Source organism: Canis lupus, chromosome 31, assembly GCF_011100685.1.
Source record: "Canis lupus familiaris isolate Mischka breed German Shepherd chromosome 31, alternate assembly UU_Cfam_GSD_1.0, whole genome shotgun sequence".
NCBI classification, from domain to species: Eukaryota; Metazoa; Chordata; class Mammalia; order Carnivora; family Canidae; genus Canis; species Canis lupus.
In genome coordinates, this window is record NC_049252.1 from 21,632,134 (window position 1) to 21,686,039 (window position 53,906).

The 53,906-nt window shown below is 39.0% G+C and overlaps 1 protein-coding gene and 1 non-coding gene across 2 annotated transcripts; one reads left to right on the plus strand and one right to left on the minus strand.

Moving 5' to 3' along the window:
• Window positions 1-6,453: 6,453 nt before the first annotated feature.
• MRPL39 (mitochondrial ribosomal protein L39) lies at window positions 6,454-28,452 on the minus strand. Its single transcript, XM_038581726.1, has 12 exons — window positions 28,301-28,452; window positions 27,973-28,081; window positions 27,351-27,690; window positions 26,355-26,561; window positions 23,620-23,759; window positions 21,091-21,190; window positions 20,042-20,109; window positions 17,557-17,669; window positions 14,800-14,865; window positions 13,754-13,907; window positions 9,847-9,894; window positions 6,454-6,559 (listed from the first exon to the last, which is right to left on the minus strand). The coding sequence occupies exons 1-12, from the start codon at window positions 28,450-28,452 to the stop codon at window positions 6,512-6,514; spliced, it is 1,545 nt and encodes a 514-aa protein (XP_038437654.1). The 3' UTR covers window positions 6,454-6,511.
• A 9,459-nt stretch (window positions 28,453-37,911) lies between these two features.
• Window positions 37,912-38,018, plus strand: LOC119867117. Its single transcript, XR_005382487.1, has one exon. It is a non-coding gene; the product is annotated as a U6 spliceosomal RNA (small nuclear RNA).
• The last annotated feature ends 15,888 nt before the right edge of the window (window positions 38,019-53,906 follow it).

Consider the following 53,906-nt stretch of genomic DNA (forward strand, 5'->3'; position numbering starts at 1 on the left):
AGCTTGTACCCCACGTTTCCTATCTGTGTATGTCTTGTCCTCTTTTCTAGATCATAAGCTCATATGGGAAAGAAATACCATTTTATACTTGTCTGTATCCCACTCAGCTCAGGGCCTTGCACAGTTACTTACGTGGAATGGGGAAATGTATTCAAGTCTCCACTGACTGAAAATACAGCTTGTTCTGATGTCGGAGACTACCTGTACCTGGCATATGTATGTCTTGACTAAAGGGACTGTTTTTCTAGTTGACCTGTATGGACTCATTACAGACAGCTCAAGCATCAATTTGGCTTTTTTCCCTAAATTCCTCAGATCAAGAAGGCCATCTCCATACTCATTTTAAGAAATTCCATTATTGAAAAAATATATATGAAAGTTTGTCCTTTTAATCTCTACAGGCAGGCTTAAAAATAACACCCAATTTGGAGATCCCTTAGAAATAATATCGTAGCAATAACCCCTCCTAAAACTCTTCTCTATTTTCCCTTTTGTTCAACATATTGTAACCATGTATGAAACCTTAAATCTGCTCATTGGATAAATTTATCCTTAAGAGGATGTTATCTATATTATCAAAACTTAAAATGCACATACTTTTTTGACCATCAGGATCACCTATTTATATTATACGAGCAATTAGGTGGCTCAGTTGGTTAAGTGTCAGACTCTTGGTTTTGGCTCAGGTCATGATCCCAGAGTTGTGAGATCAAGTGCAGAGTCTGCTTGAGATCCTCTATCTCCCTCTGCCCCCTCCTCCCTGCTTGTGCATGTGTGCTCTCTCTGAAATTAAATAAATCTTTAAATAAATTAAATTTTTAAAATTCGTATTATAGAACTACAAGCACATGTGTATAATCATACATACAAGTTACTAATTGAAGCATTACTTTAATACCAAAAATTAAAAATCAACCATTAGGGACTGATAAAATAATGGTACACATGTAGATGGAATATTATATACTGAAAGAATAGAAATAAAATGTGTAACTCCTAAAACAGAAAAGGAGGGGGCACCTGGGTGACTCAGTGGGTTAAGCATCTGACTCTTGATTTTGGCTCAGGTCATGATCTCAGGGTGGTGAGATGGAACCCACAAGCTCAGTGCTAAGTGGGGAGCCAGCTTAGGATTCTCTCTTTCTCTCTCCACCTCTATCCCCAGCCAGCCCATTCACAACTTCTTTCTAAAAAAGAGAGAGAGAGAGAGAAAGAGAGACAGAGAGAGATACACTCTTAGGAAAAAGAAAGAGAAAATAAGGAAAATCAGATCAATTTAATACATGGCAAGAAACAAGAATAAAAAAAGAAATTATAATCACAGTAAAATATACATGCATTAAAACTTATCTATTAAAAGACAGTAATTCCAAGACTTGGTTTTAAAAGAAAATAACAGTTTCATGCTGTTTGCAAAAGAGACTTGAAATATAATGACCAAAAAGAAAAAAGTTGAGAGTAAGGGGGAGTAAGTAAGTAAGCGAATACCAGGAAAATACTAACAAAACCCCAAGGTAATAACAGAACCAGATTAAAGAAAAAATAAATTAAGGAAACCAGATTAAAGGGGATGAAATCATTATGAGGGATACAGAGGATCCTTATTTAATGATAAAAAGAAACACTTTGCCAGCAAGTTATAAAAACCCCAAACCAGAATACATGGTGCTAACAAAACAGTCTCAAAATATAAGCAAATACTGATTTAATTACAGCAGAAATGGTAAAATCCACAATCATTACAGAGGCATGTATTTAAGGGAGAAAAAAAAAGTTTCCTCTATGCTTTTTTTAAAGAGAAAACCTAATCCTTAATGATACAAAAAGCTGAAAGGAATGAAAAAATATTTACCAAATCCTAAAGAAACCTCATGGAGAAATTTCAGTATCAGAAAAACAGATTTAAGACAAGTGCCTCAGAAACTGACAAGCTGATCCTACAATAAACACTAAGATGTTGAAAAAGAACACTAGGTAAGGACTCATCCTACCAGAACTCTGAACATGTTAGCTATAATAAGGAAAACTGTGTGACAGTGGCACAAAGGCAGAAAAATGGGCCAGTGAAGTCCATCTGGGCAGGTAAAGGAATCTGATACATGACTGTGCTGCATAATCACACAGTCAGCAGAAAAGAAATGGCACAGAATAACTATCCACGTGGCAGAGGGGGGATTCAAAGTTAGATTCCTTCCCTCACTCTATATGCAAAATTAAACATCAAGCATACAACTAAATGTGAAAAACGAGACTTTAAAATATTTCTTAAAAATACAGAACAATGCCTTATTTTTTTCTTCAAGTTTCTATTTAAATTTCTGTTGGTTGGGACGCCTGGATGGCTCAGCGGTTGAGCATCTGCCTTCAGGTCCTGATCCCGGGATTTGGGATCGAGTCCTGCTCGAGCCTGCTTCTCCCTCTGCCTATGTCTCTGCCTCCCTCTCTTTCCGTGTCTCTCATGAATAAATAAAATCGTTAAATAAACATGTAATAAATTAAATAAATTCCTACTAGCTAACACCCAGTGTATTTTATTTTCAGGTAGAGAATTTAGCGTTTCATCACTTACATACAACAACCCATGCTCCTTTCAAGTTAGAAAAGGCTTTCTTGAATTTCTTAAACACATATAAATCTTAAAAGAAAAAAAATGGGAGAATTTCGACCACATTAAAAATAAAGATAGCACAAAGTTAAAAGGTAAGCCAGACTAGGGAGGATATTTACAGTAATAAAGGTGTAGCTTTCTGAATACATAAAGAACTCCTATCAAAAGGACCCAAGATCCAGTTTAAAAAAAAAAAAGGCAAAGGCTACATACTGGTAACTCACAGAAGAGAACACCTTCTTGGATAAAAAAATAAAGTGAAAAGATGCTCATTGTCGCTGGATGTTCAGTATTAAACAAACTGAATTAAGTGACAGGATCAGGCATAGGCCACCAACCTGAACGAATGATAAGTGTTTGTGAGGGAGACGGTAAACAGAACCACCACTGCTGATAGGGAGTAAACTGTACAACTATGGTGGTGACTACTAACATTTGGCAAAGTTGCAAGAGCATGTTCCACTTCTGGGTACATACCCTACAGCTGCTGTCAAACGTGCACACAAAGAAATATACACAAGAATGTTTTCTTTTCATGATACTAAAAAGTAAAGGGGCACCTGGCTGGCTTACCTGGTGGAGCAGGCAACTCTTGATCTCGGGGTTGTGGGTTTAAGCCCTGTGTTGGGTGCAGAGATTACTTACAAATATAATCTTAAAAAAATTCTAAAAAGTCAAGACCATCTGCAATGGCCATCAATTAGAGCAATTAATTAATTGTGGGATTCATCATACAATGGGATACGTGTACGAACACGTAGACTGTACGTAGACTAGCTGTACACATATCAACATGTTAAATGTGAGAACATGATGCTATGTAATAAGTTTTAAAGGGATATGTATTGTGAGACCAATTATGCTTAGTTTAAAACAGGACACTATACACGGTAAATCATGAAGGGTAAGGATATGCACAAAAAGGATAGTAGCTCTTGGAAGGACATGACAACAGGGAGATTTTCAATGGATAGGCAGCTTTTTGTTTATTTAAAAAGAAGGATCTGAAGTAAATAAGGAAAAGGTTAACAGTGGTTAAATCTGGGTAGTGACTATATGTCAACATTCTTGGCTGCAAACACCAGGATCTGCTCTAGCCAGTTTAAGCAAAGAACAAATGGCTGGCAAATGGGCTCAGGCTTGGGAATCCAGTTACACAACTTTGAAAAATGTCATTACACCAGAGTTGCTGCAGGGGGAGAAGTACAGAGCATGGCCCACTGCGTCGCCAACTGCCTTGAAAGCCACAAGTCGCTTCTCCCCTAACAAAACGTGCCACTCTATCTTCACAGAGCCACATCCAAAGTTCATACGTCTAACTGGTGACCTCGGATGCCTGTCTGAGCCCCCAGCAACAAGGAAATTCTGGAAATTACGTTTCAGTCTTCTACTTGGTTAGATAAGATCCATAAAGTGGGAGGGTCACCAGAGTAGATATTGAAGCAGTGCTAGGTACCCAAAAAGCAGGACAAATTCCACTCACACGGGGATTAAATCATTTTTCGTATTTTCCTGTATGCTCCAAATAGTTCATACTAAAAAAAAAAAATAAAAAAATCAAAATACAAATCCACCAAGGGTATGGAAGAGGAAAGCAGCAGCAAATTTCCAGGAATTTCCAAAAGACGTGACTAATATAACAGTAGAGGATGTCACCACTTAGAATATTAAGTGGAGGGAGCCCATCACAAGAGAGAACCAACCTGCCCAGATGGGCTTGGAGAAACTCAAGAGGTGTAGAAAACAGAAGAGGAGCTTAAAAGAAAGAGATTAAAAGTCTATACAAACCAGTTGACCTTGACCCCACATCTTCTATCTCCAAAAACGGAAGGATATGGATTCTGGTCTTTCCTCCCAGGTAAACTATTGGAGGGATCTCATGAAATAAGTGGAATAAGCTCTCTGCTCTGAGAAGAATGAGAGCAGTCAGTATAGAAATCTGTCACCAAAACACAAGATCTTTTCTTTCTAGCATTTAGAAAATCCCCATCGTAATAGCCAATGTCGGTGACACAAGTTCAATTAAAAAGATTAGGATATAAAAGCCAAAAAAAGGGGGGGGGCGGGGGATACAGAAGACCAATATGGAAGATCCAAAATCCAACTAAACACTATTAAACAGAGAAAGGGAATAAAATATTTAGAAAGAAAAATCTTCCTAAACTCAAGAGATGTTAAAATTAAAAGTACCACCTGGGCAGCCTGGGTGGTTCAGGGGTTTAGCGCTGCTAGGGCCCAGGGTGTGATCCTGGGGAACCGGGATAGAGTCCCACGTCGCACTCCCTGCGTGGAGCCTGCTTATCACTCTGCCTGTGTCTCTGCCTCTGTGTCTCTCATGAATAAATAAAATCTTTGAAAAAAAATTTGAAAGGACCGAGAATAATTAAAAACCTAGATACAGATAAAAATTTTACCACTTTATAACACCAAGAACATTAATATCCTAAAAGTATCCAGCATGTATGCATGTGGGTGTATGGCAGGGGAGGTGGTATGAAAGAAGGCAGAGTTGAAGAGAATAGTTTATATGAAAAAGGAACAAAATCAGATGGGTATCAGTCTTTCAGTCTTTTTCATTAGCAACATCAGATGCCAAGATCCTTGAGTTGCTTTCAGTTTTTTTTTTTTTTTTTTTTTTTGCTTTCAAAGTCTTGACAGAAAACTATTTTTCAATCTACAATTCTCTACCTAGCCAGTTGATCCAATGTAAGTTGCCAAACAAAGCTACTTTAGACATGCAAAGGCTCACCTCTTAAGACAGTTTTTCTCAAGATGTAATTTACTATGGACTCCAGCACACTGAAGAAGTTAATAAAGGAACAGGAAGATATGGTCTCTAAAAGTAGATTCCACCCAGGGAAGAAATAAAATCTTCAGAAGAAACCTGTGCATTAAGGCCAGGAATAAATTTCTGAACAAAACAGTTTTTAAAAGACTGATAATCAAGACTTGTCCCAGGCACGGGGAAGCAGGCACTCTTGACTGCTGTAGGGACAGCCACGTGGCAAAATCTTTTGGAAGCTAAGATCGGATAGTACCTGCCATAAATTCTGTCAGAAATCTATTCCTACAAAGTATTTATACATGAGATGGTGCAGAGCAGTACATGAGAGCATGTGAGTGTAGTTACCTGGATCCAAATTCCAGATTTGCTACTGGCCAGTTCTATGGTCTGTCAGTTTCCTCACTTACAAAATGGAAATGCCTTCTCAACACATTGTGAGGATTAAATAAGAGATTCCATGTGAAAGGCTTAGCATCATGGCCAGTATATAGGAAATACTAAATTAACTTTGTAAATCCTCAGCTAATCTATCCACAAAACACTTGCCATTGTACACAAGGATGTTTATTGTGCCATTGTTTAAAATAGCAAAAGTGCAAACTAGTATGATTATTTATGCTTTTAAAAGATTCCATTTGTATTTGTACATATATGTTTATAGATAAAAAAGGATTGAAAGAGAAAACATGTCAAAGTGTTACATCTGCGGAGTCAGATGGCACAGGGTTGTTTCTGCATAAAATTTTTTATCGTGAACAGCCTATGTAGTTTTAACCTTTAAAGAAAGTAAAATGTAAAAAAATAATAAACATCCATATAAATCAAATGGAGAAAAATGACAGTTAATCTTTTTTTAAAAAAAAGATTTATTTGAGTGAGAACCCAAGTGGGGGGAGGAGTAGAGGGAGAAAAAGAATCCCAAGCAGACTCCATGCCAAGCACAGAGCCTGACACAGGGCTCCATGTGAGATCATGACCTGAGCTGAAACCAAGAGTAGGACGCCCAACCCACTGAGACCCTCTGGTGTACCAACAGTTAATAGTTATAAGCAAACACAAATATTTCATAGAAAACTTTTATTTTAATTTACTATACATATTTAAATTTTAGGAAGTCACTAGGTCGATGCACTTTCCTCTGTAGGTTTAGTTTGATCTTCAGTTACCTGTAAATACACAAATACTTTATTTTTCTAATAATAACCACTTTTAGTTTTACCTTTCACCCACCATTTTAAATCATTCACAGTCCCTCTCCTATAATGATATAATGACCGTTGGTCTTTCTCCTTCATTAGTAATTATTATAGAAATTTAAGCAGAAAAAGAAGAAAACTTACAAGGCCAGGTTCCCAATATATCAAGTAAAGTACAATTTCATTAACAATATAATCTGAGGCATGTTTAGGCTTCTCCAGCTTGTAATTTTATTTTTCAATTACAAAATGAAATCATTCATGTGAGAAAAATACCAGCAATGCTATAACACAGTATTTTAAACCAAGAGATTTTCTTGGAAGGTATAATTCTATTTTAAATACAGTGTATCACAGGTTTAGTAGAAATACGTATGTCCATATTTCTATTCTGTGTCACTCAAACACATCAAACAGCTAAACTTAGTCCTCACCATCCCAATATCCACCCTACCTCCAGCATTATCTTTCTCAGTGAAGGGCTCTACCCAGCTGTCCACACCTGCCATTAGAGAATCTGTGGTTCTCTTACATGCATACTCAATCAACAGTCCTAATTCTACCCAAGTGGCTCCCACTGTGGCACCTGAACTTCAGGAACTCATCACCTTCTATCCCTCTAACAGGACTGCTGGCTTAAGTCACAGCTTTCTTCCACACTGCCTCAGAGTAAGCTTTTAAACATGAATAGCTGACCAATAGGTCACTTCCTTTTTCAAATTCTCCAGTTACCTCTAATCACTTCCAGGAGGGGAATGCAAATTCCATATTATGGAAGACAAGCTCCTCATATGCTATCTCCAACAGACTTTCTTTTTTTAATAAATTTTTTATTGGCGTTCAATTTGCCTCTCCAACAGACTTATTTTGTTGGACCCATCACCCACCCTACATATGAATGTATATTCAGGTTCATCTTAAATTCACCACGCTCTCCATTCCTCCATGCCTCTGGCAAGCAGCTTCCTCTGAGATAATGCCCAACCCACCCCCAGCAAATTATCTGCCAGGCCCACTTTTAGTCATCCTTTAAAGCTAGCATAAGCAACACCAATCCCTGGGAACCTCCTTTAACCAACCCATCAGCTTGGTATGGGTCCTTTTCTGTATGCTAGAACTCCACATGTACACCCAACTGTGGGCTTGTAAGTCCAGTTATCCAGTAAAGTAACTTCTCTGAGGCTAGTAAGTAGGTTTTGTTCATTTCTGTATCTACAGCTCCTGCCACATAACAGACACTTGGTATGTCTATGTTAGTTGAATTAATGAACCATATCTTTAACCTATTCCCTTTAAACAAGCAAATGGAAAGAAGGAAGCTGAACCAGAATAAATGTTGCAAAAACAGCTACTCACTGATTCTTATTAGATACTCTGGGTTACTTCCTCTACTATTTTTCTACATTATATACTCATTTCTTCTCTAGTTTCTTAATCTAAAATGATCATTATGATGAAGGGGATTAAGAGCACACTTATTGTGATGAGCACTGAGAAATGAATAGCTTTAATGAATCATTATATTGTACACCTGAAACTAACAGCACTGTGTTAATACCTGAATAATGTATAAATTAAAAATAAATAATAAAATGATCATGTGACCAAAGAGACAAAATTATTCTACCCATTCAAAAATATTTTCTCTTCATGAGAAAATTAGATGTAATCTCTACACAAGAATATTATGACTATGTGCCTCAACAATAAATTCTGTCTGTAAAATTATTAATAAAGACTAGGTTTGTACATCATCATAAAAAAATAATTGCGTAGCCCATATACCAAAGGTTGGGCTCAAAATTTGGCATGACATATATATATATAACAAGCCCTGAATGGGTTAACAGACTGACTGTAAATGTACCAGCAAAAACAATTAGAAAACCACATGAGGAGGTAGATAACAAGTGGAAATTTTAAGAATGGATGTTTGTTCAGAGATTACTCTGCTAAACATGAAATGTTCAATGAAGATCGTAAGACTTGGATGAGGTACTGAAGAATAAGTAGGATGTATTCTATTATAGACAGGAAGAGAAATGGAAACAGATCCAGACAGAAAAACTGTCATGAATAAACAAACTTGAAAAGAAGTCTGAGTTAACAATACTAATATCATATATTTGAAAGTTACTAAGAGTAGATTTTAAAAGTTCTCACCACATACACACAGAATATGTAACTCTGTGAGGTGATGGGAATGCTAACTCACCTTATTGTGGTAACTAGTTTGCAATGTATACATACCTTGAATGATTACAGCATACATCTTAAACTTAGACAACGCTATATGGAAGTTATATCTCAGTAAAGCTGGGGAAAAAATAAAGTGAGAAGAAGAAGAAAGAAGAAAGAAGAAAGAAAGAAGGAGAAGGAGAAGAAGAAGAAGAAGAAGAAGAAGAAGAAGAAAGAAGAAAGAAGAAAAGGAAGGAAAGAAGGAAGGAAGGAAGGAAGGAAGGAAGGAAGGAAGGAAGGAAGGAAGGAAGGAAGGAAGGAAGGAAGGAAAGAGGGAGGGAGGGAGGGAGGGAGGGAGAGAGGAGGGAGGGAGGGAGAGAGGGAGGGAGGGAGGGAGGAAAAGTTTGATGTGTGTTTGTAAGCTTGACTGGAGTGGAAAATCAGGGTAACTACGAAGGGTTCATGAGGCCAGATTACACAGAATAGCTATCAAATAATGTAAGTAAAGGATGAGCACTTAGTCCATGAAAGAGTAAATAGGGACAGAATAGCCAAAAAATATAATCATTCGTACTTGTGAAATCTAAATGCTAATGACACAGAATGAACTAAAAACACAAGTACTCAAATACTGTTTTTCAGGACATTTGCACATTGAATATGACAACCAATAGTCAACGCAGCTTTAAAATACATCTGAAAAATCTTAATCTTTAAATAAATGCTCATTAAGCTTACAAAAAAATTATCAAAGACCTAATTAACCCACTGGACCCACTAAGAACTATCACCTCTATAGAGCAGTATTCTTATTCTTCTTCAAGTTCTACAATATCATTTCCACGATAGTAACAAACAAAAACAGGAGAATTGCCAAGTTACAACCATTCTCTTGCCAAGATTCTACTGGAGTCAACAACTATAACACTGCTATAACACTGCTTTAGCTATTAAGACAACTAATTACTTTTTTCTTTCATTTTCTTTTCTTCTCTTTTTTATTTGTTGTTGTGTTGTTGCTTAATTCCAATAAAAATTTCTTCATGAACAGTACTTGTTAGCTGTCAAAAAACACTTACCATTTTCCGAGATCTTTCCAATAGTTTATGCCATATAGTAAAATGTGCCTTGAAAAGAAAAGATTCACTATGAATTAAATAGAGCAATAAACTAAAATAAAAGGAACTGAGTCTTACATAGGTTTTAAACAAAAACATAAGAAGTCATCAGGAGGTACTAATGAGGCTAAATGGTTACAGAAGTAGAGAGTAGGGGGAAAAGGTACTTTACAGGATAGCTGCTTCATTTAGCATGTAAGGAAAAAAAAAAAGTAAGTACTAAAAACGCCATTCCTCCTCTTTTATCCCTCCTCATCATTACCATAACAGACAGCACTCCTTCTAATGGGAAGCAAAACTCTGCCCCACTTTCCCATGGGCTGCAAGTCTTTCCGTAAATAGCCATTTTCAACAAACTAGAGGTCATTTTTCAATCACTAGCAATCACAAGGAGAGGTTCATCAAGAACCAACAGTGACCGACAGTGACATCTTCATGCTGAAACGGCAGTTCTACAGGATTTAGCAAATTAACCCAAAGAACAAGAAAAACTAGTGAAGACAATAATAAGATTATAGAACCAATTTATTTAATCCTTAACAATTTTATATAGAAGGGGAGTCTCAGAAGGCATAGATGAAAACTATGCAAAATGCATAAGGATCACACCAATTTTACTAAGTCATTTAAAGGTGATACTGAGGGGGACACCTACGTGGCTCAATAGTTGAGTATCTGCCTTCAGCTCAGGGCATGATCCCTGGACCAGGGATTGAATCCTGCGCAGGGAGCCTGCTTCTCCCTCTGCCTGTGTCTCTGCCTCTCTCTCTGTGTCTCTTATGAATAAATAAATAAAACCTTAAACATAAATAAATAATAAATAAATAAATAAATAAATAAATAAATAAATAAATAAATAAATAAATAAAAATAAAGGTGATACTGAAGGATATGTGTGGGCCAGTGACATCACACTGAATAACCTGGTAAAATCCAGGATAAAAGGTAAAATTACTATATGCATGTATAAATCCTTCTGGAGAAAAGATCAGCATCGCATGTTTAAAAAGAAAATGATGGACAGCTGGTGCAGACCCTACAATGTGGCTGATGGAGAAAGTGGTATGAGAGGTCAGAGAGGCAGGCAAGGGCCAGATAACGTAGGGTTTTGTGAGACAAGGTACAGGGTTGGTATTTTTATAAGAAGCCCCTGGAATGTTCTGGGCAAAGGGATTACATGATCTGATTTGTGATGAAAAAGGTTATTTGGCTACTAAGTAGAAAATGTGCTTCGGTGGGGGCAGAAGTGAAGGGATGAAGAATAAGAGCAGTTTGGAAAGGGTAGTGGTAGTAGATGAGACACTACACAACTGAGGGACTTGGCATGTTTTAGAATTAAAAAGATTTGCTGATGGATGTCATGGGGCATGGATGGGAGGGAAACAGAATCAAGGATTACCTCACATCTAAGTAGATGATGGTGTCATCTACTGAGATGCAGAAAGCTAGGAAAAGAAACAGATATGTGGAAAAAATCAAACATGTAAAGGACAAAAGCTAAAAAGTACAAAACGCTGATGAAGGATTTAAATAAAAGATACACTATATTCATAGACAAGAAGATACAATTTAGTAAAGATGTCAATTCTCTGGGATGCCTGGGTGGCTCAGCGGTTGGGCATCTGCCTTCAGCTCAGGGCATGATCCCCAGTCCAGGGATTGAGTCCCACACTGGACTCCCTGCAAGGAGCCTGCTTTTCCTGTCTATGTCTCTGCCTCTTTCTCTGTATCTCTCATGAATAAATAAGTAAAATTAAAAAATAAATAAATAAAAAGATGTCAATTCTCTCCAAATTGATATAAAGGCTTAATACAATTCCTATCAAAATCCCAATAAGACTTGTCAATACAAAATGATTATCCTAAAATTACATAAAAGGGCAAAAAATCTAAAATAGTTTAAACAATTTTCATAAATAATAACAACATAGGATGAATTATTCTACTTGATTTCAAGAACTGTTTATAGCTACAGTAATCAAGACTGTGATAGTGGCAGAAGGACAGACACACAGATCAATGGAACAGAATAGAGAACCCAGAAGTAGAACCATACAAATATACCCAACTGATTTTTAACAAGGGTGCAAAAGTAATTTAATGGAGGAAGGACAGCCTTTTTAACAAATGATGTTGGAGCAATTTGACATGTATAGACAAGAAAAATGAACTACAACCTAAATCTCACACCTTATACAAAATTTAGCACAAAATGAACCACAGACTTAAATATAAAACTATAAAACTTTTAGAGGGAAAGTAAGAGAAGAGAATCTTTGGTATCTAGGTCCAAGCAAAGAAATCTTTGAAGTAACACCAAAAACATAATCCATAATCAGAAAAAATGATAAACTAGTCTTCATCAAAATTAAAAACTTCTGTTCCACTAAAAACTTCTGATCTTTTGTTAAGAGGATAAAAAGACAAACTACTGATAGAAAATATACGCAATAGATATTTAACAAAAGACTAGTATCCAGAATATACTGGGAAAAAATTCAAAATTCAACAGTAAAAAAGCAAACAATCCAATTAGAACATAAGCAAAAAACATCAACAGACTTTTCACCAAAAAAGATACACAGATGGCAAATAAACACATGAAAAGATGTTCAACACAATTAGCCAACAGGAAAATGCAAATTAAAATGACAGTGAGAAATCACTATAAACCTATCATAGTGGCTAAAATAAAAAATAGTGACAATGTCAAAAGCTGGCAATGATCAAAAAACTGATTACTAACACATTACTGGTGGGAACAGTAAAATGGTACAGTCACTCTGGAACACAGTTTGATGAGTTTCCTAAAAAAACTAAGTATGTGCCTACCGTTTGACCCAGCAATTGTACTCCTGGGCATTTATCCCAGAGAAATTAAAACATATATTCAAAAAAACCTGTACACAAATGCTCACAGCAGCTTTATCCATAATAGCTAAAAACTAGAAACAACCTAAATATCTTTTAAACAGTTGAATGGTTAAACAAACCACAGTAGATCCATATCACGGAAGACTGCTCAGCAATAAAAAAGAAACAACTATTGATACACAGAACTTCAATGAATCCTCAGAGAATTACACTGAGTGAAAAAAAGTCAATCCCAAAGATTATATAATGTATGATCCCATTCATGATATTCCTGAAATGAAAATTTGTAGAAGAGACTAACAGTTGGCAGGGGTTAAGGAGGTGGGGGTAGGGCAGAGGAGAGTGAGTGTGGCTACAAAAGGCAATCAGGAGAAAGCCCTGTGAAGAGATTGTACTGCATCCTCACTGTGTCAATGTCCATACTCTGGTTGTGAAACTGTACTACACTTTTGCAAGATGTTATCACTAAGGAAACTAGGTAAAGGTACTTGGGATCTCTATATTATTTCTTATAACTGCATGTGAACCCACACAGATTTTTAATTATCTCAAAATCCAAAGTTGAATTAAAAAAAAAAAAAAGCATTAACAAGGGGTGGGAACAATATGGAAAATAACAGACTCTGGGTCATGAATAGATCAGAAAAATTAGGGAGGAAGAGCCTGCCACACCTAAGTCCACAAGGCATTCCAGAAGATCCTACCAATATGCACTCCAATAATCCTCAGTGCACCCTCCTCCCTTATACTAATTTGAAAAATTAAAATTACTATCTCAGTTTGATTCAAGTTTTTCAACTAATATTTCTTTTGTTGAATGATCTATTTATATTCCAGGGAAAATTGTTTTTATCATAAACCTGAATTTACAAAGTATTAATGTCACACAACTTAATGAAAATCATAATGTATGTCCTTCAAATTGGTAGAAAATCAAGATCAGAATCACACCCACCCTCAAACTGGACAACCTGAAACTTTAAGCTTTACTTACTCTTAAGTGTACAGGTAAAGACAGACCCTGGAATCTTCGTACAAGATTCAACTGGTTGGCTTGAAGATTATGAACTGCTGATACTTCATACTGGAAACAAATACTAGTTCTTGGAATGAGAGGACCCTCACTCACATCAATGAAGTCACCAAATCTAATTTGATATTAAAAACAAACAAACGAAACTTCAAAATCAAACCATTTATAGTAGTTTGGAAAAAATCTATTCATTCTCTTTGGGAAAATGTCCCTAAATCAAGAGCATTCCATGAGGAATGTTCAATTCAGTCTCTATTGCTCCTGATACAACAATCTCACACGAGGAGCTAAAACTATGAAAATTAATGTCAAGTGACCTTGTTCTTTATTAGCACTGATATAACTTTAGAGATTTTTAAGAATACTGAACATATCATGCTATCAAGTGAATCCAATGTCTAAAACTTATCTACAACCTCATATATAAACTCATTGCATAGAGTTTAGAACTCACTGTATACAACAGATTGTCCAAAGAGCAGCTTTGTAGAAGAAAAATATTAACTGAGTCAAGAAAACATGAGGCTGAGAAAACAGAGGCCATGAAGTCACTTCTGCATATGCATTGTCCTACCTCCCTCATCCCTGTATCAGAAAGCACATTCCTAGTTTACTTACTTACATGTAACATGAGTAGTAATTAACTAGTCAGTATTCATATTTGTACATAGACATGAATCACGTTCAATTCGTAACAATGAATATTTTGCCCAGTTTCAAAATTAACTTTTAAAAATCACATTTTTAAAGGATGTTTTCAACTCTCAAAATGCGGAAATAAAAATAACAATAAAATGAGGAACAGAAACTACAACTGCTCCTGAAGATAATTTAAATCTCCCAGGTACCACCATACCAAAACAATGAACAAAGCAGCAGAAATTAACGTATTAAGAATAACAAACTAAGGTACAAATTTATCTTTTTCAGTCATACACTACATTCAGGTAACAATAAAACTAAACCTTCCTATAAATTAGCATGACAGCCAATGTATTTTTACTTACCTGTGTAGCTTAACTATTCTCTCAGGGTTCTGAGATGCCTTCTCTTCTATGAAATCCATTTTGTACCTAAAAAGCAGCAAAGGAAAAAAAAAAAACTTTTACTTCTAAATATATATATATATATACGCACACACACACACACACACACACACACACACACAAAGGTCTTTAACTAACCCTCCTCCCTTTCTCTTCCTCTTTAGCCATAGTTTTTGAAAGGGTTTACACTTGGAGCCTCCCTTCCTTGAGTCTGGCCACAGCCTCACGACTGCACCAAACTGTTGCCCCCAAAGCCACAGGAACTTCCCTGGTTTGAATAGAATGGACACCTTTCTGTTCTCATTTCCACTGCTCACCTCCACCTCTCCAAATGCTCTTTTCCACCAGCTTCCATGACACTCCCTGTTTGTTATTTTAACTCTCTGGCCACTTTTCCCCTTCTCCACCCTCCAGGGGACCTGTCCTACAGCCTCTTTTCACAAAGCATCCTCCCTGGGCTGGCTCCTGAATGTGTGCAGCTTTAATTACCACTTCTGCATTCCTCTCTTCCACAGTTCAGCTTCTAATCCACATCCCTCTCTGAGCTCTGAACTAGAGATCTAAGACCCTCCTGGACATCCACTATGATGTTCCAGAAGCATCTTATATTCTGCAATTCTCTCTTTTTTTTTTTAATTTTATTTATTCATGTATGAGAGACATGGAGAGAGAGGCAGAGACATATGCAGAGGGAGAGCAGGATCCCTGCGGGAAGCCTGATGCGGGACTCGATCTCAGGACCTTGAGATCACAACCTGAGCTAAAGGCAGACGTTCAAACACTGAGGCACCCAGGCATCCCTTATACTCTGCAATTCTCAAACAGAATAAAAACTTATTCCTTTTCCCACCAAATTCCCACGTATTCTTATTCCTGAATTCCCTAACTTAGTAAATGACACTGTCAACCTCAGAGATTTCCTGCTTCTCCTGTCACATCCCCTCCATCTAATTCATTGCCAAGTCATGTCAATTCTACTGCCTAAACATCTGTCAAATCTACCCAATCCTGTCACTACAGCTAATAGCAGAGGCGGAACTGCAAAGCCCAGGTTAAATCAAAACTTTACCACTAACTACTAAGAGCTTTGTCTCTCTCTACCCCAGAACTAAATGAATACTACGTGTGTGTATGGAAGGTTGGGAAGCATTAGTTCACACAAAAACATCCACTTACTGCCATACCCCTTTGCCAAAGCCCCCCATACATTATTAAGGGAGCCAATTCCCTTGAATACTTGTCCCTTTTGCCCTACCTCTAAGAGACGTAACTGTCCCCTGAGAGCCAAAGCCACTGAAGGCTCCCCCTATAGCAGAAAAGCTCAATCACTGATCTATCTTCAACCATCCAAAATTCTCTGTCCCCTCAAACTTGCCCCCAGACCATCCCTACCTCGTTCCATACATTCAACTAACTTTTCAAAGTCCTCCAAGCCCCTCCTAAACTTTGGAAGCGAAGTGGAGGGAATGGGAAATCTCCTTGAATGAACATCTATAGTACACTACGGTAGCTATGGACCACTTAAATATAATTAGTCCTAAATGAAATATGCCTCAAGAGTAAAACACATCAGATTCTGAAGATTTGTATGAAAAAGAGAATATAAAATATCATCAATTTTGTAATACCACATGTTGAAATAACATTTTAGATATAGTTTAAACAAAACATATTATTAAAATGTTATAACTTCACCTTTTCTTTTGACTTTTTTAATGTAGCTACTAGAAAATTCAGTTATATAGATGGCTCACATTATATCTCTATTAGACAGCATGACCCTAGAATGGTAGCACAGAAGTGTCTTGACATGTTCTGATAATCAAAGGAATATTCTTATAGAATCAATGGTAGTTTGGTTCTACAGAACTGTCTGCAGTCTAGTTCAGTTTAAATAGTAAGTACATCCCTACTGCTTTTAAGTCTGGTTCCAGGATATGTGAAATATTATAAACTAATCCTATGAGAACTTACATCTCAATTTATAAATACTTAAAGAAATTCCAATCCATAACATTGAACAATTTGCAGGGGCATATTCTGTCTTGAGAATCTAGTATCTATGTTATGTTTTTCACAATGCAGATTTCCCTAATTAGTTGTAATTTCAATTAGATTAATGTTAAAATATAGTTTATGTTGTTACAATTAGTAGAAGGTAAATTGGAAGTTTTCTGAGTGGAAAAGGGAATTGAAGACCCAGGGAGGATTTAAAATGTTGGCAAAGAAAATCCACCAGGTGGGTAATTCTGGTACAGAAGACTAAGACCGGCTCTATGAATGTTTTACTTGGGCAGTTAGCTCCCTCCAGACAACTGGCATTCTCTGTCTCACCCTTGTCATTTAAAGAGCAGGAGGATGAGAAGGAAAGGCTGCCAAATGAAAAAAAAAGAATACAGTTCCATGCATTCTATCACTTCATGATGGGAGGAAAAAGGGGAAACACACTGTGATGTTGCTACAAAGTGAAGGACTGGCCAAAGAGACAGAGAAATAAGATAAAGTGAGAAAATTACTGAAGGTGGGGGGGAGGGGTTTTTTCCGTGAAATAAATAATGAGATGAATCACAGTAAATAGGCTGGTACAGAAAAAGAGATCTTAGAGCTGAAAATAAAGTGTCTTATATATATTAAACATAAAGATTCTTAAGAACTATTTTCTTCATCACATATAATTTTGGGAGGTTTAATCTCACTTCCAAAGAAGCCAACACTTACTTGTTGTGCTGAAATATTTCTAATGCCACTTTTGCTTCCACTTCCAGAGTTTCAAATGGAAGATCTTTATAAATTAAAGCACGAGCATCTTTTGTGAGGGAACGTAGGTTCTCCTTCAAAATGAAAGTATTAACTTTTTGTAACAACGTGAAAGCATTTCTCCATAGCAGATAAGATAAAACTGTAAGCTAAATATTATAAACCTAACTAAAAGAAAAAGCAAAAGCAAATTTGTTAGGAAAGAAAGTTATTAATTTATAATAATTAAATGTTTGGACCATAAAATGTAGGGTTAGCAATTTATCCCAATCTATAAACTATGAAACTTGTAATTTACTTGTAATTAAGGTCCCAGTCTATATTAATAGTTATTAAAGATAATCCTACAAAGAAATCTTAAACATTTTAAATTATACCTCATAAATGTTTATTAAAACAATGACGCAACTGGAAATACTAATAAAAGTACAAACATTTGTTTACATTGTAAACTACGCTTTTTTAAATGCACAGGAAAAAAATTATTGTCATTCAGAAAGTTTCAGCAGGAAATGTAATGTCATCATTGGCCCTGCCCAAAATACAGCATATATCTAATATTAAAAATTCTCATTTAATGAAAAGTCACTTTTATGCAATTAAAATGATTGTTAATACACATTAACAATATTTATGAGACTTTTAATAAAAACTGTAATTAAGTTTTCATATTATAAATCATTACTAATACAGAAAAGACCAAGCACTGTTACGCAAGTAATTTTTGTAAGAAAATTCCTTCCATAAACTTCCTATTAGACTTTTTTGCATGAAATGACTCTTCTCCATTCTTAATGGCACAATTTATAATAAATTCACATTCATAATTTTATACAACTGTTACTTGAATGTAACTCTCTACCACTTTTTCTAAATGGTCCACCTAACCCCATGGTGCCTGCAATTAGCTAGTATGTTTTTTTTTTTTTTAAGTTTTATATTTAAAAAAAGGATAAGGAAAAAAAAAGGATAAGGAAGCAGCAAGTTTCATAGATAATGAGAACCAAATCTTCATCTTATTAGTTTTTACTTAACTCCCCCAATAAAGTGAGAATCCTTTCTTAAATTTGAGGGCATATCTAAAAAAGAAATTAAACTGACACAAGTTCAGAGATCAGGAAGAAAGAGTTTGGTCTCTTCCCCGCCCTGTGGCCCCCCACCTTTCTTTCTACTCTCTTCCCTTTCTCCTTTTCTCTCTTTGTTCCTTCCTGTTTCTCTCCTTCCTCCTTCATGGTATTAAGCAATTTAAACAGGATTATACTAGAAATAACTTCCAAAGCCAGAATTTAAACCTGGATCTGCATGGACTCCAAAATTTTGCTTTTAGAAACTACAATATTTCACTAAATCTAAAATGTACCACTAAGGAAAAAACACTACCAATTACAAGATGCTAGCTACTGTAAGACACATTTTTTTCAGAGATATTAAAATGTGAAAAAAATATACACTGTACCATTGATAAAATGGTATGGTACACCACCTTTCCTTTTCTGATCTCCAGACTTCTAATTTGTAAGACACATAGTTTTGCTTAAGAATCAGGCATTTGCCTCTTCTCCCCAGTCATAAAGTGAATTTCTAGGCTTAACATCTCAAGGTCATCAACACACCCTCCCTACAGAGCATCTGATTTAGATCGTCCTTGTTAGCCAGGTCCCTGGTGCTACCCAATTCCTAGACCTAGAACACTCATTACACAACCAGACCATTTACCAAGAGTCTAGTTTGTTGCAATTTGAGTTAGTTTTGTCAAAGTCTGATTCTTAATTCACTCTACTTGTCTACTTGTGTCTTCTCCCTCGTACATAGGGAGATCTCACAGTATGCAACAGGCTAAAATGGTTTAGGGCAGCGGTTTCCAAATTATGCTCTGAGGATCTAAGAAAGTAAGGAGGCTCCAGACCTCCCACCACCACATCAACCAAGGTGGTTCAGCTGCTTCTGTATTTTATATTCCGGGCATCTTGAAAACTACTATCTTAAGAAACAGAATGAACAGTACCAGGAAGAAAGTACTTTAAGCAGGCTATAAAGCTTGCATAGAACTGACCACATTATGAATACCCCCATTCATTTGCCTCTATCTTGAATACACTGAAAAAGCACAACTGGAATAGATAGCTATGTAAGTAGTATCTTTTAAATATCCTCAACATGGGGGACCCCTGCGTGGCTCAGTGGTTTAGCGCCTGCCTTCAGCCCAGGGTACGATCCTGGAGTCCCGGGATCAAGTCCCATGTCGGGCTCCCTGCATGGAGGCTGCTTCTCCCTCTGCCTGTGTCTCTGCCTCTCTCTCTCTCTCTCTCTCTCTCTCATGAATAAATAAAATCTAAATAAATAAATATCCTCAACATGCAGTATCATTCAACAATACTGACATAGGAATCATTCTAACAAAGAAAGGCACAGATTCTAAAATTAATATTCCAAACACTATACTTACTTTTGTTGGCATCCACTCATCAAGTCTCTTATCCAGAACTACATCATAGCAGAAGGCTCCACAGATTACTGTAAATTCAACCAAAATGAAAGGCAAAATCAAATCTGTCACAGAATTACTAATTGGCAACAATTAAATATTTAGATCATAAAATGAAGGGCTAGCAACCAATCTCTCTCAACTCTACAAATTATAAAACTGTAACCATTTTTCCCAGTTCTTGCCAGAGCTCTACCAACTTTCCCCTTCCCAAAAAACTAATTCACCTTTTGTGAACACAAAATCACTCGTATTTTTTTAAACACTTTTATTTTCTTCCAGAATATTATCACTATAGGTATTTCAAATAATTACTAGGCATAAAAATTCTAAAAGAGTAAGATATTTAAATATGTAGATGAATGAATAAATGGACATGAAACGAATTTCTTTTTTAATGTCTTCTAAACATCTTCATTTTTGTTTTGTTCTTAGAATCATTCACTGAGCTTTTTAAATATTTTTGGTGCAAATATTTCTATCTTTTTAAAAAAATTACAAATGTGATCCTACCACACATACTGACCCAAAATCCCAGTTATATCAAAATTACAGAGTGTAAACTCTCCCAACTCCCCCAAATGGTGTCCCTCTCCAGAGTCATGGCCATTTTCTGGTGAAATGGTGCCACCTAAACACAGCTTTCTCCAGAATTCTATTTATACTCTCATTTCCTCCTCCTCCAACTCAATTTAGAAATACACGCTTAAAGTGATAGGAAACAAACCCCAAGACAACGTAATTACATGAAATTCATATTTAAAAAAAAAAAAAAAAACACATTCTCCTTGAATTCTATTATGTTAATTACTGACCTCCAAAAATTAAATAAGATGACTACGTTACCCACTATAAATGGAATATATGCGACAGTAATTTATATTACATAAAATTAGAAATAAGCTCAGAAAAAAAAAGCTCTATAAAGTATCAAAAATAGGTACCAAGCTATTCAAAAATTACCAAAATGTGTGTGTGTGTGTGTGTGTGTGTGTGTGTGTGTACATTACCAGGAACTTCTGGAGCTCTGATCAAACTGACCACATATTCATCTTTGAATGCCCTCTCTATCACACAGCCCATCATCATGGCACAAGAACGCCAATAAGCCTAGAAAAATAAAATACACACAAACAAAATACATATTAAGATTCACTAAGGTTTCTTCAATATTAAAATTTAGGTTAACTTTTGACTTAGGAACTATTTCTCTGTTCATCCTCAGCATGTAGTAATATTGAACATCAGACCACAACATTACCTCTATGATGCAAAAAGCACAAAAGAACGAAGCACCAACTTGTGCTGTTGGCAGTTTCTGCACAAGTTATCAGATATTATAATGTTTATCAAGTAACAGATAGTTTTACTATCTGGTAGCAACTTTAACTTTAATCCAGGATAAAGGTATCTCGTTAACAAACTTGTGCTAGAGTAAAAAAAATATATATAGATAGATAGATAGATAGATAAATATAGATAGATAGATAGATAGATAGATAGATAGATATAAACCTGTTTAAACCATATGTAATTGAGAAGGAAAACTCAACTTTCAAGAATTTATGACTCCTACCCTATACCTAACATCACATAGCACATCACTCAAGTTATTCATATTTACAGCAAAGCAACCCATTAACTGGGCTTTTCTTTACTAGCATTTTGATGCATGGACATGCCTAATATGGGTATCCACACAATGACCTTATTGAGTCATAAAGAGAAACATATACCTGCACCATACCTGCCCATCTTATGTCCCATATGGGCACCTGACTTTCATAAGCTCTTTACCACAGCTGAGGACTAAGAGTGGGATCACTTGGCTGTGTGTAGCAGACACTGTTCCAGAATGTTTCTTACAGAACCACATAACATACACGAAAAATAAGTACAAACCCAGGCCTTGAAGACAAGCAGCAAAATGCACTTCCTCATCTATCCTACTTAAATGTTTTTAATGTCTGTTGAACTCAAGTCAGAATGCCTAGATTAAAATCTAGGCTCCAGGGACGCCTGAGTGGCTCAGCAGTTGAGCACCTGCCTTTGGCCCAAGGCATGATCCTGGAGTTCCAGGATCAAGTCCTACATCAGGCTCCCTGCATGGAGCCTGCTTCTCTCTCTGCCTGTGTCTCTGCCTCTCTCTCTGAGTCTCCCACGAATAAATAAATTAAAAAAAAAAAAAATCCAGGCTCCACGGTTCCCTAAACTGAAGCTACTGAAACTCTTTTTGTTTCAGCTTATCTATCTGCAAAGTGGGAATAACGATACCTATTTTTATAGGATTTTTATGAAGACTAAATGAGTCAATACCTATAAATCACCTAAGACAGTGCTTGACACATAATCAATACTTGATGTTAGCTATTATTATCCTGTCATTTTCTTAAGGGTTTTGTTACAACCTCTTTGTAATGAATACCTATTGTACGTATGTCAAGGACTAGGTCCAACAAGGGACATGATCCCTGTCTTCACGGAGCCAAGAATCCAATGCATTCAACGGTTCATATTGCAAGGCAATATTAAAATACCGTATCCAGAGATATTAGCCAAGTGTTGTAAGGCCCTAAAGAAAAAAGGGATTCATTCTGGCAAGAAGAAACTGAGAAGATTCCACAGATATTTTAACTGAACTATAAAAGAAAAACAGGATTTTAAGGGAGGAAGAGGGCAGCCCAGCTGGCTCAGCGGTTTAGCGCCGCCTTCAGTCTAAGGCGTGACCCTGGAGTCCCGGAATCGAGTCCCACATCCAGCTCCCTGCATGGAGCCTGCTTCTCCCTCTGCCTGTGTCTCTACCTCTGTGTGTGCGTGTGTGTGTGTGTGTCTCATGAATAAATTAAATCTTATAAATAAACAAAGAAACAAATAAATAACAAGTAGGAAGAAAATACCCAGAATTGAAGAAGAGCATTAATAAAAGCCAAGGGGCTAACACAGCCTAAACCATTAGTGATCAAGTCCTCTAATATGGCCAGAACAAAGAGGAAGTGGAAAGAAGCCATGGAAGTGAAGCTCATAAACCAAGCTGGGTCAGATCACACAGGGCCTGGAAAGGCATGGGAAAACCTTTCAGGTCATTCCTGAAAGTTACCGGGCAGGGAAAAAGTGACACAAATAAGGATTGCGTCATTTAATAAAACTCTTACAGTACTACTCAGGAAGTCTCTAGTATTAAAATACGGGGCGGGGGCAGATGGTTAAAAAGTTACTGAAATAATCCGACAATGGTCAAAGGTTGAATTCAAGCAGTAGAGGTAATGAAATATAGAGTAACCAATAAATGTTAGTGGAATAAAGACATGGATGTAAAAGACAAAGTATATCGTCTTCTCAAAGCCAAATACAAAGAAAGGAGGATATTTTGAATTGTGAAAATGCCTAACCGACAAGCAAAACACTGATTATCTAGTACATTACAACATTTGACCTTGGCCGTATCTGCATATTTCAAGCTCCGCAGCAAATAGATTTTAATAAGAAGAAGAAGAAGAAAAAAAAAATTGAGGAAAAAAAGAACATAGGGGCAGAAATACCTTATTCACTTCTCCTGGATCACGATCTTTGAAAGTAAGAAATTCAATTTCACAGGATTTGGTCAAAGGCTTATACATGTCCCAAGGCTGTCCGTCCACAAGAGCCAGGATGGACTTCCTGCAGTACCACTCACTTAAATCTAGGAATTTAGAAGAATAGGTTGAAGGTCTAAATCTAACAAAACCCAAAGTGAAAGATCACATGTTTAAGTGCTACATTAAGAGATAAAACAACAGAAAAGCAAGATTCTGCAATGACCTCCTTCAGGAGAAAAAAGTCTTATATATTATATCTGTAACCAATAATAAATAATACCCAACACAACCAATGTATTAACAAAATTCCCAAAAACACTTACAAAAACCATTAAGGCTAAGTCTAATTTCAAATTAATCTGTCAATTATTAAGGAGTAAAATAATGCTCTAAGAGTTACACTTAAATATTATGAGAACAGCATCATGAATATACTTGGATATATGCACACACAACTTAGGTGAAAAAAAAAAAAACATATAAACATACATCCATAGTAAATCTGGTCTAAATGGGTTTGGGGTCTTGCTCCCAAACCTCCTGTTACTTCCCTAACAGGCCTGTTCAAGTTAAATACCATTAATGGCTTTTAATTTTCAGTATGAATTCACATACAAGCCAATCAGCTCTGGTCTGTTCTTTGACCAGAATGCACTCCAACTCCAACCCTGATTAGATATTTTTCAAGTACATAGCTACTCACAGAAGTGGTCAAACTACAGGTACAGGATCTAAGATCCTTACGGAGGGGATCATGTCTCTTTTTGTTCACTCATTAGTACATTCAGAACCTAGCACCACACCTGTAATACAGTAAGCACTCAAAAGTGTAGTGAATGATCAGAGGTATGAATGACAAGCGAATGTCTGCGTAGGAGTCATGCTGAGGGTGGTTCAAAGGCTTCATCTCCACATGTGAAATAGAAGTATAAGAAGTATTAAATAAGGAGTAGGAAATAAGGAGTATAAAACTCCTTAGGGCTTGCACTTTGTTTATCCTCCTCTGTCCAATAAATGTTTACAAACAAGTAAACAACAATCGTAAGTACCAGAGTAAGGGAAGATCAAGAGTGCAGACTGGCTTAAACTTTTAACTAAAACTGCTAATTACTTAAAAGGAATCATTACTGAGTTTTCCAAGTTTAAACAACGCAGCTACTCATGCATAAGTGAGCATGCTGGTGTATACATCTATTCTGGAAGCTTCCTAAATTTAAATATTACCAGTTCTATCAAAGCATTTGATCAAAAATAATACATAGGGGCACCAGGGTGGCTCAGTGGTTGAGCGACCACCCTCGGCTCAGTTGGTGATCCCGGCGTCCTGGGATCGAGTCCTGCATCAGGCTCCCTACAGGGAGTCTGCTTCTCCCTCTGCCTGTATCTCTGCCTCTCTCTGTGTCTCTCATGAATAAATAAAATCTTTAAAAATAAAAATAATACATAAAGAGAGCCCTCCCTTCCCTTCATTGACACACCAAATCACACAGAGCTTATCTCCTTGAAGAGATGAACACAACACATACTGTTGCCCTAATCACATTCGCCCCGTGCATGCATCCATTTACACATTTACTACACTCACACATAAGTAGGAACAAAAACATAACACACAGTGAGGTGACTGGTAAGCAGGTAAGATTTAAGTTAGGCCATAAAAAGCGAGAAAGAAAAAGGAGGCCAAAAAAGCTGGTCATCCAAGGCCAGGGCAGTTCCTTGGCCCCAAATTCCTTTGATGAGACCCACATGGTGACTGCTCCCATTACCCCAGAGCGCTGTCTGAAAAGGGTCAAGGGGGGATCCCTGGGTGGCGCAGCGGTTTGGCGCCTGCCTTTGGCCCAGGGCGCGATCCTGGAGTCCCGGGATCGAGTCCCACGTCGGGCTCCGGTGCATGGGGCCTGCTTCTCCCTCTGCCTGTGTCTCTGCCTCTCTCTCTCTCTCTCTCTGTGTGACTATCATAAATAAATTAAAAAAAAAAAATTGAAAAAGGTCAAGGGGCAGCCCTAGGTGGCTCAGCAGTTTGGCGCCGCCTTCAGCCCAGGGCGTGATCCTGGAGACCTGGGATCGAGTCCCACATCGGGCTCTCTGCATGGAGCCTGCTTCTCCCTCTGCCTGTGTCTCTGCCTCTCTCTCTCTCTGTGTGTGACTATCATAAATAAATTAAAAAAAAAAAAATTGAAAAAGGTCAAGGGGCAGCCCTGGTGGTTCAGCAGTTTGGCGCTGCCTTCAGCCCAGGGCGTGATCCTGGAGACCTGGGATCGAGTCCCACATCGGGCTCCCCGCATGGAGCCTGCTTCTCCCTCTGCCTGTGTCTCTGCCTCTCTCTCTCTGTCTCTCATGATGATAGATAGATAGGTAGGTAGGTAGGTAGGTAGGTAGGTAGATAGATAGATAAAACAGAGTAATAACACCTCAGCCTTCCTCCCCTTGAAACAAACATAGCCCCTCAAACCTGGCCAGATTCAAGCAAGTCCCAGGACAACCTGTGCATTACGGTACCACGCTGTCAAGGCCCACAGGACCCTCAAGAGCTAAAGCGACAAGTGAACCGAGAGCACGATGCTCGATACAGGAGAACTTCCGTGAGTTCAGGGAGCAAGAACCTGGCCCCGCCTCCCGCGAGCCCGCTCCTCCCTCCTCCGCACAGCTCACGGGGACGGTCAGGTCTGTATCAGTCTGCATCCCGATGCGCTACTCACGCATAGCACAACTGTAAGGCGTGGAAACGTTTTTGTTCATCACAAAGACGGTGCCAGGGTCCGTTTTCCCAACGTGCTTGACTTCGATCTTCTCAGTCCGAGGAGTTAACGATAACTGCCTGGTTTTCTCTTTATTAAAGAGGTCATTCCGCATTTCTATCAGTTCTGCCGGTGACAGGCGAGACGCTGGGGATGCCGCTATCGATCCTGCGTAAAAGGTGCAAGAAATACACACAAGTGAAAGAACGAATAACACCCCGGGGTTACCCCAGCCCGCACTATCCTCCTCCAAGGACAGGCAGGATGGGAGGCCACAGAAATTTAGGATGCGGTTTCCCCACCCCCCCAAAAAAAAACGCGCTCGCAGATGAACCTGAAACCGCTTTCTAATATCGATAATTAAAATATGCCACAAAGGACAGAAACCCGCGGCGGGCCCGGATCCACACCTTTCCTTCAACTTTTGCTCTTTTCGCCCCCGGGCGTGCCCTGCCCGCCAGTTTCCTCTGTCGCGCTCCCGTCGATACTTGACAGGGAGGGGAGGGGGAAGGCAGCAGGAAGCAGAGTCGGGGCGAGTCGCTGCGAAGGTGAGCAAGGCTGTGGCTGTGCAAGGGCCCGGGGGCGCGAGAGCTCCCGACCCGGGGTGCCTCGCCGAAACGTCAGGGTCTGCGGCGAGAAACGCTGAGCTCTACGGTCCAAACCCTCAATCGGGGAGCATCTGGCACAGCCCGCACGAGTGCTCCAAAGGGAAAACCAGGGCACGGCTGCCCCCCCGCCCCCCAGGGGCCCTGAGCTCCTCCCGCCGCCCCGGGAGCCCCCGGGAGCCCCCGCGCCCCCAGGTCTGTAACCTCAGGCCGCGGAGCCGCCCACAGCCGGGACCTAAAGACCCTCCTCCGCCCCCGGCCGTGGGGCCTCCCGGGACCCGCCTCAGGCCCCAGCCGAGCAGACAACCCTTCAAGCCTCGCTTTCCGCGCCCCCCGCACCGCGGAAACTCACTCCAGCCAAGCCCGCCACCGGGGGCGGCCCGCCCGAGGCGCAGCCCCCAGGCCCGCGCGGCCATTGCCGCCTCCGCTGCCGAAGGGACCGCCTCGCGCAGCTCCTCTCCTGCCCTCCTCCCCGGAAACTCGGAGCACGCGCCTCGCGTTCCGTAGGACGGTTTTCGTTCCGGTCCCGACGCTCGCGGCCGCGCGCCGCCTGCAGGGGGCGCGTTTGCGCCTCGCTGAGGATCAGTGGCGGGATGGATGGATGGATGGATGGATGGATGGATGGATGGATGGATGGATGGATGGATGGATGGATGGATGGATGGATGGATGGATGGATGGACGAATGCATGCTTGAAAGAGAAAGAAAGAAGAAAGAAAGAAAGAAAGAAAGAAAGAAAGAAAGAAAGAAAGAAAGAAAGAAAGAAGAAAAGAAAGAAAGAAAGAAAGAAAGAAAAGAAAAGAAAAGAAAAGAAAAGAAAAGAAAAGAAAAGAAAAAGAAAAAGATCAGTGGCGGGAGGTCGCGCCCCCGGAGTTGGGGTACGTTCCGATGAGCGCGGAAGGTGACCCAGAGATGCTGCGCCCCAGGACCACCCGGCCGCCCCCCCCTCCCGGGGGCTCCGCAGGGAAACTACGTGTCCTCTTTGGAGGCGCGGAGTCCGACCCGCGCCTTCACGCTCCTCCCTTCCACGGGTTCGAGCCCAAAGAGCTGGGCGAACCCCTTGCTCCCGGCAAAGAATATTTCTGGGGAGAAAAAGTGGGAGAAAAAAAAAAAGAAAAACTGGGGAAAGACGACTTGCACTGACTCTTGCTTTCGTGGTTAGCCTGGCCGGTCACGCTGATGACCTCTTCAGTCTGGGGTTTGCAAGTTCTTAGGGTTTTTAGGGGGGCGAGTGGCCTGCGCCACGGTTCTCCATTCATTGGGCCGTTGAAGGGAATTCTGCAAGCCCTGGAGCTCTTTACAAATTAGATCCGCTTGTGCGGTATGCAGGGAAGATAGAGAGCGCGTTCAAGGCATCCTGGGGATGCTGGCAGGCCGGCCTGGAGACCCAGACGGGTACAGCGGGACCAGCCTCGCGAGGGTGCCTGGCTGCGTGCAGGATAGACGTCGACATCGAGGCAACAGGTGGGGAACGCGGGGTTTGTTGAGGGTATAGAGAGCGTGCAGGCGCAGACCGAGTGTCTGGGAGACTCCGAAAGGAAAAGAGAGAGCCTCGTCCTAGCTTGGGACCTGGGAGTTTTTACTGAGGACGGTGGTGTCCTCTTAGGCATCCAGGAACCGGTTAGAACAAAGATGAGGACTCAGGTCTTACTCCTTCCAGCATCTGGAACATGCTGGGGGCGGGGGTCTTGATGTCCAGATATCTAGCTCCGGTGGTCTGGAATTCCACGATAGCTTCCTCGCCATTCTCACCTGAATGGAATAGGATAGAACAGAACAGAACAGAACAGAACGGAACAGAACAGGGGCACCTGGGTGGCTCAGTGGTTGAGCATCTGCCTTCGGCTCAGGGCGTGATCCTCGGGTCCTGGGATGCATCCCACATTGAGCTCCCCGCAGGGAGTCGGCTTCTCCCTCCGCCTATGGCTCTGCCTCTCTCTGTGTGTCTCAAATGAATGAATGAATTAATGAATCTTTAAAAAAAAACAACAATAGAATAGGAATTGCCTAAAGAAATCATTAGCTCCTTGTCCCTTACAAAGACTTAGACTATTTGTGCTATAAGGTATGCATAAAGTGGGGGTGCAGCGCCTAACAATAAAAGCAGGAAAAGGGGGCAGCCCCGGTGGCTCAGCGGTTTAGCGCCGCCTTCAGCCCTAAGGGACCCCGGATCGAGTCCCACACTGGGCTCCCTGCATGGAACCTCTGCCTCCCTCTGTGTCTCTCATTAATAAATAAATAAAATCTTTAAAATAAAAAAGCAGGAAAAGGAGCAAAAAGCAGATTTTCATGGAGTCCCTCAGTTTCCCTATCTCACCGGGGTGGAATTTTTGTCTCTTATCCCGAGCGCCCAGGGCAGTGCGAGGCACACTCCGAGTAGGTTCTCGGTAGATAAGTGTTGAATGACTGACTGCCTTTGCGGGAAGTTCCAGCGCAGTGTCTAATTCCTATGCCATACCAGCACGTTGCTGCTAATGAAGCAAGCATAACCTAGATGACGTCTGATAATGCTGTTTATTCAAAGTTGGCGATTGCTGTGGTTCTACTTGAGCCTAAGTTTACAAATTTAGCAACCATGCCTTCTTCCGTTCCTCTCCGAATTGCAATGTGAACACACCACCACCAAGGGGCGGCAGCAGCTAAGGGACAAATACCAGGCATTGACACCCCGCCGCCCTCCCCACCACCCCGTACCTTCCCTGGGGGAATTGAGTTAATGTGCTCATGAAGTACAGACTTCCTTTTTTTGTATGATAACATTAATTTCTTTTTATTTCTTTTTTAATTTTTTTTATTGGAGTTCAATTTGCCAACATATAGCATAACACCCAGTGTTCATCCCATCAAGTATAATAAATCAGTCCTGGGGAGGTAATGTACAACATGATGACTGGAACAATACTGTATGGTGTATTTGAAAGTGGCTGAAAGCATAAATCCTAAAGTTTTCATCACAAACTCTGCAGTGACAGATGTTGATTTACCGTCGTAATCCTTGTGCAGTATGCATGTATTTCAGGTCTTAATGCCGTACACTTTAAACAGTGCTGTGTGTCAATTAAAAAACTGGAAGAAAAATAAAACACTACCTGCCTCCATACATGTGTCTCCTTGTTCTGAATTTTATATTCACTATTGCTCAGGGAGTGTAACTAGCTTCACTTTTAAAATGAGAAATATAAGTAAGTGGCAGATCTTGGATTTAAAGCCACTCGGGTTTCACTAAGGCCACCTCTCATTTAAGATCCTATTTCAAACCATGAAATATACATATACATCTCTGTGTGATATATGTTTTTTGCTTCCTCCTTAAATTTGCATACACTTACTCCCTTGAAAGATCTTTGTTCAGCAGTCCTTTAGATGTTAACTCCATCTAGTTGCCTTCAGAACATTTTAGAGCAACATTTAATTAAAGCCTCATAAATTTAAGCAAGTTTAATCATAAATCAATCACAGCGGGAGCAGTAATTGGAAATCACAAGTATCATAGAAATTAACTTCGTTGGAAGGATGGTAGTGATGGTAATGTCCAACAAATGTTAAACATATGCCAATCAATCAGGGAAGTTATTAATTTTTAATTTTTGCAAACCTACTCATTCAACTGGCATAATATTCTTTATTTTCCAGAAGAGGAAACTCAGGTTTGGGGGACCTGAGAGACCTACCCAAGGTAGATCTTTGGCCAAGGATTCCCTCAAACTATTTCCTCATGCTAAATCACCCTTTGGGCTTCCTTTATCAGCTTACCCCCCAAATCTTAGTCTCACTTACTCAGTCTCTCTCCCAAATAAAAAGAATCATCAGGTCTGTGACAGTGAATATCAAAGATCAGCCTAGAACATCTTATTGTGCCAGGAAACAAGAAAATACTCAAAAGACAGGCAGAAAAATGTTAGAAGGACATGGGATCCAGCTTGGCATGAGCTCCCATTGTACAAATTCAGGACAGTTTAAATAACAAAAAGGATAATGATGAGGAATTATAACATATATATTTAAAAAGATCCATGAGTCCATAGTGATACTCAAAAATAAATGGGAGCAGAGAGGAAGTTTTCTTTACAAAATCCAGATAATAGAATAACAGAATGGGGGAGAATCACCACTCTGCAACTACTCATGTAATACTTGATTCAGAAAGGGATCACCTATGGATGCTAAAAGCAGTGAGGAAAAATTGTTGGGGATCAAGATATTCACCTAGCGTCTAAATATCACCCCACAGATTATCCCCACAAAGGGATAAAGGAAACATCATTGGAGAAATCTAGTGGACACCACCTTAACAAAGTGGTCAAAATTTATCATCACCCAAAATGGGACAATCTGACATTATTTATGCCTCGTGGCTATGATATAAACAACAAGATGCATATGGTATTCCTACCGTAACTATTTAACCTGAATCTATGTGGAAGAGAAATCAGATATATCCAGGAAATGATACATTCCACAAAACAACTAGCCTAAGCTCTTCAAAAATATCAGATTTATGAAAGATGAGCCAAAAAAGTTCAGGAACTGTTGTAAATTAACGGATTCTACAGAGATATACAATGAATAGCCATGTATGATCCTCACTTGGGTTTTGGATCAGAAAGAAAAAAAAATCCAAAGAAATTATTAGGACAAATGTTTGAATATGAACTGTATGTGATAAATAATATTACTGTTACACTGTTGTATTTCTTGGACTTGGTAACAGTATTATGGCCATCAGGAGAAAGTCCATGTTCTTAGGATACAATGTGGAAATATTTAGGGGTACAGCATCATCATGCCTATAGCTCTAAGGGCTCAGTAAAAATCAAGGGCTTGATATCTGGAGTGGGAGCAAGAGAAATTCAGCAAATGTGGTGAAGCTAAATGAGGTGTCAATTGTACTACTCTTTCAACAGTTTTCTGAAATGTTTCAAAATAAGAAGTTGAGAGAATAACCACAGCGGTTTTCAACCACAGAAATTTGTTTTGCTCACATTGTACATCAGGGGTGGCAGCTACAGACCAGCTGTGGCTCAGCAACTTTATTCCAGAGTCCAAGCTGTGGAAGCAGCCCCTCACTTCCCTCTACACACACCCCCTCCCCACCAGCACCAGCTTGGGACTTGTGGTTCCCTGGAGGAAGGAAGGGAGAGCACAATCTGCTCTGTTTACTAGTCCTTGAAAGCTTCTTCTCAGACTCACTAGCTCTTGGTCTCACAGTTCCCTGGCCCTAGCAAGTCCAATCACCAAGCCCAGTGGCATTAGGCCAGCAGTGTATGCCTTTCTTGGGATCCAGTGAATGAGGTTATAGAATTCAAGGAGAAAAGCAACTCACTGATATCTAGAATCCAATAGCCCAGTTACCCTCCCAAGATCCGTTATTCTCCCAAGATCACCAGCTAAGTGGGAACTCAAAGATCCCACTTTGAACTATGAACTAAGATCCATCTCCAAAGCTTATGCTTTGTTTTTCTCTTAAACTCATGTTTTTTTAATCCAAATATGTGATTTTACATTTTCTTTTTTTTATTATTTATGATAGTCACACAGAGAGAGAGAGAGAGAGAGGCAGAGACACAGGCAGAGGGAGAAGCAGGCTCCATGCACCGGGAGCCTGACGTGGGATTCGATCCCGGGTCTGCAGGATCACACCCTGGGCCAAAGGCAGGCGCTAAACCACTGCGCCACCCAGGGATCCCTGGTTTTTTGTTTTTTTTTTTTTTTTATGATAGTCACACAGAGAGAGAGAGAGAGAGGCAGAGACACAGGCAGAGGGAGAAGCAGATTTTACATTTTCAAATTATGGTACATTTGCTCGCTTGGAAAATCAAGAAAATATATATTATAAGGCATACTTTGAAAAGTGTCTCTCCCAGCCCTTGTCTCCATTCATTCTTCCCAAAATTTCACACAGGATACCATTGTTAATAATTTCTTGTGTGCCCTTGAGAGTCCTGGGTGCCTCTATTAGCTAACCCTGATATACAAACTCACTCTCCTCCCCACTTATGTCCCAAATGCAGCAGATGAAACACATAGTTCTTTGCCTTGCCAGGCTCTGCTTTTAATCAGCTTTAATGTGTTAGTCTGTTTCTCCTGAGAAGCAGACATCAAGACAGGGTTAAAAATGCAAGGATTTTATTTGGCTACATACCAGTGAGAGAAGAGGGGAAGGCTGGTCCATATGTAGTAGAGAAGGAAGAGAGAGTGGAGGCGTTCCTGACTGTCCAAGCAGGCTAAGGAAGCTGGTCAGCACCATGAAAGGACAGGGGTTAGTCCCTGAGTGCAAATCCAGAACCAGAAGGATCCCAATCTTTCAGGGACAGGTTTGCCATACTCATCTCCAGCTGGGAAGAGCCAGGGGGGAGGTGTGCCCTCAGAGCAAACAGGGTGGATTTCAGAGTTTAACAGCAGAGGCTCTGAGTCATGACCCCCCTCATTCCCCGGATTTGGAGATCTATGAAGCATTTGAAATAAGCTGTATTTAAGAAATCAAATAATTAAAGAAGCACTTGCTATGCATTTTGCATTTACTACACAATAAACACACACAAGCATTTCTAGCAATGATCTCCAACAAGACTCAACACCCTCTACTTCCACCTGGCCTGAAAGATGCAAACACACAACTCCTATGATAAGAACAGTAGGAAAAGCCGGTGCAACCCAAGGCTTTCCTTTCTGCTAGTGTGGTACCATGGAGCAAAATGGTACCTACACTTCAACATCATTCCTTACTAACTCCTGAATGGGCTAAGGTAGCAGTGGAGTGTGTGTGTGTGTGTGTGTGTGTGTGTGTGTGTGTGTGTGTGTCAGTGGGCTTCTGGAGAAATAAAATGCAGTTGAATATAAAAATGTACATATGGGGCACCTGGTTGGCTCCATCAGTGGAGCATGCAACTCTTGATCTCAGGGTTGCAAGTTTAAGCCCCACACTGAGTGTAAAGATTACTTAAAAATTAAAAAAAAAAAAAAAGCTTTTCAGAAAATGTACATATCATCCACTTCTGCTAGCATTCCTCCTTTAAACTATTTTTTTCTTCCTTACACCACAATAAAATGCTATCAGTTCTTCCTTATTAGTAAAAAAGAGAGAACCAAGGATATAGATCACCAAAGCATAGAGTTTCTTCTTAGGTAATATTTTCTATTTCATTTTATAAATGTGTGCATGTGTAAGAATTGCGTTAGGAGGAGATCCCTGGGTGGCTCAGGGGTTTAGCGCCTGTCCTCAGCCCAGGGCGTGATCCTGGAGTCCCAGGATCGAGTCCTTACATGGAGCCTGCTTCCCCCTCTGCCTGTGTCTCTGCCTCTCTGTCTCTCTCTCTCTCTCTTTTTCTCTCTCTCTGTCTCTCATGAATAAATAAATATTAAGAAAAGAAAGAATTGTATTAGGAAAGTAAATGTTTTATTTCTAACCTTCATTAATAAATACCAAGTAATGTTTAGTTTGGGTTCCCTGCTCTGCCGGGAGCTTGCTTCTCCCCATCCGCGCAGCTCTGCCTACCTGAACTCTCTCTGTTGAATAAATAAATAAAATCTTAAAAAAAAAAACCCACTTATGATTCAGTAAGGCTTGAAAACTGTAAATTAAATCACAAGGTGAAGAGAGAGTATGGACCACTTATTCCACTCATCTCATTTACTAGATAGAGAAGATGATTTACAGAAAGGCTAGTATTTGGCTCACAGTCATACAGAATGCTAGGGTAGCATCTGGGACCATTGGAAACACCAGGGCATGTGGAAAATGCCAGGACTCCTGAAATTGGCATGTGCTCCTTAAAATCCTCTGAATCATCCCACCCTGCGGCATCCACACCAAACCCTTCATTTCATAGTTCTGTGAACCATGCAAGAATCCTCTTCCCATTTGTTTAGGATTTCAAAGATGTACTAATCCCTCGAACACATGTTGATGTGGATTTTCTTTGATGAAAAAAGGCAGATATATTCTTCAGAAGTAAACTCCTCTTTGGTCCTCCCTCCTATTTGAGGCTGAGAAAACCTATGAGAGTACCCTCAAGTTTACTTAGAGTCTTTGTGGCGAGTGAAAATGGGGAGTGGGGTTCGTGGCGAGTGAAAATGGGGAGTGGGGTGAAAATTGGCCAAGATGATGCTTTTTTGGTGAAACAAAATACTTTCTTCCAGAATCCCTTTCCCACTGTATATAATTATACATAACTTCTTTTTTTTTCCCACTTTTTATTGTTCTTTTAAGCTCTTGAGTTGCCCTGTTTTATTCTTTACTCCTTGGCTATGACACTGGCCTGTCCTCCCTCCACTCCCCTCCATCCAATCTTGACCTGCCCTGGGAGAACACACAAGCTCAATCCTGAATACCCAAAAACCACCCACACCTACTGACTAACTCATGAAATGTAGTATTGTGAAGAAGTAAAAACCTCTGTTAGATCCCAGATCTCCACTTCTGAGCCCTATGACCTGGGGATAGTTGGACCATAGTTTACTTAACTATACTCTCTTTGATGTGCCCTTAGGATATTTGAAACATTTTGCTGTGATGAGCATCGGTCTATCTAAAATCTGTGCACTGGGTATTTCTTAAGAAGAGATTCATAGTCACGGAATTGTTTGATCAAGGGTATATGTATTTGAATTTCGATAGGTGCTGCCAAAGTTTCCATCAAAGCCATTAACGAACAAAATAAAACAGAGATCTGTTTATTCCAAATGAGAATTGCAAATATTGTCACAGTGGTAAAAAGCCACATTGTCATGCATCTTTGACTTGGTGAATGAGGTCCAAGGTCACACTCTCTAATCTTTCACCTTCCCCATTTCATATGCAAGATCTTTTTTAACTTGGCCTGGCATTTATCTATTGGATTCATCAGAGAAAATACAAATAGAGCCAGTAATTTCTTGTCAATCTTTGTTTCAAAGGGCTGGATTATATCTCTCAAACCTATTATAAAAGCTTGATCATCTAATTGCATATCTTCAATTAAAATGAGTTGATCTATCCAGACTTTTATTAGTGTTTTCCTCTAGATTTCCTCTCAAATCGTTTTACATTTTTATGGCTGTTTTACATTACACAAACAACATAGTCTCTGCATAAAAATTCAAACACATAGAGAGTAAAGCATGAGTCATCCTTCCCAATCTCACTGTGCTCTATATCTCTATATTTCTATACCTATATCTCAGATATTCTTAGTTTCTCAATCCATTCTGTAATACTCAACTGCCCCATATACTGACAGTATACAGGTTATTCAAATAGATCCCCCAAGAAGTGGCAAAGGCAATGAAACATAGGAACAACAAGAATAAAGAATCAGAAACTCCCTACAGTTCTCTCTGTGACAACTGTGGGAGTATTTTGATAACTGTTGGCAGCAGGACGCCGCATGTGATGTGGGGAAGGAAACCTTGGCATTGAAACAAGCAAATGGTTTGGCGACAGTTTATTAAATTTCTGCAATGCTTGCAAATGCCAGTAACAATTTCTCAGACTGCAGACTGACTACACGTGACAGGTTTGATAATGGTTCACAATTGTTACCAAGTCAATTAACCTTCAAAATTAAAAATTATAGAAACTCTGAATAATTGTCACTACTAAAACAAAAGCTCCCTGGAGTTTATGTATTTAACTTGTTTGTTTTGGTTGCTTCTCTGCCACAGATTTGGAAGCCAACCAAAGGCATCCAAGTAAAATCATAATTAAATCTCACTGGTAAGCTTTTATCAAACTATTAGATATTCTTCATACCAAAAAAAAAAAAAAAAAGTCCACATTCTTTCCTAAATGTACATCTGTAAATGCCTACATTAAAAAGGGTTTTCAAAGCAATAGCTCACATTATACCTTAAGGAACTAGGATAAGATCAAACTAAACCCCAAACTAGCAAAAGGTGGGAAATAATGTAGATTAGAGCAGAGATCAGTGAAACAGAGAACAGAAAAAAAAAAAAAATAGAGAAAATCAATGAATCCAAAAGTCAGTTATTCAAAAAGATTCTTTTTCTTGGTTAGCTAAACTGACCAAGAAAAAAGAGAGAAAATACAAATTACTAAAATCAGGAATAGAAGAGGCACATTGCTGCCAATTTTAGAGTAATAAAATTGATTATAAGGAAAGCTATGAACGACTACATGCCAAAAATCAGATAACTTAGATGAAATGAACCAATTCCTAGAAAGACGCAAACTACCAAAACTGACTCAAGGAAAAAATTTAAAAATCTGAATATTCAGGCCTATAACAAGGTAAGAGATGAAATTAGTGATTTTTAAATTTCCTACCAATATAAAACAAAGTTCACATGACTTTACTGGTGAAATCTACCGAATATTTGAAGGAAATTAATCCTAATTTGTTGCAAACTCTTACAAAATACAGGAGTGGCAGGAACACTTTTAAATTCATTTTATGTGGCCAGAATTATTCTGGTACCAAGACTAGAAAAAAATATATCACAAGAAAAAAAAACAAACTATAGACCAAAATCCCATATGAATATAGATGCAAAAAATCTTCAGCAAAATACTAGCAAACTAAATCCAGCAACATATAGAAAGATTACATACCAGGACCAAATGGGATTTATCCCAGAAATCCAAGGGTGGTATAATATATGAATATCAATCAATGTAAAAACTATATACAGAATAAATAACAAAAAAAAAAAAACCACATGATAATCTCAACAGATACAGGAAAGGTATTTGATAAAATCCAGCATCCTTTCTTGATCAAAACACCCAACAAACTAGGAATAGAATGGAATTTAATAAACTCTCCACAGCTAACATCATACATGATGGAGAAAGACTAAATACTTTCTCTTAAATCAGAAACAAGAAAGAAAAGAATGTCCACTCTTTCACTTTTGTTTAACGTTGTACTGGAGGTCATATTCAGGACAATTAGGCAAGGAAAAGAAATAAAAAGTGCTCACTTCAGCAGCACATATACTAAAATTGGAACAATACAGAGAAGATTAGCATGGCCCCTGCACAAGGATGACATGTAAATTCACAAAACATTCCACCGAAAGAAAGAAGGAAAAGAAAGTATCTGGATTGAAAAATAAGAAGAAAGAAAAGAAAGAAAGAAAGAAAGAAAGAAAGAAAGAAAGAAAGAAAGAAAGAAAGAAAGAAAGAAAGAAAGAAAGAAAGAAAGAAGAAGGAGGAGGAGGGAGAGAGAGAGAGAGAGAAAGAAAGAAAGAAAGAAAGAAAGAAAGAAAGAAAGAAAGAAAGAAAGAGAGAGAAAGGAAAAGAAGCAAAACTATCTCTATTTGTGGATGACACCGTATTATACATAGAAAATCCTAAGGAATCCACTAAAAAAATTAGAACTAATAAGAGTACAGGAAGGTTACAGGATGCAGATAAACATTAAAAAATCAATACTTCTTAGACTAGCACTGAAAATTCTGAAAATAAAATTAAGAAAACAATTCCATTTACAATAGCATCAAAAAAGAATAAATTAGTGTAAATTTAGTAAAAGAAGTGTAAAACTTGCACACTGAAAACTAAAACATCACTGAAACTAAAGACCTCAAAAAAATGAGATGATATCCTATGTTCATGAATCAAAAGACTTGATATTGTCGAGATGGTAATACGCCCCAAATTGACTTGTAGATACAATATAATCCCTATCAAAATCCCAGCTGGCTTTTGAAGGAATTGACAAGCTGATTCTAAAATTCATAGAGAATTGCAAAGAGCCCAGAATAACAAAACAATTCTGAAAAAGAAGAATAAAGTTAGAAGACTCCCTGATTTCAAAACTAACTACAAATCTATGGTAATTGAGACAATATGGCATTGAGGGGTGCCTGTGTAGCTCAGTCAGTTAAGCATCTGCCTTTGGCTAAATGATTTTACTTATTTATTTGAGAGAAAGAGAGAGCATGAGCAGGGAAAGGGCAGAGGGAGAAGCAGACTGCCCACTGAGCAGGGAGCCAGACGTGGGGCTTGATCCCAGGACTCTGAGATCATAACCTGAGCTGAAGGCAGATGCTTAAATGACTGAGCCACCCAGATGCCCTAAATAAAATCTTTAAAAAAAAAAAAAAAAAAGACAATGTGGCACTGGCTTAGAGATGGACATATAGAGTGGTAGAAAAATTGAGAGTCCAGCAATCGATCTTTGACAAATATACCAAATCATCAAAGGGAAAGAATAATATTTTCAATTAATGATGTTGGCACAACTGGATATCCACATGCAAAGAATGGGATTTATTTACCAAGATACACCTCTCAAACCAGACAACATACAGAAAAGTTATATGACTACCTCACAACATATACAAAAAGTTAAATGAAAAGGAATTACCAACTCAAATGGAAGAGCTAAAACTACAAAACTCTAAGAAGAAAAATATAAGAGTAAATCATTCTGACCTTGAGTTAAGCAGTGGTTTCTTAGCTTTAAAAAAATAAGTAAAAAAAAGAAAAAAAGAAATTGTACTACATCAAACTTTGTGCACATATCAAGAAAGTAAACAGATTTCCATAGAATGGGAAAAAACTTTGTAAATCATATATCTGACAAGAAACTTATGTCCAGAATATATGAAAAACACAACTCAATAACAAAAAAGGGACAACTAATCTAAACTAAAAGTGAGCAAAGCATTTGAATAGACATTTATCAAAGAAGATATGCAAAATAGGCAGCAGGCATGAAAAGCAAGGAGAAGATGCTCAACATCATTAACATCTAAACCAAATGAGGTATTACTTCACACCCAGTAGGTTGGCTATAATAATAAAAAAAAAAAAAAAGCAGTCATTAACAAGTGCTGAGGAGGATTGCGGAGACCCTGGAACTCTCACACACGCTAATAAGAATGTAAAGTGGTCCAGGGGCTTTGAAAAACAGTCTGGCGGTGCCTCAAAATGTTGAACGGACAGTTATCATGCAACCTAGCACTTCAACTCTTAGACATTCACCAAGAGAAATGAAAACATACATCCACACAAAAAGTTGTACCTGAATATTCATAGCAGCATCCGTCATAACAGTCAAAAGGTGGAAACAACCCAAATGTCCATCAACTAATGGATGAAAAATAAAATGTAGTGAATCCATACAACAAAATATTATTCATCAGTGAAAAGGAATAAAATACTGATACATAATACAACATGGTTGAGTCCAGAAAACATTGTGCTAAATGAAAGAAGCCCATCACAAAAGATCACACGGTGTATAGTTCAATTTATATTAAGTGTTTCAAAATAGGAAACTATTTACAGGCAGAAGGTGGGTTAGTGGTTGATTAGGACTGGGGGAAGGAGGTTGGGAGTGGGGGGTGCATGCTAATGGTTCCTAGGTTTCTCTTAGGAGAGACTAAGATGTTCTAAAATGAGATATGGTGATTGTTGGGGCACCTGGGTGATTTAGTCAGTTGAGTGGCCAACTTTTGATTTCAGCTCAGGTCATGATTTGGGGTCCTCGAATGAGCCTTTGTGGACTCTGTGCTCAGTGGGGTGTCAGCTTCAGAATTCTTTTTTTTTTTAATTTATTTATTCATGATAGTCACACAGAGAGAGAGAGAGAGGCAGAGACACAGGCAGAGGGAGAAGCAGGCTCCATGCACCAGGAGCCCGATGTGGGATTCGATCCCGGGTCTCCAGGATCGTGCCCTGGGCCAAAGGCAGGCGCCAAACCGCTGCGCCACCCAGGGATCCCAGCTTCAGGATTCTTTCTCCCTGCCCTACCCCCACTTACTCGTTCTCCCTAAAATAAATAAATAAATCCTGTTTTTTAAAAAAGATATGATGATGGTTTCACATCTCTGCAAATATACTGAATAACATTGAATTTACACTTTAAGTGGGCGAATTGTATAGCATTTGACATATCTTCATAAAGCTGTTTTTTAAAAAAAAAAAAAGTTCTTGACTAATCTGGTTGGCCTTTTGACAGGATACTTTATTCCTAGTCCCTTGGTCATGACACTTGCCTGCCTCTTCCAATCAACCTTGACATGCCCTGGAGAGGAGGCCAGCTGGGTCCTGACCATCTAAAGCCACCCCAAATTAGTTGGATACAACCAGCATGAACTGCCAAAGAGTTGGCACAGCTCCAGAGCTAAGCTGCCTTTGTTCAAATCCCTGATGTTCACTTCTTAGCGCTTGACTTGTATTAGTTTCTTTGCACCTCATGCTTCTAATTAATCATGAAAAATTAGAATAATTATAATACCTTGCAGCACTTGGGGACACTTAAAGCATTGGCATTCAGCATACTAATGAGTACACTCAATGAGGTCAGTATTTGTTATTGGGAGTGGCCTTCACGCTCTGACCCTCATGGGACTGGTTCTGGCCCAGATTTGGATGATTTTGCATTTTATTTCACATGGAGATAACAACAGTTGTCTTCGCTAGGCTCCCTAACTTAGCAGAAGGGTCCATGCAGCCACCTGGGCATGGAAGGTAGTTTGGTGCACATCCATAGTTAAGTGGAATTATGTGTTTTTAATTAGGACACATTTTCTGCATCAAGTATGTAGCTAAGAAGACTCATTACCTCATTTTTAGAAAAATAATTATACATAAAATAGGAGTATTCAGAAATGCATTTAGAAGGTAGTGAGCATTGAAAACATCAGGAAAAGGGAGTGTATTTGCAATTCAAGTTTTAAATCTTTCATTTATTTGTAATCTGATTGTTTTTTATTCAACTCAGGTTAATGCTCCTGTTGGCATGAATCATCTCTGGTAATCATAACATATTTATTTTATTCTCGTCTCCTTCCTTTGCAACCCACAATATTTAGATGCTTGATAAGCTGGAAAATTCAACCCAACATCTTCTACAATAAAAAATTTCCATCATGACTGTCAATGAGAATTTGAGAATCCAGGTAGTAACATATAACAGATATCCCAAATGTTGGTAACTGAGTATTTATAAACAGGCAGTCTGGTTGATTTTTACTTGTGCCAGTTTCATGAGACTTTATAATAGTTTAGAACAGTGGTTTTATACCTTCCCCAAATAGCTTTCTTACACATTTTTCCTGTGGCCTCTCATGACATTTTCACTTTAAGGAATCTCCATACCCAATGTGGAACTTAAACTCACAACCCTGAGATCAAGAGTGGCATGCTCTACCAACTGAGCCAGCCAGACAGCCCCCCATGACATTTTATTTTATTTTTTTTAAAGATTTTATTTATTTATTCATGATAGTCACACAGAGAGAGACAGAGAGGCAGAGACACAGGCAGAGACACAGGCAGAGGGAGAAGCAGGCCCCATGCACCGGGAGCCCGACGTGGGACTCAATCCCGGGTCTCCAGGATCGCGCCCCGGGCCAAAGGCAGGCGCCAAACCGCTGCGCCACCCAGGGATCCCCCCCATGACATTTTAATATCACTGATATATAGTTGACCTTTGAACCCCTCACATAGTCAAAGACCTGCATATAACTTTTGATTCTTCAAAAACTTAACTCTTAAAAAAAAAAAAAAAAAAAAAAAAAACTTAACTCTTTAAAGCCTACTTTTGACCAGAAGCCTTATGGAGAACATAAACAGTATATTAACACATATGTTGTATGTTACATGTATTATATATTCTTACAATGAAGGAAGATAGAGAAAAGAAAATGTTATTAAGAAAACCATAAGGGGGACGCCTGGGTGGCTCAGTGGTTTAGCACCTGCCTTTGGCCCAGGGCATGATCCTGGAGTTCCAGGATAGAGTCCCACGACGGGCTTCTTGCATGGAGCCTGCTTCTCCCTCTGCCTATGTCTCTGCCTCTTTCTCTCTCTGTGTATTTCATGAATAAATAAATAAAATCTTTTTTAAAAACCCATAAGGAATAGAAAATACATTTACAGTATTATATTTATCAGAAAAAAATCCATGTATAAGTAGACCCATGCAGTTCAAACCCCTGCTGTTCAAGGGTCAACTGTAGTATATATCTGTTTAAGCTTTTTTACCTTCAGTAAAATAATTTTCTTCCCCTTGGGGGCAATATTACATCCATTGAGAATTCATGGCCTTATTCTAGTATTCAAATTTTATATGGTAAGAAAAAGTAGGATGAGCTACCTTCCTCCTGCCACTTGTTATTTTGGTGGCAGAAATACATTCAAAAAACATATGACTATTAGCTAATTCAGTGTGGTCCACAGATTTGCAGCATCACCATCACCTGGTAGTTTGTTAGAAATGCAGACTGTCAGCCCCACCTCAGACCTACTCCATCAGAATCTGCATTTTTACACAGTCCTCTGTTAAGTCAGATGCCCATTAGCCTGAGAAGCACTGGTTTACAGTATAATCCTCTACTGTTGGGAAACATTAAGATAATGTGTGAATGGAAAAAAAGATGCATAGCCCTAAAACTAGTTTTTAAGTAACCCACGCCTTCCTCTCAGGTTCTGACTCATACACTGTTTCTTTGGTCATCAATATTATTTTTTAAATGTAGAACTGGGTGTGCTTTTTTTTTTTTTTTTTTTGCTTTGTTTGTCTGAGAAATGTTATTTTTATTTACTACGAAGCAGTGAAAAAAAAATCCCCACGAGGCCTCATCTTGCTGCCCTGCCTCCGCTCCCCTTTTTTTCTTTCTCTCCCAAAAAACAGATGTGTTACAATTCGTTGGAGAGAACAAGATAAATAAAAATAAAGAGAAGTTTCTCTTTTTGTCACGAATGAATTAGCCTTCCAAATTCCAGTCAAGGCCTCCATAAATTTAAGCTTGTTTTGACAGTGATAATTTCTCTTGGATCAATTGAATAGGTGGAGACAGTAATAAGGCAAAGAGATTTTACCTACTTTACCATTTTTGAAGAGCCAGCAAGTCAGCATGAAGGAGAGACGATACTGAATTAATGCAATACATTTTGGTTCCTTATTTATAAAAATAGACTTAATTTTTAATTAATTGTTGAGGGTATAAAAATGAAGTTTCAAAATGTGTATGAAATAAATGTGAAAATTCACAGCTATACAGAAAAGACATAGTATAACAAATGCCATATACTTGCTACCTACATTAACAATCTACTGCATTTAACTGCTTTTACATTTTTCTGAAGCATTTTAATATGAATTACAGATAGATGACACTTCATCCTTATTTTTCAAGGTTTTTTTAAAATAAGAATATTTTTACATAAAACACAGGTTTTACTTAACTAAGACTTTTGAGGTTAAAACCAGAGATATTTCCACTACCACAAAGCTTTCATTGTTATTCCCATCACTTTTTCCCCAACCAGCAGGAGATGAGGAAAAAAAAAAAAACAAACCCAAAACCCTGGACCTGTTAGAATTGGTCCAAGTACCAGCTGAGACTTTATTTTGTGATGTTTCCAGAAGAGCCTTGACAGCAAAAAGCAAAGTTCTTTTAAATTCTACACTATTGACGAAGACTGTGGTCAAGTTAGGCCAAAAGCCAAAGCTCTCCTCATTGAAAAATGCTGTGGAAGATTTGCCTAAATACCAGCAGCTTTTTCTTAATTGAGAATCTCGGCTAACATGTTGGAGCTTTTAAATGCAGAAAGAAGGGAGTATAGAAAAGAGATAAGATGAAGATCAGAAGAGAGAAGACACAGAGCATGTTATAAACCCCAATTCAAATGTCACCCAAAAGGTATCTCTTTCTTCTATCTCCCAATATCCCTTTCTAACACTTGATTTACTATGATAAATTGAAGTATAAACAGTTAATAAGAGACATGTGTGTTTGTGCAAGGGTGCATGTGCGTGCATGTATGTGTCATGGCTAGGGGTAGGAAGAGAGAAAAATTCTGGAGTAGTTGAGCTGCTTGCCATATTGACATTTTCCCAGCAGCGATATGTGGTATTATTTTTAGAAGACCGGTTAATTCTTCATTTTTAAATTGAAAGACTGAAACATAAGAGTCATCTAGTTTTATAGATGAAAGTGCCTTTAAAATCATATACCTTAGTCCCATCTTCTATATATGAGGAACTGAAGTTCTGGAGGTATTAGGTAGCTTATCTAAGAGAGTATCTAGGAAAAAGAAATGTTGCTTCTGGAATGGCCAGTGTATCCTCACTTTTGATTTTCAGTACTCTAGGATGTTTCATCTCTATCCTAGGAAGGAATAACAAGGATGGCCGCTTCCACAAGGGCTCTAACCCGGGCATCCTGCTTGTTAAACAGCATCCATCCCCACGGGGCATTTTCAAAGTCTCCAGTGTTCCCTGCCATTGTGTTCACTGGCTCCAAGCCAGCAGACAAGCATTTGAACTTCTGTGCCTGGGATGATTCCTAGCACTTCAGAGAATCAACAGCCTGCCTTTCTTCATAATATTACGCTTCCAGGAAAAAAAATATTTTTGAAAAGTGTTCTAATTCCTAGGAGTATTTACATCTAAAAGACACAAGGCAAGCCTTAAAAATTCAGTGAGGGGATAGGGTTTTAAAGGATATCATGTGGGAAAATATGCCCTCTTTTGACTTTTCCAAAAAAACGTAAATCTTGGCTTGTGCAATGGACAGAATGTTGTCACTTACAGTGTTATCTGTGGTGAAACTAAATGAGAATTTGAGTTACTTTTCCTTGGAGCCAAAAAGAGCATTCTGGAAAGACTAAAGCTCTCCACCTGGCCTAAAGGAGACAGATCCAAGAACACAGCGGAATTCCTAAATCTTTGGGAGTGAAAAGGCATCATTCTGTTCCTTGTCCATCCCATCCGGTTTTTGCCAGAGCAAGGTAGATCAAGTTCATTTGTGTTCTCCAACACCCCTGCCCAAAGATCTTAAAGATGAAAGAACACAGCTGAGATGCTGGTAAGAAAAGTTCTTTTAAGTATGGAATTCCATCAGCATTAAGAATTTGATTATGCAAAACATTAAAAGTTTTTACAAGTATATTAAAGAAAAATACTTTGGGGATATAAACACCAAATAAATAATAAACAGCCTGTTTTGCTACACAGACTTCTATTTATCTGCCTTATGTTGGAGTACACATACTAAATTCCATACTTCAATAGAGTGCCTTGAGGGCTAGGCCCAAAGAAAAAGGCTACTATCTTTTTGTTTTTGTAATTCAAGAAAAATTAACCAAAATGCAAAGCATACTTTTTAAGTCATGCTTTTCTTTGTTGGCACAATGGCAGAAATACTCTCTTGGCAAATAGGCAGATAAGAGACTCTACTACTAAAAATTCAATATTGCCAATGTCAATTTGGCCACGAATCTAAAGCTTGCCAATTTTTTGCCCACCGATTACCTTGAGGAAATAATTAGACAAAAGCCCCAGTGTATAAGAATGTGCGTCACAATGTACGTTAAAAAAGCAAGACAACCTCAAAGTAAATAAAACATGAATCTGTTAAATAATGATTATATCCCTGCAGTAAATGCTAAGGTACCAGTAAATGCTAAGGACCCATGCTGCAGCAGATCGATTGATCTGGAAAGATATGGAGGTAATAAGAAGGGTCAGACCTAGAACCATGTCTTGTTCTGCCATTGACCAATTGGGTGTCCTGGGGCAATTTTTTGGACCTCACTCCTACCCTCATTTCCTCCAGTGTTCAATCAAAGGAGATGATGGAAATACGGTGCTTAGCAATGAAATTGGCATATAGAGATATTGAAGCTTAAAAGTACTCTTGCCTTCACAAAGACACTGTTAGGTGCTATGGACTAAATGGTTTGTTTCCCCTCAAAACTCATAGGTTGAAATGGTTATCTCAATGTGACAGTATTTTGAAGCTGGGGCCTTTGAGAGGGAATGAGGTCATAAGGGTGGAACCTTCATAAATGGGATTAGTGTCCTTATAAAGAGTCCAGAGAAGCAGCCAGCTCTCATTCTATCATGTGAGGATACAATAAAATGATGGCTGTCTGCAACCCAGAGGAGGACCCTTGATAAAACCTGATCATGCTGGCACCGTGATCTTAAGAGTTCTGGCCTCCAGACTGTAAGAAATACATTTCTATTGTTTATAAGCCATCTAGTATATGGTGCTTTGTTATGGCAGCTTATAGAGACCAAGTTATTAGTTTAAAAAAAAAACAAAAACAACTTACAGTCCAATCACATTCTTGTCAGAGATATATGGATAGATATATGGATCTATATATTCATCTAGTTGCTAAATATTTATTGGGCATTGAATCACTGACACTTTGTTAAGAAAAGAGACTATCAGATGAAAATCAGATGAACTCTGCCTCCATGGGGTCCACAGTCTATTACTCAATTGGGACCAATTGAGTTTAAAGTCCCAGCTGTGATGCCAGAAAAGAAGGGGGAAGTGAGAGCTTGCAATAGTAGGATTTGATCCAATCAGGAAGGGCAGGGAAGTTTCTTAGGGAAATTGCAATTTAGCAGAGACAGAAGGATGAATAGGCCTTGATCAAAGGAGACAGAGGTATATGGGAAGCTGTGCACATAAATGGGTAATAAGCACATTGAGTCTAGAGTGAGCCAGGTGCTATTCTAAACCTTACTCTACCACCCACAGGCTTTTGTGGTTCTGGCCTGTAGCTCAATGTCTCTGTCCCAATGACCTCACCTATAAAACAGACATAATAGCTTTCCTTATTTAACATGATTATTATGAGAGTTAAAATAGCCAAAATGAAAAGAGCTTAGCACAATGGCCTACTACTTGGAAAATTTTTAATAGATGCTAGATAACACCAAAAGTGGGGGAGAAAAGAATGAAGATACAAGTGCAAAGAGGGAGCAGTGTATGCAAAGGCCCTGTGGGAGCATGGTAACAAAAAGGGAAGGAAGCCATGTTGGTCAATCTGCTTTTATCCTGAAAGCTGCTAGAAGCCACTGAAGGGATTTAAGCAGTGGGCATTCCATGATCTCCATCATTCTCCCTCTCAACCTTGGTGCTACAGCCTTACCTGCCAACTCTCATTCTCTAGCACTTGTCACAAGGCCTTCACACATGACGTTTCCTCATCATAGGCTGTACTTTCCACCTGTCTCCTCCTACCTCCTTCAAATTTTAGGCTAAGTGTCATTCCATCAGAGAAGCCTTCCCTTACCTCCCAACCAGGCAAAGCCTTATTGACAGCTCCCCTAGCATGCCAGCTTGCTTTGCCTGATTGAGGTCTACTGCTTCTACCTACATCTCCAGAGGTGAGACACTGTCAATGAGCTCCATTGTGTCCCCCAAACCTTAGCACAGTGGTTGGCCTCTAATAGGATTTCATATTAGGTAATGGAAGACAAAAAGGTGGGAAGAGGGATCCCTGGGTGGCGCAGCGGTTTAGCGCCTGCCTTTGGCCCAGGGCGCGATCCTGGAGACCCGGGATCGAATCCCACGTCGGGCTCCCTGTGCATGGAGCCTGCTTCTCCCTCTGCCTATGTCTCTGCCTCTCTCTCTCTCTCTCTCTGTGTGAATATCATAAATAAATAAATAAAAATTAAAAAAAAAATTTTAAAAAATAAAAAAAAAATAAAAAAAAAAAAGGTGGGAAGAGAAGGAGGAAGGTTAAAAAAAAAAAAGGTGGAGAAAAAAATGAAGTAGGATGAAGTAGAAGTGATAAAGTAGAAGTGATAAAATCAACTCAATTTTAGGCTTAATTTAAAAATTTTATTTTATTTTTTTTTTCACCTTTTTTTTTTATTTTTAAGATTTTATTTATTCATGATAGTCACAGAGAGAGAGAGAGAGTCAGAGACACAGGCAGAGGGAGAAGCAGGCTCCATGCACCGGGAGCCCGACGTGGGATTCGATCCCGGGTCTCCAGGATTGCGCCCTGGGCCAAAGGCAGGCGCCAAACCGCTGCGCCACCCAGGGATCCCCAATTTAAAAATTTTAAAATCAACTTAAGTTGATTTTAAGTGACCCATCTATGTACAGATGTTCTAAAATCAGGGAAAACTGATTTGGAGTTTGAGTGATCTAAGCTAGAGATCTGTCCACCAAGAAGTCGTTAGAACTTGCAAGAAAACCAAAGCAAGGAATGGGGAATAGCAGGGCCTTTGAAGACGATGGTTTGGGGTCACTACCTGTATGAATGTGGGCAGATTGCTAAGTCTCTAGGTCTCCTTCAAGAACCAGAGAAGGATAATACCCTATCATAGCCACCACACTTCCAACAGCATGCTTTCCATATGTTCAGGCCTGCCTCATACCCAGCTGGTCACCCAGAATACCCTGAATATCTTTTTCTTCATCCTAGGGGAAGAAAGAAATGCATTCCATTGGAGTCCATCTTTTCAGATACCTTAGCAGTTAAGAACATGAGTCTTGGAAGTCCAACAAACCTGGGTTTATTTATTTTTTTTTTTAAATTTTATTTTTTTAAATTTTTTTATTTATTTATGATAGTTACAGAGAGAGAGAGAGGGAGGCAGAGACACAGGCAGAGGGAGAAGCAGGCTCCATGCACCGGGAGCCCGACATGGGATTCGATCCCGGGTCTCCAGGATCGCGCCCTGGGCCAAAGGCAGGCGCCAAACCGCTGCGCCACCCAGGGATCCCCAAACCTGGGTTTAAATCTGACTTCGTGATTTCCTAGTTGCCTAGTCCTGAGTAAGGGACTTAATTTTTTTTTAAACCTTTCTTCTCCTCTCTAAGATAATAATGGCACCACTTCACAAAGTTGTTTATTAGATAACGTTTATGAAGCGCTTTGCACAATGTCAGACATAAGTAGTGCTTAATAAATGTTAACAATTAATACATTATCACTATCTTTAGGAGTGTACTGGAGAGCAGAGACCAAAGGAAGAATCACTGAATCTTGCCCAAATTCTTTCAGTATCCTCTCATCTGGGCTCTATTGCCCCAGATCCAATATGTTGAGTTAGATGGAAGAGCTCCCTGTAACTCAATGGAGACTTCTTACCTTCCCCACTCACTCTTTAATTAAGGACACATATGAAGTGTAGTCGTTCCAGGCAAGGAGTTCATGGGGAGAAATCAGGTAATGACTTGGGTCAAGTTGTATGCAGAAAGGCAAACCTGTTCCAAGCCAATGCAGAAAGATCCATGCTGTTTTGGGGGCTGCATCAAAAAAGGTCATGAGTGTTCACCCCAGGCCTGGTTGTTTCTTCTTGCCATGTGATCTTGAGTAAGTCATTTCACCCTTTGGGTCTCATTATCTATCATCCTTTTTTTTAAGATTATTTATTTATTTGAGAGAGAGAGAGAGAGAGAGAGAGCAGGGGGAGGGGCAGAGGGGGTAGGGGAAGCAGACTCTCTGCTGTGTGGGGAGCCTGATATGTGGCTCAATCCTAGGATCCTAAAATCATGACCTGAGCCAAAGTCAGATGCTTAACTCACTGAGCCTCCCAGGAGCCCTCATTATCTATCATCTTTAACTGTGACACAAGAAAAAGGAGAATGGAGGAGGGAATGCAGTTGTGAAGTATCTGTAAGTTCTCAAGTTGTCACAATTCCATGGTTATAGACTAACTTGTGCCTGTCCATTCTTTGTTGACTCTAGCAAATGTTGGTTAGATGCTAGCTCTTCCCCATGTAAATTTCATGTACAAAAAATCATTTTTACATTATCTAATTCTTTATGAAATTGCTAATTATCACTCAACAAAGAAGCCAAACATTGAGTTGATAATAAATGTGCTTTTAAAAAAGAAAGCATTAATTTACTGATTGCTGATGAACTTCACTTATTTGGCACATAGGACCTCTGTAGGGTTGTTAAGTCATTTGAGAGCAAAGAATGTGAAAGAAAGATATTCCTGCTTGTAGTAATTAGAACCAGGTCTAATGAAGGTTTTTTGTTGTTGTTGTTGTTGTTGTTGTTGTTGTTGTTCATTTGTTTTGTTTTTGTTTTTCTTGGAAGAAAGTTTTGTTATAATGTAACTGAAGGAAGATGTCACTTTGGGAGAGTAATGAAGGCTATATGCTGGAGACACTGTGAGTTTCTCTGAATAGGTTTATTTGGCTGGAGAGGGATGTGGTTTGAGCACAAGCCATGAGTATGCTTGTGGGTGTATCAGAAAGAAATGTTGAAATGAGGATTATTCCAGAAAATTATCTGAGGAGATAATAATGAGGGAGAAGTAATGAGGATCCCATTAGTGAAAGACCTTAAATTCTATCCATAGCTTAACATTTCTAGGAGAGACACTTGGGAATTTATGTGGTTCTGGAAATGAAAGACTTTTTTTTTCTTTTCTCTAAATTGCAGAGTGTAGGCACACTTTCCATCACCTTCTCCACACCCATGAAAAAAAATAACCCATCCAACACAGAAATACCAAATCTGAGGTGTTGTGAGAAGTCCCTCAATTTAAACCCAGCCCTTCTCTCCATTGCTTGTTTTAGGAAATGTGCCTTGACACCTCCTCAACATTACCTTGAATTCAGAATTGGAGTGGATGGAAAGAATTTTAAAAATGGTACGATGTCCTAAAGTACCAAATCCCCATTTATGTTGACCTGACAAAACTGTTTATAGTGGCAGAATGATTGCAACATATGGGAAGAGAGGGAGCCCAATATGATCACAGAGAGTAGAAGCCAGTTGGAGGCACTCCCTTTATTTCCTCTCTACTCCTCCCTACAAGCTGCCCCATGCTGCCTGGGGCAGGGATTCCTACTAGCAGAACAAACATGAAACCAACTCCCAACCACTTGCCAATGAAGTAGTATTAACTATCGCTATTCCTTTCATCATCAGGCTGCTGTTTGTAAGCATTTCATTATTTGTGTTTATCTTAATGCACTAGTTTTATACCTCATTAAGTACAGAACACACATCTCTAAAGTTTTTTCTACAAGTATTTGGGAGGCTTGCTTTCTCTATTGTCCAAGTGGTCAATGCCCCTATAGTTGCTAACTACCTGAGAAATTCTCCATCCCCTTTTTGGCAGGTGATGCTGGAGACACCTCCACCTTTGCTCCTCTTTCTCTTCCATTTCTCTCACACTTTCTGACTGCTCCTGTCTGTGTTCTTTCTCTGAGTCTTCTTTTGTTTTAATTTTGTAACTGCATTTTGCTTTCTTTTTTTAGAGCAGTTTTAGGTTCACAGCAAAATGAAGCAGAAGGTTACAGAGACTTCCCATACATCCTCCCCCATTATCAACATCCTCCTACCAGAATGGTATGTTTGTTAAATTTATAAACCTACATCGACACATCATAATCACCCAGAGTCCGCAGTTTACATTATAGCTCACTCCCGATGTTGTATACCCTATGGGTTTGGACAAATATATATTGACATGTATTCACTACTGTAGTAGTAATATTAGAGTAGTTTCACTATCCTAAAAATCCTCTATTCCACCTATACATCCCTCTGTTTCCCCTAATTCCTGGAAACCATTGAATTTTTTGCTGCCTCCATAATCTTGATTTTTTTCTCTGTTGCTATTGAGAACATCAAATATGGCTAGTGTGACTAGAGAATTGAATTTTAAATTTAACTGAATTCAAATCTACATAGCCACATGGATCTAGAGGCTACCATATTTCACAGCACAATTCTAAAACATGGATTTTCTTTTTCTTCGTCTTCTTCTTTTTTTTTTTTTAACCTACCCTGAAGTTTTCAGAAGTTAACTCCAGAATAAGGTCTAGAGTCTGTAGTATGGCACTGAATGACCCTCATAATCGAATCCCCTTTTCAGGTCTTGCCACCTCCTCTGTACCAATCCTACATATAAGGGGCACTGTAGAACATTGCTTTACCTTCAGGTACATTAGCCATAATTTTTAGATCTCCCAGCTTTTGATCCTGCTCTTCCCTCTGTGTAGAATGTCCTTTGCTCATCTTATGCCTTCCAAAATCTGTAACTTTCCATGCCTAATAAAGCACACCCTCCAACAGAGGAACATCCCCTTATCCTTGACCTTGAACAGGCCATTAGAATCTCTCAGCCCAGTTTTCTCATCTGCAAAGTGAGAATAATATTTCTCTCCCTTACAGAGTTCTTGGGGGATTAGATTAGCACTATTCAGACTCCACCACTGAGAAAGTACTCAATAAAAACTGCTGTTACTTTTTCCTGTTCTCCCACAACACTTATCATGTGGTATTAGAGGGCTTTCCAGATGGGACTCTCTCTCTCTCTCTCTCTCTCTCTCTCTCTCTCAAGACTAGGAGCTCATTACCAGCAAAGACTCAGTCTTGTTCAACATTGTACACCAGCATCCAGCACAATGTAGCTATTTGACAAATGCTTTAACTGGATGACAAATGATGGAGTGAACCAATGATTCACATGTGATGTCACGGAATAATAATAAAAAATTACCCCCTTTTTAATGTGTGTATCTTTAGGGAGGAGCAAAAGAGATACATAGCGGCAAGAATGAGAAAAGAGAACGCCAACAACTTCTCTTGTAAAGCGTTCCATTTTCCTGGTTCCTGCCCAGAAAATTGTTTAAATTTTTGTCCCTTCTCCTTGCTTGACTGGAGTATAGCTCTAACGTTTTGGCCATTTTGACTTCCCGGGTCCTCGGCCCCTCCCTGCCTTGGGCATCAAGCTTCCATCACTGTCACCAAGGAAACAGCAGGGATGTCTCATTCCTTCCTCACAGCTCTGCATATCTCAACTCTGGTCGCCTTTGTCCAGTGAGCTGAATTCTTCATGTGCTTCCCCCCTAAATCAACTGTCTTCTATTCAGTCCTTTATCCATCATTCTACCTTTAAATAATAATAATATTATTATTATTATAATAATAATAAATAATTTAAAAAGAAGCCTGATGTATAGCAATTTCTTCTCTTGGGAATGGTCTTTTCCCGGACCTGTCACTATTCTTGAATGCACCAGACATTTTCGGGGCCTAGGAGCAAATACAAAAATTGCCTGTTTAGCCCTTGGAGTGTGTGCAAGTCGAAGTGTGGGTCAATTTTAAAGCAGGCAACGGAGCATTCAGAATGGGTTTCCCTTTTAAAAGCACAGTAGACCAAAAATAAACCTGACAAAGGGCAGCTGTGGAGTTTTAACACGTGGAGAACTCCACAGGCA

Excerpts from the sequence above, each read along its gene's own strand:
- MRPL39 (XM_038581726.1), bottom strand. The coding sequence starts at position 28,452 with ATGTCGACGTCTATCCTGCACGCAGCCAGGCACCCTCGCGAGGCTGGT. Across the intron at positions 14,866-17,556 it reads GAAATATTTCAGCACAACAA|GTACAAAATGGATTTCATAG; the intron begins GTAAGTGTTGGC and ends GCTGCTTTTTAG. Across the intron at positions 9,895-13,753 it reads CTTTACCTGTACACTTAAGA|GCACATTTTACTATATGGCA; the intron begins GTAAGTAAAGCT and ends TTTCTTTTCAAG.